This window comes from Mya arenaria, chromosome 13 (assembly GCF_026914265.1).
Source record: "Mya arenaria isolate MELC-2E11 chromosome 13, ASM2691426v1".
Classification (NCBI taxonomy): domain Eukaryota; kingdom Metazoa; phylum Mollusca; class Bivalvia; order Myida; family Myidae; genus Mya; species Mya arenaria.
This window is the reverse complement of record NC_069134.1, coordinates 26,276,980-26,349,068: the sequence shown is the minus strand read 5'-3', so window position 1 is coordinate 26,349,068 and position 72,089 is coordinate 26,276,980. Positions and strand designations below refer to the sequence as shown.

The following is a 72,089-nucleotide window of genomic DNA, read 5'->3' as shown; positions in this document are numbered from 1 at the left end:
AAAAATATATAAACAGTATTTTCAAAGTTTTTTGGCTAGGTGTTATCCATCTAGATACTGTTTGTATGTAAGTGTATTTTTTTCAGATTTCAAATAAAATATTTCATATGTTATTATTTACTTTATTATATAATAAACAATGACACAATGGTCGAGACCAGCACTAACCCAAGTTATAATAGCTTAGCAAATATAATAAAAAATAGACCTGAGAAGAGGCCTTCTAATAGTAATTTCTATTTCTTGCTTCTAAACTTAAGTGGTTGACGAGGAAATATCGAAGTAGGTTGAGAAAATGTTTACATTTCTAGTGTTTCAGAAATACATTTCGATGGGGAAAGAGTTAGTATCAAGTCAAGAGTTGGAAGCGGAAGTGTTGTGCATTTAGGTATAAATGTTCGCTGAATACCACATGTCATAGATACATATTAAAATAGGATAGCCGTGCATCACAAACAGTACTGCCAAAATTGAATAGATTTCTAAGGACTTTTTTGCATCATCTTTGGGACTCCATAATGTAATGACCTCCTTGCTGAGTTAAACAGAAACAGGGGACAAAAGGTAAAATTAACATTGTCTTATATGTTTTTCATTACCATTGACAAAATATTATTAAGCAAGAAGGGGATAGAAGTTAACCACAAATACAACAAGTTTAAATAACAATTAAACTACAACGTTACATGACTAATGTATTTACTCGCCTACGCGTTGAAAGACACTAGCAGGCAATTGCATGAACTCGTTTATAGGTTAACTTTTTGCTAGTTTCCGCATTTAAACTATTGATTGGTAAATATTAAATATTAAATATATTTTAACCAATCAAAAAACAAATTGCCTTACTTTGAAAAAAACAAAACAATAAAACAGTTGTAAACAATTGGCTACTGAATAAGTCGATACTATGGTTTAAATCGTTTCAGTGGATAGCAAAAATATGTATGTGCTATCAGTCGATAACTTTATTAGTCAAGTTTTCATGAACATTTTAAACCTCCCTGGTAAGATCTGAATTCTTGTTCAATAAACTATAGTAACTAGCATTTACCAATAGTGATGTTTTGCTTGCTATGTTTTGTCCTGGAGCGTTATATGTCTCTTTTTGGTATGTTTTAATTGAAGGCATGGCGTGGACCTGTAGTTTCCATTGTTTTACTAGTGCTGTAGTCTACTTTAGTGTCGCAAACTTTGTCCGGTTTACTCACCAAACCATAGTTGCTCAATCGCAATGAAAAACCACCAGTAAATTCAATACAAGTCCTTGTTGTGCATATTGGTTTTGCATTAAGATCGGACGGCACTGTCATGGCTGATCTGCGAGTTGTATAATGTTCTCTCGAATTCTTTCACATTGCCAATCAACTTTCAGGCCAATTGGCCGAATCTGGACATGCAACAAGAATAATTCGAAGGAAGAGTTTCATCCATGTCTTATAGCTAACAAGAAGGGGCGCATTGATTACATTGCGATATACAGTAGTGTTCCTTTCTGTGTACTTTTTAACAGACCTCGTTTTATTCAAGTTTTCTTTACGGAGTTTAAAACATCGCTTGGGAATAAGCATTTCTATGATACATCTTTGAACAAGTGTTGCGTTTGGAGTAAAATTCACCTTTTAACTTTTATTCGCCTTGCGACAATATTTGGATACCAGGAGTGCAGCTCAGAAATCAAATTCATACATTCACATTTGTCTTCAATAAACCCTGAATACGTCGGTTTTAATTCAGTCAACATACTTTCAAGGGATTGTGAAGAGGACGAGGATCATCAACTCGTTACATCCTTACTTAGCACCGGCGAAAATGAGGAGGTCCCAGCAAGCGTTATAGCAGACAATTTTGAAATCCTGTAACAAAATGGTAGAAACATAAATGCTTTAGGGCGCGACTCATTTAAGTCTTGATCAATTTTGTTAAAAATCACAGAACGAGCAAGTCGATTTCCTGAAATGTTTACCATAACACTTGCGGGGCGGATATTAATCTGCCAAATAGTATGTCTGTATGAGAATCCAAAGTTAGACTTTGAAAAACACGAACATATCTTTAATCATGCATCACATTGCGACTTGTGGGAACATAGAGTTCAAGACAAAGGAAAACAAAAGAAAGACATGGAGCGTATTGCTCCATCCTCATATGTTGTTCTGATGTTCGAAGCAGGCGTGGACTCCTGTTCACAGAATGCGTTGTCCATCTTTCTTGAGGAGACATTTCAGTTTATCGCAATGAGCTTACCAAGACTTGTGATGTAACAAGTTGTTCGTCAAACTATGGTTCCACCAGATGTAAAGGAAAATTTCATAGAGTTCTTTGTCAATCTATTGCGCCTTTGTTGCATGCCGCGATCCTTGAAAGACCTATGAAAGTTGAGATTGAGGCGTGAGTACCCGGGCAGAGGTTTTCACAGGACAATAAATCGTCTCCCCACCCGCCTCTGTTAAGGACTTCACTTATATGGAAGAGTATACTCAACATATAAATCCTATCGTGAATATGTTTCACTGCTCTGAATATACTAATGTTAGTTTTAAATACTTGCCGAATCACCAGATAAATTTAGATAAGAGATACTTAGGTATTGAAAAGGTCTTACTTATAATATACATAATCTGTACCTTAGAAATCCAGTGTCATTACGATTATTAAAATGTGTTTTATTGTATTCCTTTGTGTAGAAGGTTCGCCTGGTGATTGTTAGTAATAATTGTAAGTGTAAGTGTTGTTAAAAAATTAACACCGCCATCATATGGCTATACCATTACAGCGACCCGATGAAGTGATAAACAAAACAAGAGTACTAATTATAAGTTACTGATTAAAAAATGTTTTCTTAAAAGTCTTCAGATGAACTATATCATAATTTGATCAGACGGTGTTTAAAGTCAGCAGGTACTAAGTAATGCTAGGAACCATTATCCGCGTTGGGTTGTGCACATCTATTTGTTGAGAAAATGCGAAATAATTACGTAGGTAATTAAGGTAGGTTGGGTACTTTTACTTGTACCAGTTACTAAGCGTTTAAGATATGTTTTGTTCATGTATGTGTTCAAATGATCTCTCTAAGGGCATCGTAAATACTAACTTTGTTTGTAATGTAAACAAAATGCTTGTTTCACTGAAATTCCACGGAAATTGTCATTAGAAATATAAATTAAAGATACATGGCTTTATCTGTAACAAGTGTTCCCGAAACGTTCATATATGGACGCTTTTTAGGTTGAATGTACAAAGTTCAAAATGTGTATCTTAAAGTTATTGAGTTGTGTCTGTTTAAACAATTAAAATAATGACTAAGTTAAAAAAACAACAACTTTGAAATAACAAATATAAATTTATTATATAAGGGCTTTATGACTTGTCGGCGCCGACATCCCTTCATGCGGCGAGGCTAATTACCGACAAGTTTGACAGATCCTGATAGGACAACACCGCTGGTCTTCGTCGAGGCTCCATCGGCAGCCGAAAATCATAATGTGCCTCGCGAATGCCTTTATATTATCATGTATGCATGAGCACGCGCACACTTCTAAATAACTCACTGAATAAAACTAATAATTGACTAAATGGAAATTCGACGGTTGTTTTCGTTACTTCGTTGGAAATATGCTGTTTTGTAATCTGCTTGATAGAGTTTAAGTTGGCAGATCTCATCTAAATATCTAAATGTGAAGCTGTCAGGCAACCCCATTCACAGAGGCATGGGCATGAACACAGTGTAACCGTTTGAAAAAGAAAAATATTGCAGTAAAAACTTTGTTGGCCTTTAATAATTAATTACAATATATATATAATTAATTCAATATGCCAGTACACTTTGAAAATTGCCATAACAATTTATTAGATGAAACGAAGAGTACAATTCACTTTAAAAAAATGCATAACGACTTAAAATGAAACGTTTTATGTAGGTCTGGTCTCCTAATGCTATTGTTGATGGAACTCCGTTTACAGGACAATTCGTAGCCGGTTTTTAGTTCATTTTCCGCGTCTATTCAACGAATTTACGAGTTTTCATTGAGTAGTGACCTATATGGGGTGGTAGGGGGTGTATCCCCTACAACAACAACAAGGTGACATTCTGCCTGCATATCTCAGGTGAATACCAGACCCAGCCGGAAAACGGGTTTTGCTAGTGCTTTAAATAAGACTAGTTTTTCCATAGTGGTGACCTATACGGAATGGTAGGTGGACGTATACAACATCTAGAAGATGATACTCCGCCTTATTTATTCTAGTGAGTAAAAAGCCCTGCCGAAAAACGGTTTGGGGCCGACAGTGTTAGTGATTTCAACGAACTAACGAGTTTGGCGACCTTTTCAGACTGGTAGATAGGCATGTCCTAATCAACACGTTGTCCACCTACTTCACACAGGCGTACCAGACCGAACAGAAAAACGAGTTTTGTTGCGAATTTGGGCCGACTTTGAGAGTGGTTTGAACGATCAATGATATATTTAGAGTGGTGACCCATAATGGATGGTAGATGGGCGTGTCCCCTACAACATCTAGATGGTACTCCAACGACTTCACTCTAGCGAGTATCAAGCAAAATAAACACGGGTATTGTGTCGATGTTTTGCAAATTATGCGAGTGCTTTAAACGATGCAACGAGTTTAACTGTATATGGTGGTAGGTTGGCCTGTCCCTTCTACACCTTCTAGAGTGTTTTAAAAGTGTAAACGAGCTTTCATAGAGTGGTGACCTATATGGGATGGTAGGTGGTCGTGTCCCATTCAACACCTAGTAGGTGGTATACTCACAGACAACACCCTGTCAGAAAATTGATATTGTGGCATTTTTGGGCCGACTATTAGAGTTATTTGAATGAGTTTGCGCAAAGTGGTGACATATAGACGTGTCTTTCTAGGTGGTATTCAGAACCAGTTTAACTCGTTAAGCGAGAAAAAAAATCCGGGCCGAGAATATGCTGAATAAGGAAACTATATTGTTTATACAAATCGAAATTTCTAATAATGGGTTGATCTCACACATTTGCATATTTTAAACCATTTTTAACTATTTTGTTTTATTCTTTAAGCACAATTGATTATTTATCCTGTTTAGTAGGATAAAATACAAGCTGCAGCTAAAAGTAACTTTAAGTTGCGAGGCTTCTGTATTCGTTCACTCTGCACAATGGATTTACGAACAGTAACTCTGTGTCTACCAGAAAGACAGATGTTTGAACTAAAGTAAAATGCAAAAGTATATCTACTTCAATTTCACATAAATCTAATTACACACTAGTAGATGCTTAATAGACAATAAGCTAAACTATATTATTATATAAATATAATTTGTTCCCCTTTTTACTGATTTAAATTACCGAATCACATGCTTATACCTTAAAAACTCACAAAATGCTGTTGCACCTTTTGTTAACGTTATCAGTGAGTGAACGGGCAAGATAGGTTACACACTACCACAATTTCTTTCGTCACATTTTTTAACAGGTGGCTTCAATTTAGGATTTAATCTTAAGAGTGTAATCTATAGAGGGTGCAAGATTTCGTCTTTTTAGGGAGCATATTTCTGTCCTTATTAGTAAGCTAGCCTATGTAGCGTTTACAAGTATGTATTATATATGTGGCCATGCTGGAACCCCTTATCTTGCCCACGAGAGAAGATAAAGAAAGAACCCGTTTGGACCTACTTTTATTTTCATTACGCGAATACCTCCCTTGTTGAAGACCGTCGTCTGCCGTAGCACCACGGAACTCTTGTCTTGTGGCAATATTTAAAATCCAAATGAAGCATTTTTCGCTTAAAATGGCGCCAAACAAAAGTTTTCAAGCTGCATTCAAGAAATAATACTGCAGTCTCCTCCGAACGATTTAAAGAACGATTTGACTATTTACATAAGTTGAATCACTTATCCCATATAAAACAAATACGTGATAGTTATATAAAGCCAGAAACAAAGTACTTTTTTGTCTTTTTGTACAACAGACAATTAGTATCTGGTGATAGGGGAGACATTAATTGAAAGTGGAACATTATTGGACCGAATATACAGTTCGGGTCGAATATCCTAATGTTTAGCAACTACTAAAACTATAGCCCGGAATTAACTTAACTGGGTTTCCCCATGCCGGTACAAATAAAAGGTAAATATCGAGCTATTGAAATTCATGTAACAGTCCAATGACTCTATTGTCTCCGAAGTAACGTGTGTATATAACAACGGTTTAATTTTGTTTGTACCGGAGGATAAGGCTGGGAAACCCGAATAACTATAATTCCGGGCTTAAACTAAAGGACCGCAATACGCGTATAACGTGATAGAATGTGAAGCTCAATGTCAGTTTGTGTTCGAATAGTGGAATTTGATTTGTATCGTATTAAAACACACCGATATAATATCGTCGAACGTAATTTTCCGGCGAGTTCCATTTGTAAGGCTTCAGAAAACCCGCAAAACCCCAGATAATGCTATAATGCAACACACATACATATAACTTTGCTCATATGAACAGCTACATAAACAATGCACTTAAAGAAATACAGATGATGTGTGGCGTAATTGATCAAAAGGGTCATTGTAAGCTCGCCTAGTAACTTAAAAGTATTAGCTTAATGTTGAATCAAATTAAAAAAAAAATAGAAGCCGTGTGTGTGTGCGAGATGTGATAAAATCTTCGATATAGTTCAAAGCGTCGACTTTAAGAACACACGAGTTTATCACAAATACTATGAAAAACTAGTTGGATACAATTGTTGGAATCCGCGTGACCAGCGTTATAAAGTCATCTAAGTTGAGATCCATCTTGTTAATGCCTAAAGCATCGAATATCGTGCAATGTTCAGTTAAGACGAGGCCGTAACTGCTACCGAAAGATAAACACTTGTCGTAGCAAGAGTTATCACCGGGGTTTACATCTGGGAAGTGAAAATCAGCGAAGTAAATACTTATTTGCCTAAGTACTTTATGTCGCACATTGACATTAAGGTGGCGCATCCCCTATGAAAACCTCCACTTGAAACTCTTCAATTTTAATGTTTTAGACTATGTTGATAAGCACAGGACTACAAATCGTGTGATGGTTTCGTAGTAGCGGTTCGAATCCATCTAGAAGCACATTTTTTTTCATTAGCTAGCATTTTTTTACAGAGGTTTGTACAGTATGTTCATAAAAATGTAATATATTTAATTTCTACACATACATATTAGCTTCTTTAAAGATTTACCTTCTTGCAATCACGGCTGAAATAGGTGGTTGGGAATTGCAAGCCCTTATCTCTTTTTTTAAATGAGACGGTACAACATTCTGATTTTTGGCATAATGTTCCAAAACAAAATTCAGTTAATTATTAATAAGGACTAGGCCATGAGTATTTCTAGAAGTTGTGGATTTTCTTATACGCAAAGGTTCCATTTTAATGGGTCAAAACAGTGTGTTAAAATCTAAGACCATATGGATATTTCAGTACAGTTTGATTATATTTGTTGATGATGTGATCAATAATGTATTATTTCTGAAAGCAAGTATATTTTTTGCTACTCTGATACCAAATTAATTTTAAAATATAGAAAAATAAATGAAATAAAGATATTTTCTTATCTAGGGTGATGTCGTTTTTATCAAAAACACACATTAAGAAATAATCAAGCTGAACATAGTTTGAAATGATGCCAATTAGGGATGTTCTACCTTAAGGCACATGGGCCCTGATTAAAGGTCATGTCTGTCTGTTAAATGAAATGGATATTATGATAGGACGCTTTTCTGGTGACCTGTATCACGTCGAGTTCGGTGTGTAAACACGGATACATGTTTACTCACCGAACGAGATGTGATTTAAGAAGAAGGGGTTGTTGTTGTTTTTTTTGTTTTTTTTGTATTTCATTCCAATTCTTGAAGCGGTATAACGTAATCTAAATTAACACCTCCCGCCCCTTATCCCCTTTAAAATACTTTTCGAGACAGCCTCATTTGGTTACCGACGTAAGATAATCTTCAGGGTTCAATTAGAATTTATATATATATATATCAGACTAGCGTAAGAAAGTCTTAACTTATGTCTAACGCAAGTGGCTGTGCTATACCAGGTCATCATTATATTCCTGGTTTAGTGATAAAACAACATCAAAACATATTTTATGGTTTCCCAACAAGGGGAAGGTCATTTGAAAGATAGCCAGCGACCATTCAGGCTGTGCTTGAATCAACTGCCTCCTTTGTGTTTTAATATAAACAATACATATGGTACAATGAACATAAAGACATGGCCATACGCCGCCAAAGGAAAACAGTGTTTTGAACAGACCCATGACGGGACAGATTGCTACTTTAAAGATATATTTTCCTGAAGTAACATGATATTGTGGCACCTGTGCCGTGTGAAAATATTTCGTATACTTCTATCCGTTTGAATGGATGATAAGACATTTATGTAACCTAAACTCTATTATTTTCTCACAACGCGTATTTTAAGCCTAATAGATATTCTCTGATACTTTATAATTGCATTTGTTATATGAGAAATGGCATGTAAAATATTTAAATGGAAATGAAATATGTAAACGTGTCAGAGATTGTTTGCTATCAAATTACATTATCCTCATTTTATTCTCTGAAATGAATTATGTAAACATATCAAAAAAGTTGTTATTCAGGTCATTATCCTCATTTTATTCTCTGAAATGAACGTATGTAAACATGTCAAAAAAATTATTATTCAGGTCATTATCCTCAATTTATTCTCTGAAATGAACGTATGTAAACATGTCAAAAAAGTTGTTATTCAGGTCATTATCCTCAATTTATTCTCTGAAATGAACGTATGCAAACATGCCGAAGGATGTTACGATCATTTTTTTTATTTTGCGTAAGAAAGTGCGTAGTTATACTTTAATAAAGATAATGAAATTATACAGCAATAAGCATGGGCGAAAGAAGAATTGTTTTGTCGTAAAACAAATTTATTTTTGTAGAACATATAGAACAATGGACGTTTTGTTTTCCCCAAAAAGACAAACAAATGCGTTTCTAAAGATTTGATGAGTACAGAAGTTTCTACAACCCCAGGTAAGTAGGTCCAAATATGCCTGAAATCTTTATCTTGCCCTGCGGCAAAGGTTAAAAAGTACCCGTATTGAACCATTTTTTCACTACGCGCAAAACGGTTCAAGCGAAAAAGTACATTTTTACTATATTTTGTTTAACTGATTTGATGTACGTAACCCTCTTTACAGCCAAAAAACTTTGCTTAGATTCGGATAAAACTATCTTACGCTCCTGGCCATTGAAGATTCTTATAATATTTAATGGTTATAAAAGCCTGTTAGTAGTTATGTGTATAATGTATTGTATCAGTCTCACTTAAACTTGGTATAATTCATTTTACGTAAAGTCTCGATATACATCTATGATTTGTCAATATCAACAATTCAGTAGCCTCATTATGTTAGCAGTCAGATGGCCACTACATATATGTATATATATAGATGATTTCATGCCATATATAAAAATGTGTTTAATGATCATAATTGTTTATGCCAACGTTAAAAAATTGTTTATTCTTATCCTGGAAGACCAAGCCAAAGAATGGTATCAAACGGATTATGTTTCATCCGACAGAACGCCATGCATGAAATACACACAAAACGGCCACTTATGTGCATGTCGCATATGTTTGCCATTGATGTGTATGTACACAAACAATATTGGTTACGTTCTTTCTACCCTTGTAATTTAGTGGGGGAGCTTTGCCTTGACATCAATCTTTGGAGAATGCGGTTTATATATGTGTCACCATTTTAAAGAACAATGCATTAAATAATTAGTTTGAATGCACTTTCAGTTAAGTTCTAACTGTGTCAAAATGTGCAAACTGCACTAAATAAAAATGACCCGCGCCACACCGTGGTCGCATTTTGCACCGCACAAAGTCATAAAATGCGCACACCGCACTAAATAAGTTTGCCCCCGCCACACCTTGGTCGCATTGTGCACCGCACAAAAGCAAAAAATGTGCACACTGCACTAAATAAAAATGACCCGCGCCTAACCGTGGTCTCATTGTGCACCGCACAAAGTCATAAAATGTGCACACCGCACTAAATAAGGTTGACCCGCGTTACACCGTGGTCGCATTGTGTACCGCACAAAGTCAATAATGTGCACACTGCACTAAATAATAATGACCCGCGCCACACCGTGGTCGCAATGAGTACCGCACAAAGTGAAAAAGTGGAAATCGCACTAAATAAATTTGACCCGTGCCACACCGTTGTCGCATTGTGCACCGCACAAAGTCAAAAATGTGCACACTGCACGAAAATAAAAATTAACCGCGCCACACCGTGGTCGCCTTGTGCACCGCAAAAGTAAAAATGTGCTTATCGCACTAAATAAAAAATACCCCACTAAAGCAGTGAAACCATGCCGCACTGTGGACACAGTTAAGATGTGCGCCACTGAAACGACAAACAATATTATACAATTTTTAAAGCTTTCAAGGTGTATTTTTAATTAATCAAACTGAACAGACATGCATAATGCTTGTCGTAATTGAATATACTTGTCTTAGTTGAATATTCTTAGTAGATAAAAGAAATGCAAAGCTATTTTATAAGCTAGTTTAAATTATTTAAACATGAAAACGAAACTTGCGTATCACTTGGCTGTGGTACTGAAGGCTGCAACCATTGCTGTCCAAAGATTGGACAGAAGTTTGAACTGCCCGTCTCTGGAAAGGTGGCAACCATGCGAACTGAAGTGTTTTGCCTTCACCTCTGCTGACCAAAATCCCTTGAAGCGTCATAGATATGCACGACCAGGAAAACAGGAATGAAAATTGATGTTAAGTTGTATATTCAAAGCACCCATTGAACCTATCAATGCCAACTGGTTAACGGGTTTGCACAAATGCTGGACATCGATGTAACACTTGGCAAACTACGACCTGTGCAATGTTCAAAATATTTAGTGCACTGTCAACTATATCACAAGTTTGACTCGTAATGCCTTGCACGGTTATGTTAGAATAATATACCTCATTAGTGCCAATCGCTGAATCAGATATAGAAGAATATCTGGCGAAAAGTCGCCAACTGTTTCAATTTTAGTTTTGAGAACGGCTGCTGAGGCCCCAGGAAAGCCATCCGCCATGAGCCGTCCGTGTAAACGGAAATGCAAGTTAAGCGAATCCTCCTCTCGAATAAAAGTTCGAAGTCGAGATACAATATTGTATCGCTTATGTTCTTGCGACACACATGTAGTTCAAAGACGCGTACAGTACATCCACTGTCTGGGTAATCGGTTTTCTAAATAGCGCAAACCGTACAATATATTACAAAGTTGAAAGGCATCGGTAGGTTAACGCCACTATATTTCATTCCAGAATTGAGACGAAGCAATTCCTATTAATTATGCGTAAAGTATAGACTTTCGCACACAATAATATCGGTAAACTTATACAAAATATTTTGCTAATAATTCGCAAGCAGGTATCTCTGAAGTCACGGCTTGGACCGCTGATAAGCCACGCACACAGTTCCTGACCAGTGGTCACGGCGTGGAAAGCTGATAAGCCACGCTTAAGAAGTAAACGGTTCGACCCGCAGAATTAGCTAGGGATGATTCAGTTCAACCCGCAGATCCATAAAAAAAATTATGTCGGCATAAAATTATATTTAAGTACAGAATATATGTTAGTTATGATGCCATAAACCATGTTGGCTAAGTGTTACTTCTAAATGTTTATGAAATTTAACAAATGTGAGATTTGTAGAATCAAGTCTTTGTAAGTTTCTTTGACGAAATGAAATAAAACATTACTTCGGTTTTTAATGGATTAAAGTTAATAATGTAAGCCATTGTTTGGACCATATCATGATTTAATGTTTCTTGAATTATCTGGGTATCGTTACTTGATATTGCTAGAGAGGTATCATCAGCAAATAGTCTGGTAACGCTATTGAGTATCTCTGCTATATCATTTCCATAAACCAGAAATAATAAAGGTCCTAGCACCGAGCCTGGAGGGACCCCGCCGATGTCTTGGCAACAGAAAAATAATCATTGACAAAAACCTTTTGTTTACGATGTATTGTTCTAACTAATTGAGAACTATCCCACCTATTCCAATCTGTTTAAGTATAGATAACAATCCTTTATGCCAGATTCTATAAAAAAACGATTGTGCATGATCGCGTGCGTTTAATTGGTTTTACTATTATTGGTTTTACTATGATAGGTTTTACTATTATAGGTTTTACTATTATAGGAAGTCACGTGGTCAAGTCGCGAGTACACATGGAAATTTAGCTCCAAAACAAAATGGACTTAAAATGGTTAAAAAGGATTAAAAAGTGTTGTTGTTTTTTGCTTTAGTTAATAGTATTTTATAGTATGTATTCATGTCTGATAATTCGAAGAAAAAGAAGAAAAACAGCGGAAAGCAAATTTTCTTTTGGACAATAGTAGTCAAACAGGTTACAGCGATATACTTGACTGAGCACGCCGGAGGTAAAACAATGGTTATTTTTGGCCAATATAATAGGCATAGCGGTCAGTTCATTGGTCACACATGGAATAACAATCTTAACACAATGACACATGGTCCACAGATGTACCAACCGGCAGGGGCGAGTGCCACACCCAGCCAGCCGCCACTATGGGCGACGACGATATTAAAGGAAACCCAGTGCATTAAACAAACGTTACTAAAAATCGACAACATCGACAAGACAATTTCTAGGATAAATGCAAGGGTCATAGATCTTGTAAAAAAGTGTCGAACCTTAATAAAGGAGTAGACATTATAGAAGCGTCCTGCCAAACCATGAGCGACATAGAAGAACAAAATAAAACTACTTTTACAGAGGCAAAAATAAAACAAAAACAGAAGCCCGATAGAAAATGGTCTAAAATCTGTGTAAGAACAAATGGACGATTACGCAAATACATCGCTTGAAAACCAGGCACGAGCCATGAGGGACAGCTTGATGTTCTATGGGTTTGAAGAGGACCCAGGACTGACAAAGAAAGACGAAGGCCTCAACTGTGAACATTTAGCTAAATTTGGCTAAAGATTTCCTTAATAAATATTTGGAAGAAAACAGTGTCCGGGAGACTGTAGTTGGCAATGCATATAGGGTTGGAAAGGATTCAGCACGAAAGCCACGGCCAATAGTAGTAAAGTTCCATTATTATAGGCATAGTGAGGACGTTAGAAAAATGGCGTACGAGAAACGGGACGACATCAAGAAAGCCGGTTACGGAGTAGCGATACAGAAGCCCAAGGAAATCCCCACATAATTTTTCTGACCACTGGGCAATTATGTTTGTTTACAAGGTATTTGTTTACAACCGGAATTATATCACGTGATCAATCGGATATCCCCAGTATACACATTGCGTGGGAGAACGATAAACGTAATTCATTCATAAATTTACTACAGTCGCACTTAAACGGATTAGGCGCGTTGTGTGACAATATTTATAATAAAAACATTGATGACTTGGTTAATTCATTTACTGAAATATTGCAAAATTGTGAAAAAAACACAATGGGTAAAAACAGAAAAACGGTTAATAATTGCAAAAATACTTAAAATAATGATAATAATTATATAGCAAAAAAAAAGAAATGGCTTAACTCTGCTAAAAATGCATTTAAGTAGGCTCGAAATAGGTTTCTAAATAATACAAAAATAATATCCAGCTACGTCAGTAATAGTTTAATGTGAAAAAATATATATTATGATTAAACGAAAAAAAAGAAACTCTACCTTAATATGAGGGTGTTTGATTTGCTAACATGGCAAAAACAAATCCAAAACAGTTTTGGAAAAATATCAAAAATCAGTACAAAAAAAATATACCCAGCTCTGAAGGCTTATCAATAATTGATTTGTATATAATTTAATAACCTTTTTGGTGCTGCGAATATGAACAAGAATTTAATAAGCCCTTTTTGGCGGATGAATCGCTACATGGGATAATCTCGGAATCGGAACTTTTAACTATATTTTCTCAAAAAAGGCGGGAAATGCCGCGGAAACGATATGTAAATAGCGGAAATCTTTAAGAATTCCTTTGAAATCACTTCCCCATATTAGCTCAAATTGTATAACAGAATGTTAAATAGCGCAGAATACCTGCAGTCTTGGAGAGAGGGTATAAGAACACCAATTTTTAAAGGTGGTAACGCGAGTGAATTTAAAAATTATAGAGGCATAACGTTAAGTAATATATTAAGTAAGGTATAATCTCAGATTATATTCAATAGTTTGACTTAATGGGGAATTAACAATAAAAAAATAAGCGATTCACAATTTGGTTTTCAGAAAGAAAAATCAACTATTGATTGTATATTTGTGTTATTTTCTATCATTGCTAAACTTTTAAACGATGGTAAAAAATGCATTGCATTTTTGTTGATTATGAAAATGCATATCACCAAATCTATATAATTAAGATTTGGACAAAGCTCATTCAAGAAAATGTAAGCTCTAAAATAGTACTTTCACTTAAGGCAATGTATTCTGCTGTCATATGTTGTTTTATATACAAACAGTCAAGATAAGACTGGTTGGAATCTGGCACTGGCCAAAAACAGGGATGCCCAAATTCAAGTTTATTATTTTTATTCGTTTTACAATAAACGACATTAATGTATTTCTCCTAAAGTTTGCGGATGACGCAGTTTTATTTTCACATAACCCAAACTCTCTGCAATGAGTATAAATAAATTGTATGTGCTGCTCTGTTCTGATTTGATTTGAAAACACGATGTTGAGGATACAAGCCTATACAAACAGCGACCGTTATGTGATATACGTTGTAGTTTAATCAACGGCTGTAAGGAATAGATTTTGGACAGGGACGGATGCTTCTTAAATTCAATTCTTCGTAAAGTCACATCATATTGTGGCAAATATTTCGTGTGAAAGAAAATATGTGTATACTATTGGCAAAAAATGTTGCTATTATATTTCGTAATCCTCATTTTATTCCCTGACACATGTCAACATATGTTACGATCATGGTCCTTAATGTGATTAAAATTTTCGTTGTAATTGTTCAATGAGGTTAATGAAATCCAATAGCAATACAAACAATTGAACAATATGAAAAAATATGATTTAAAGAAGATTGAAATAAGTTCAAATTTAATTGCACGTCTTTAAGTTTCAGTGAACGCTTTTGCATAGGGGCAAAAACAGGAAATGGTCGGTTGATGAGCGGACCAAACAGTTTAAGTAAATAATGTAGCGTAAAAATGTTGCTGAAAATAGAATATCAATTAATGAGCTGTCATTGTAAACTAATCAGTACGAGTATCGTGTATCGTTTACCCGAGACTTCTTTTTATAATAGGTAATTTTAATGCTATACATATTAACCAACGTATCGCATGCACTTCTAGGATATACTACAGGAAAATCGGATTACCTTTCATCGAAGGTCAGCCTGAGTGGGCGATGTACCCTTATAATAATATACTTGCGCATCTCTTGAGCAACGCACTATCTTGTTAAGGACATCGAGGGACGCAAGGTAAGCCTCATTTCTTCAAGTAAATATTAAGAATAAAAATACTATATGTTTAAAGATTTAAATAAAATAAAATAAATATAAATATTTTAAACATTTTACTTAAGAATCGGAAGTTAAACAAAAAATCAACTAAATGATTGATGTCTTAAATTCTCAAATCCACAAACTTCCTGAAATATTATTGAATAATTACAAAGTGGTTGAAATACATCTTGGTTTTAGAGTATGTTTGATGTGTGATGTGTATGGGAATTTTCCATTGTAAATCCGGTCTTTATTTTATTAAGTTAAATAGAAAACTTCAGGTTTCATAAAAGCGGACATGTTGAATCTCATTAAACCTTGTGGGATATGTTACCAAAATTCACAAAAAAGTGGCGTTTTTGTAAGTCAAGTCTGTTCGTGATTGTAATGTTGAATCATTACAAAATCATTATGACTGAATCGATTACCCAGGAGTTCGAAAGTATTATAGAGGTTGAATAAAACAATTGAGATATATATTATAGCAATTGTGTCAATACACTTGATTTAAAACGTGGATAAACATCTTGTAAAACAAATTACTTCAAATGATTTAAAATTGTTTTTCTAGTTATAACATAAAGAGATGCATTTTTACACATTTTTAAGTTGACATTCAAAGAAAAAACATTTATCTTTGATTTTCAATTGAAAGCTATGTAATTAAGCAATAAAGTATTTATGAATTTTTGACTTCGCTTTTGTCAAACTGAATCGGTGTTTTTTGACAAGAAATGGAGTTTTTCTGCATTATCTTGATTCTATCATATGAATTTAGCAAGTATACACCTTTAATATATTACATTTCATAAAATGAACACAAATCCTACTTGGTACATGATAGGAAATCATTTGTTATTGAAATGTAAAGATTGAACAATAAGAAAAGATTGATATGTGAACCTTGATTAAGAAATTCTTAACTAGATAATTAAGAAATTATATTAATTAATACCGTTCTTAAATTGTAGCGTATGAGTTATTCGATAGAAAATTTTTGTCTAAAATTAGTAAAATGAGGCATCATTTGGTAAATATTATTTTTATTTGAAGCACTTTGTCTCCTTTTCGCTGCGGCACCTGGCGCACTTTTGCATTTCTGCCCTGCAGTGTGGCTGATTTTTGCATTATCACTACGAAATGAGAGAAATTAGTCTCTATTCCAGTTAGCTTTGAGAATATTTTGGCTCATTCATTACAGCTTTAACGGACTAAATGTGCACTTAAAGACAAGAGTATCCACTAGACATCATGGCATCATTACCGAAGATAGGTTCAGACGTAATGAAACTACTGGGTAAAATTTATTTTCCTAGATTTCATATTAAGAATTCATTTGCTTATGATGAAAATAATTTCATATAACTTTTGCATTAGAAATAATTCGAAAAAAATCTTATGTTGCATAAGATGAGATACTGTTGTCGTGACCTACTCCCCAATCCAAGAACATTTGGATCTCTTTATACGAAGACGTACAATTCACAGCTTCTATAAGCACATGACCAAGAACGATGGGTATTTTGGCCACAGTCTACTTAACAGGTGTAGAACGCAGGGACAAAACTTTCCCTGACTTAATGAATCCGACCGACAGATTTAACATAAAAGTTGTTTGAACTATCCGAAAACTAACTTATTTGTTGGTCGGATAATTGATTTATCAGACTTACATTTTACATTTTAGAGACAGCTCCTTATGTGGTCGAGTTGGACGTATACTCCGGCCGTCCGAATCCAATTGTGGCAGTTCACAACGAGGATGAAATGGCACCTTTCAAAGATCACCTTGCTTTTCAAGGCAGAATGACAAGGTGACACATGATTTAAACACTCCATCCACCAGAATGTATATTTCATAATCATGAATCCTATTTTCATTTGTTCTTTCATTCGGTCAATAATGATATGTGTTAATGATAAATATACTATATACATCAACGGTTTATTGTTCCATTAATAAGAGTATTTATAATACAGTACATAATAGTCATGCCTTACGAAAACGTTTCTTTTAGTCTCAGTGATTCATTGGGATACAGAGGTTTTAAAGTTCATAAGCGAACACCTTTGGTGATGGCAAGTCAGGCAGGACAAACTACAAAAACCGCTTCACAAATTGGGTCACACATGATGACAATCGGAAAGGGGACCAATGCTGAGCTCGAGAAGTTACTGCTTAAGAAATTCTCTGGCCTTGACGAAACCTTGATAACGCATATCACGACGGCTCAGCAACCTGTAAGTGAACAAAAGTGACTGGTCAACTGCTGGACAATATTTATAAAACAAATATACACACAAAATGGTAAATTGAAATGTGTGATGATACATACGTTTTCAAACAGTTCTTTTATATAAGTGCATGTTATTTTCGATGAAATGGCAATACTATATAGAAATAAAAACACCTAGATATAAAGTATATTATTTATGCATATGTCCTTTCTCATTAAGGTCGCAGTGACCCAAAAAACAACGCGGCATCCACTGCTTTCCCAGTAATTAAAATAATACGCTACTACACAAAGAGCGCTTTATATATACATATACGGTGTGTGTAGTAACGTTTTGTACCATATTGTCATATTCGCAATTTATCCGAAAGCTAAGTATGTCACAGAAAAGCCCTGCCTACTGGTAAACCGTTTTGAAAAGGGAATTATTTAAAAATCGAGAACAAAGAAATACTTTCCAATATAAAATAGAGATTGGTATCATTGACAAATAGTTTGGTTATCATGATCAGCAAGTAATGCAATATACCGTTTGAAACAGATGATTTGTTTTTTAGTTAATTATAATGATCATTATTTCACTTCCCGGTAAATAACCATTTAATTATGTTAAAATTTAAGTTAGGTATATATCCATCATTGCTCGCGGTGATCCTTTATAGTGTGTTCAATGAGGTATAACAAAAGTTTGGATGTCGCTGCTTGCATTTGTTAAAAAAAAATGAATATCACGATAAATGCATCAAACACGAGTCAACAACAATCAAATCAGATCATTTTGATTAAGTCAGTTGGTTCATCAATATGAAGAGTATTCTTAAGAATTCAATGTTTCAGTATTGCGGTTCATCGGTGTATGAAAACAGTTTGTCAGTGCACGGTTAGTACAGTTTGAAAGACTTCTATATAATCCGTGCTGTGCCCAACTGTTTTTATATAAAGTGAAATTCTCAAGTATAAATATTTATGTTTAAGATCTTTATTTCTAATAACCCAACTACAACGCTGAAAGATGAGTGAACGCTGACTGAACAGCGGCATAGTCAATGAAGTCACTTGTTTTTCTCGACGTCACATGCGTTTTAAATAATAAAACCCGTCATTTGACCAATGATCAACGTCTTTTTTTAAGATCACAGTTATTCCGAAGATATTGCGTTCATAATGCATATTTGAAATACCTTGCATACAACTCTCTTAACGCAATATTTTAACAATGCATTTATATTTTAGTACTCAATAGCTATACTCGATCGCCATATCATTGATACGAAACGAAATACTAAATTTTAGAAAGTAAATCGTTAAAAAGTACGTCAAAGAAAGTCCGAACCTCAGAGAAATAACCTCCATATTTTGTTTTGTTTTACTTACATCATCTACAAAAAAGTAAAGGGAAGCGAATGGTTAGGGGCAAGGTCTCTAGTTCATTATAAATCTATTTATCTTTTGAGTTTTATTTTACTTCATCTATGATTGATTCGCTGGCGTAAAGAAGTGATAAGATAATGTACGTGTGGACATTTTCGCATCTTATTTGGTTCCTCTTTCTTCAAATTAAATGATTGTTGCATTGATAATTGCATCTTACCGGATTATTAAAATTACGAAAGAACAACTGTTTCCGAGTTAGGTGTGAATATAAATTATTTCCTAAATCTTGACAGATATGATATCTATCATTGGGACAATAGTTTTCCAAACGATTGTGCGTGATCGCGTGCGTTGAATTGGTTTCACTTTTACATCAAACCACAGTTAAACACTGTTTTGTTTCATATCACACGTTGATGCATACCAATTACAACAGATCTAACGTTTACCTGATGACCGAAACCGTTTTGAATATTTGCCAAAGTATAAGTTTATTCAAAATGCATTGCCTGTTTTATACGTTTCAATTATCAACTCGAAAACAGTTATGTTGTATCAATGCACTTTTCACAAATATGTTCACGAAAATAACCTAATACCGATATTGTTTTAATGTATTGTTTTCGATTTTTTTTTAATGAAAATCAACCTCTACGTTGCGTTAGCTCCCCTTGAAGTTAAGAGGTTTAGATACTTTCAGAGGAAATACCGTGTGCTTTTTAATAATGGTTTATTTAACATACGTACAAGGTATTCAGGCGCTTAGTTAGGGCCAATTTGGGATTACGCAGATCGATGCATTGGGGGGGTAGGTGTGGGAGGGGTCGCCCCATCCCTTTCAAATTCGGGGTTTTGGGTATGTCAAAAATTAATTACGAAACTGCGTATTTTGAGTACAGTTATTTACGCGCCTGGTGTTATTCACAAGGAACGAACGTTACTAATGCAGTCGATGTAATATTTATTATCATTGATCGATGTAAAAACTTGAGCCTTTTCTAATGTTGAGTGTTAAACAATGGTTATTGTCAATAACATAGATACTAATTAATACTAGAATAACAACAATTAACAGCGTGTTTATCAAACTTCTTTCAGGTAAATGAGGATACTTGTTTATACAATGTTGATACATGTAAATGTTCAATACTAAATTTAATGGGACAAATCATAATGAAACAAGTATACATGCTATACATATAGTGTTCTTCTTCTGAGAGCATAGGTTTTCGCTGTGTACTTCTCTTACAGCCTTATTTTGTTTTTTTCAACGTCAGTAAGATTAGTGAAATGATCTTCAGAAAGATCAAGACACGTACAAGTTCTTGAATTAGTATATAGTTGGCATTTCAATACAAAATGACACTCATTCTCAAATTCATGTGCATTGTTCACCTACATACCGCCCAGTTGCTATTTTAAAGGTAATATTCCAATGCGTAACTGGGCCAGTAAAGAACGTTTATGTAATGGTTCCGGACTAGATGTTGTACATTGGAGAGATCATTTGGTAATTTGTCATTGAAATTGTATATAAGCCCCGTGTTTGACATTTTCTCGTCCACCTCGCATGACCAATTACAAGAACAAACTATTTTAAAGGGGATGGAGGTTGGTGGCGGTGGTCGCGGTCGTGACGTTGGTGTCGGCGGTGGTGGTCGTGACGTTGGTGTCGGTGGTGGCGGTCCCGGTATCGTAGTTGATCAAGATTTGTATCAGATGCCCGCTTATAACCCCTCGCCATGGAATGATGATGAACACGTACTCGAACACAACAACTGTTACAACTATGCGACAAACAAAGTGACAAACACTTTCGCACAGCCAGGTAAAACAGTAGTATATACCATATTAAAAGGGGTCGACAACAACAACTTTGCCAACCATGTTTTCTACATATAATGACTTTATTAGTATTTTATATATAAATATATTTACTTGATAAATCGTCTCATAACGCATGCTATGTTGGACCTTATAATATTTGCCTTTTACAGACAGTATTGGTTTATAGGCAATGTTTTGCTTGCAAAAATATATTTCGATGATTAGAAAATATCGATTTTGCGAACATTATATTCATGGTGCTAAGTAAGTCAAATGTTTTATATGTCTTCCCAAAATATCAGAGGCTTTGTTTCAGATAAATTATGACATATTTTTTTTGCTGTTAACTGAACTGCCATTTTCGCATTCAATATTGAACCAAGCATTGCTTCTTTTAGTTTCGATTATGTCTACAACCACCAATTGTACACTTCTATATCGATTAAAGTGAAGAGTGTTCGTGTAAGTCTACGAAATCATATTTAATTGCATAAACGTTGATTTTCAATTTCTCTTAGGACGTGCAAGTCACTATAAGCCCGTTGGTCCTATAAAAGCAGATGTCGTTCGTAAGGAATGTTACAGCGATGGTTACAAGAAACGACAAGATGGAGGACAGCCCTCTAAAAATCAAAACACTGGTCCCGTTGCCTTGGTATTCTGGCCAAATGCAGACGGTTCTATGCATGATTTTCACTTTTTCCGCATGGACAGCAATAAAATGTGGTCGCATAAGCCAGGTAGTACAAAAGTTAAAAATACTGATAACGCTAGACAACTCATCAATGACCCGCAAACGGCAGCCATTTCGCCATATGACTTTGTTTGTTACCTGGGAAACAACGCTAAAGTCAACATCAACTAACTGGAAATAGTGAAAACAAACAAAACAAGAGGATGTTCCTCAAGATTTTATTGTTTTTGTTTTATTTTAATATTCTGTAACTTTTTTATTGAGGTGTTTTTATGTAGTTATTGTAATTTAATAACGATTTGTACTCTTAATTCTTCAAAATGTTAGTTTAACATTCGTCTTCGAGCGGCTGGTCAAGCCCGTCCATATTTAGTGGCAATGCAATACAACAAGATAATCTGTCTTTCATCGACAGACATATCATGGTAACGTAACAACCAGCCAAATGCATTTGGTTTGGTAGTTCTATGTTTAGGACGCATTTGTTATTTGAAAAGTACGTCGGAAGAACTAATGTATTTTAAAGGGAATAACCAGCGATTTTGTACTACTTCTTAAATATTATAAACTTCTTGTATAAAAATTTACATGGAGTTATTTTTTGTACATAGGGTCAAATAAGGGAGAAAAACACAATATTTATTTGTCGGCACAGTGAATTATCTATGAATTTACTTATGTACTTTGGTATGTAGAGAAATATAATTATATATGTTAATCGTCGGACATTTTGGAAGTAGGCATAACTCTTTGGTTCACTATTACCGTGGTAAAATTGACAGGTAACATATTGCGTTCTCGAATACACAAAATTTGTCAATTTATGTTACCTGAAGAATCCTTAATTATGCCCGATATCAAAGGATATGTTGGTAGTGCTGACGATGAGAATAATTTAACACATTTATGTTGAAAAACCTCGCATAGAATTACCTGAGACAAAAAGAGTGATACAATATGTTTTTATCCACGTATGAATGTATGCACATGTTCATCATATTATTATCTAGTATAATAAACGGAGACAAAATTGAAATGTGTTTTCTATTTGACAAGCTATGATATATGTTATATTATGTATTTAAAAAAAATATTATTGTTTGTTTTTTTTGCAAATATCAAGATATACAAATTCAACATACACAAACAAACAAATGACATAAAATAACAATTGGGTTGGACTTCAAGTTATAGTTAAACCAGTTTATACCCTTCACAGCCGTCATTGTAAGTCAATGTCGTATGTATTTAAGATTCAACGTAATATAAGAAGAAGAAGCAATTTACAGATCTAACTTTTTGAGTATGGATAAGAGAAAATTGGTTGCCACCAAAAAAGTACATGTAATAACGTCACAGATCAAATATATATAACGTTTGGTTAATTGTATACACCTTTGGACTTCAGCAAAAAGCAAACATTTTTTAATTACAAAATATAACATACGATCAAGTATATGTTATAGAAACGTATTATTTGTTCATGGTGAAAACGCTTTGCAGTGAAAAAGTATTAATTGACGTGTTTGGTGTCAAAATATATCTAGATTATATCTAGATTGTATCTAGATTAAAGTGTCTTGTTTTTATTTAATTACATTTTTTTTCATATATATGGCGTACTTTATACACAATGATTTACGTGAAAGGGAAAACACTTCGTAGTTTGTTGAAAATATCTGAGAGAAAAATGCGCTTCCTTTTATACAGTCATGTGGGTAAATATACTTGCTTTGTCGTTTGAATCATATCTAATCAGCATCGACATTGTTGGTTTGGAAAACGCTAAAATGATGTATGTTTTCGCTAAAGCACATAATTGTTAAGGTCGCGTGTAATACGTCGAATAGGACGATCTTTGATTTAAAAGCAATGCAAAGAACAATGATTGATTAATTATGAAGGTCTAAAACTCTGTTCAAAAATAGAAAGACATCTATAATAATTCATGCAAAAGAGATACCAAAAACACGGACGTCAGGATTTAATCAACAGGCATTCAAATATTGTTGAAATAATTTCACAGCGCTCTATTCCTGAAATCAAATTGTATGGAGGTTATTATCATGTCTAGACAATTTATAAACTAAATGGATTTCGAACAAATGACATACGGAATTTAATTTTTAATAAGACAGTGGATTTTACGGCAAAAATTTAGGAAGTAAAGATAATATCTCGATCATGAAGGTCAATGTTATACGCTGAGAAAAACGCGTGCGTCGTGCGGTATATCATATGGTTTAACAATGTTTAAATCAGTTTTTTTGAGTTGCAACATGCCATCATTGTATAGTTAGTAATACAAGTAAATGAGACACTCGCATCGACAGACAGAACATGCAAATCACATCACTATAATGCATTAAACTATAACACAGTTCTCCGTTCTACATTCTGTTGATCTTGTCTAAACTATGCCATTATTTCGGCCAGTATTAACTTCATCGCCGCGGATATATATACAGTTTTGTCACCTGATATTTTTAAAAGTACTTATAACAGTTGTCTATGCGCTTACATTTTGACATTCTATTCCCAATGATATGGAGGCTCATTTCTGCCATGTTAAGATACAAAAATATGACAAATGGTGATTTCCATTCCTCATCTTCCGGAAGGCACTACAACAAATCATTTTCAGACATATGTACACTTATGTACCGTTCTAAGTCAAGACGTCCCGCATATCAACGGGGTATAAACCACATTTTCAACCGAATGTCTGCTTTCAAGAAAAGTTTTAACCCAACTTAAAAAGTTGTGCTGCCGTAGTACTTCGGTTTGGGGTTAGTGTCACTGTATTAAAGCTGCACTCTCACAGATATACCGTTTTGACAAGTTTTTTATTTTTTGTCTTGGAAAGAACAATATTTTGCGTAAATATCTGCAAACCGATAAATAAAGATTGCTGGCAAAAGATCGCAGATTTTCATATTTCCGTTCGAAAATTAATGTCTTATGGCTTAAACAGTTACTAACGGTTTAAGAAAAATGCATAAAACATCAATTTTTAACTAAAATTATATAGATATCGATCTATTTTTGTCATCAGTCTTATATAACTGGTTTCCATGCATTTTTGCAAAAATTTGCTCGTTTCAAAACAAAAAATAATAAAGTTATCAAAACGTTCAATCTGTGAGAGTGCAGCTTTAAGGTGTTCATGAATTCCAGAGATCTGATCAAGTGTCGCTGTAAACTAAGATTGTTCGTTTGTAGGTTTTAATCCTATCATTATTGCAAATTTAAAATGAATTATCTGGGCTTACTTATGAACACTCATTTTTTCCTAGGCTACCGGATTTCAAAAATATGAAAATACGCAATGTTGTGTTGCGAAATTACAAAAAGTTGTTGTTGTTTTCAAAAATACTACAATATGCTTAGTGAAAGGTCGAACATACGACTCTACATAAATAAATAATTTCTCTAAGACTCGTACATTGTCGTGAAATCATATCAGGGGGCGCATCGATCGGTGTACTCACAACATTTATGAATGATTCTTTTGAAGCAAAGCTTGCATCGACTGACAAGTTTTGCTCGCATTTCGGGTAAACTATATAATTGTTTGTCGTAATTAAGGTACAAAGTTGCCCCCTCTAACGCCAAATCCTGAACCACCTCTTTTGTATAGTTTCTGCTTCTATATTGTTCAATGTACAAGGCCGAAAAAGTATTTGCAAACTATATTTCGGTTTAAATGTTACATATTCTATATCTACATATAACACATCTTTTAAAAGGTTAATAATGCCTTTAAATTCACATAATAAAGTAACAGACATATTAAACACAATTTATAAGCGCGAAATTTCAGGGTTGTCATTTCTTATAGAAATATGATACCACCTGATAATAGAAAATAAACATAATTATCGTGAATGACATACAGGTAGATACATTTCATATATAAATTATTATCATTCAGGATGTAAGGAAACTGGAGCAGTGTATTATTTAATTAAAACAGTTGTGAACAGTTTTTACACTCAATTGAGCAATGTAGGACCTTATTATTCCCAGATCATATTTTTCACAGATCTGGAAAAAATAGGATCCTATTCTTCACAGTTTCAAACTGTGACATATATGATTGACCAAAATGGTGGTAAGCAAGAGAAACATATTCTTCACAGATTTTGTCGATGACATTGCTGTTTGATAAATTTGATATTAAAAATGTAATAATAAAAAGAAATAAAAAATAATTAATGTAAAAGATTAATAAAATAATAATACAAGTTGTTATTATTATAATAATAGTAATAGCAAGAAAAAAGTAATAATAATAATAATAATAATAATAATAATAATAAAATAATAATAATAATAATAATAATAATAATAATAATAACAACAACACCAACACATATTCTAAAAACAACGCCATATACAAAAACAATAAAACATATTCTTACAACAACAATAATAACAACAACAACACCACCAATTCTTAAAACTAAAATTTTCTCTATATATATCTTGGTCGCATTGTGTCCCCGAGGGTGAATTGTTACACTATCGTAAATGCTCGACCATATAAGGCAAGATCGGAACAGAACTATCTTTAAACCAAAGCTCTTTAAGCTCTGCGTTATTCACTGCTTGCTTGCCTGAAATTTAGTCGTTGAAAGCGTTGCAAATACTTTTTCCAGTACATCTGTCTATGCCAACACAACCCACGACAACAAACACGAGGCCATCTACCTTTACTAGGCATACACCAACTATTACGGTGCCAACAAGAACCAATATTATTCCTACTTATACCACTAATACCCGTACAGCAACATACAAACATAAATAAAATAAAACAACTATCTCTACAACAACCGCCACTGCGCCTACAACTGCAGCAAACTAACAGCAACAACAACACCAAAAAACGACAACAACTTAATCAACGATAATGTATTACTAGAATAAATACGCCTACATGTATGTCAACAAAATATATCTGCAATACTGGAAATAGCAATCTGTGACATATGTGACTCAGATGTAAAATTTACTTTTTTTGTTAAAAATAATGATGCAATTTCTGACCTGTGAGCAATGTGATTTCGAGGTACATAAAAAACCGGCTTCGGTCACAAATTTCCCAGGAGCTGTGACGTATATGTTCGAAATGTGTGACAAATAAGTTCTTATTTTTCCCAGTTGTAAAGAATAGGATCCTATTTTTCCCAGGTGGGAAGAATATGATCTAGGAAAGATAAGGTCTTACAGAGCTACATTATAGTGACAATTTAGTTAAACAATTTCATAGATTTAACAAGATGTTTATAATTCTGTAGAATAAGATAAACGTTTACAATTTTAAGATATTCAATATATACATTTTTATCAAATACGTTAAGAAGAAATACTTTGAGTTCGAGTTTTTAAGGATTTTGTTTGTAACCGGTGCTCCATTTTGCATGCTGTACACAAAACACTAAACATGGGAATCTGACTACTTAAAGGTATTCTCATTAAAAAACGCCGTAAATAAATGTTTCAAACATATACTTTTCAAGTTTACTAAAGAGGTTCGATGATCACTAATAAATCTGACAAAATAACCCAAATGTTCAGGAAACCCATTGCGAAATACCAATGAAACATATCTTATAGAGGTAATAGTATAGATGTCAGCAATTCACTCATATCACTATATTTGATTGTTTGTTTGAACTGGTAATTGGATATATTTACTGCCGGTGAACTTTCAAGGTTACAAACATGATGCAGTGGTATTTCGGTGGGAATGAAGATGAGCCTTGACAAATTAATGCTCATATCGAAATTCTGATATTTTATAAAGAGGTATACATAATGTAAAATGAATCTGTACCATAAAGCAATGAAGTAATCATATTTTATTATTCGTTATAAGCGAGCCTTTGAATTTTGATAGTATCTAGCTAAAGGTTGATGTCATTACGAATTTATTATTAAACTGAGGTAGCATAAAGAATTCAATATTTACTTCGATTTTATTAAGTCTCAAATCAGCAAAAAATAACGTATTGAAAATAAGGTATACCGTTTATATATACTATACAGTATATGTATATTTGTTATAATTTACTTGTTCGCCAAAAATCAAAACATAAGACATTACATACTTCATGAATTCGATCACATGTCATGATGGCCTATTTCAAATATGTATTGTTTGTTTTATTCATTTAATACACTTTCCTCTTCTTCTTCTTCTTCTTTATATTGAATGTCTCTCATATTAACAGTGAGATAGAAATCGTAGCACGCTACTTCACTTTGTAAATGGGGTACGCAAATGTTTGTTTATAATGTTCTCATAGTAGAGACAAAAAAAGAAACACGTACAACAGAAGAAGAAAAATGATCTAAAAATGCCAATACTAATCAAGTCCCTTTCACCCCGAGAAAAACACCTTCCTATCGCAGCTTTTCTAAAGGCAGTGGTGTGTCCATTTCTTGCGGACACTTGCAACTTTGTTAAGGGCTCGTTGTACAAGTCATCATTCGTCCGTTCTTAATACCCGTCTCGGTAAATCATCCGCGGTAAATAATCGGCGTCTTGTCGTTTTACTTCTACATAGCTAGCGCTAGCCTTTCCCTGTACATTGAAACAATGCTATGGAATAAGAAACAAGGGCATGCTTCGATATATTAGACCTTGCAGCTTGTGTCCCACACCAAGAAAAAAATAAGCAGTTAATTATGAGGTTTAATTTATGAACATTAATCAATACAAAGTGGGTTGGAGAAGCCAAAAATTACAACGTTGCAAAGTTTCTTATTTCATATAGTATTTGGAGTACCCGATTTTTTCAAAGGTAACATAAATATGTTCACGTTTTGATGTGTTAAGGAGTAAGCCAAATTGTACACAGAATTTTTTTATCAGCCATTTGTTGAAATTCCGTTTGAGTTAAAAAGGGACATCATAAATATGAATATGTTTATCTGCCAGACTATTCAACCAGATATGTCTAGTACATGGGTGCGAAACAGTGGCTCCAGCTCTTTTGGGAGCTGTGTATAACATAGAGCCAATAACACTTCTGAGCTAGAGCATAATAATGCGTTAAGAAACAAAAACGCATTTACACGACATATATCTCATTTTTAAGAGTAATGTCATACTTAGTGGTCACTGACGCCAGATAGAGAGTTCATAACTGTGTCTCTGCTATTAATGGTATTTCAGTCAAACTTCACAGTCTTGTTAATTATCTCTCTTGTTTTGCCACAGGACAATAATACCTCAAGCACATTTGTCGCAGTTGCTTTTGTAGTTTTTTGCACATTTTATTTCACTAAACATCAACACGTATAACAATCCGACTTACGGTTTAGTTATGGGCGTGTAGCTAGCTACTCGATTAAATCATATGCGTGCATGTTATTTCCAAGTAACTGAAGGTGACGTGCTTAAGTAATAAAAAAAACTATTGGGATTTAAAAGATAAAGAACAAATTACTATTGTGTTATTTATAATATGTTGCGTTAGAAGGGCATTTCCCAAAGAAAATCAATGCATACCATCGGACACACGGAACGTGATATTTAAGAATATAAATACGAGCGAATGATTTCGTTTAAAATAAAAGAAAATAACTAATACAATAGTATCTATGTAAATTTCCGCACATAGAACTTATAACTGTACAAGTACGGGGAAAATACTAAAAAATGTATGCTCAAGGTTTAGCTCATTGTGTGAATTCCAAGTTTAGCCAGGGCCCATTTTACCAATAATCTGGTTAATCTATTCGTAATATACCAAAAATGGGAAGACATTAGAATAAGAAAAGTTAACTTTTTATTGCGCCCCTACCCCAAAAATTCCGACACATCAGACGTTGCTTCGGTGTCATTGGTTATGAAAGAGGTACATGTTTTTTATGGTAAAATTTAAGGCACCAAGCCTATTGTTTTCGGAATAGTTTTCACTGTGGTAAAGATAGTTGTGTTTCGGCAACTGATGGACGTAACAAGCATAACCATGTATGGTAAACATAGCCATCTTTATTTAATACTCTTTCCGGAAGGGTTAAATCTTTATCTTACTTCGGGCGTAAAACATACTCGACAGCGCCATCACTACTCGAGAGCGCCGTCAGTAGAGCAACAACGCCGACACTTTTATAATTATGTGCATATTTACTTTTTCAGAAGTGCTTATTAGTTGTGTTGTGTTCCGGTGTAAGCAATATACATAACAGTTATATATGCATGCGCCAGAAAGTTCTTTCGGTATATGAAAGCAACGAAGTGTACTTGAAATGCAAGCAGATCTCAAAATATTCACAAGTCCGATTTGGGAGGAAAAGCTCTTGGCACCACAGTTTGCACAATTTTGAAACGAAATCGTACCTAAATGTCGGCGTATGATCATAAGTGAGATTTTAACTTGTTAATACGCCACTCATGAAAAATATTGCCTTCTGTGTTCACTCAGTGAAAAAGTTTCTATCATACACCGAAATTGAACAAATATCGTCTATTTACTGCATGCCTTACTGAACGATGCACAATATCAATATATGGCTTATGAAGAGCTTATCTAACCTCGCCATGGGTTATTAGCATATAGAGTATGTGTCTATTTAATAAAGTAAACGATTTTACCTTATTATGCAGCATTCCTGCCTGCAAATGATCATACAGTTTTGGCAGTTTCGCTGTCTACTTCCCGAGCTATAGTTGTTATTCTTGGTGTGGCTGTTGTTGTCTATCTCGTGACCAAAAGGTAATTTATATGAACAGTTATCTGCATTGTATATAGTTGTTATTCTTCTTGTGGCTGTTGTTGTCTATCTCGTGACCAAAAGGCAATTTATATCAACAGTTAACTGTGATGTATATCACACTATAATATTGGCTTGTATAGTTTTTTTTGCAACTGGCATTTCACTAGGATAGCCTCAACACTTTTTAAGTTAAACAATCTTTAATTGATTTTATCGTTAACATTTTAACAGAATATATTAACGTGTATTTTCCATATCAAAATGAATGACCACTCTCACCCTTACTCATTTGATTAATGTCTCTCCAAAATTAGACAAATATAGTAAAACACGTAGTACGTATAAAGCGTTCTTGTTCTATTTTGTGCAGATAACCATTCCACTTATAGCCTACACAACAAGCTATCCAGCTTGCTTTGATTCGACTGAGATTTATTGCAGCTTTGACATCTAACTTCATCAAACGATGTCCTTTTTTCTTAATGTTAAGGTCCTGTAGTTTCCATTCTTTACATGCTGTAGTCTACATGCGTGTCGCAAGCTTTTCGGTTTAATCATCGAACATAAATTGCTGAATCGTAAAGAAATTATACCGGTAAATTCAATACAAGGCCTTGTTGTGAAATTTCACGGTGATGATGCATAGCGGGTTTCATCAACATTCGGCTTTTGTGGGTTCTATCCGCCTCCGATGCGGAATATATCCAAAAATATCGTGGCAAAGTTGGATACAGCTCAGTTAAGTTTCGATTATTCACTATTATCTTATTTCTTTTTAGAAAATAATCTTTGTTTTAAAAAACAGATTATAGGGGAAATCTAAATTACTTGGTATTTAAGATTGGTCGTTTTACGATCGTGTCAAACAAACGAACCAATTCAAGATATTTCATATGAAAAACGTAGGCTACGAGAAGAAACCTTCACAAGGCAACGGAATCTATCCATTACGGTGATCGGATTCTATTGATATTTGTTCGTGTGGATGCTATTGTTTTTGAGTCTATGAACACATTAATACTAGAGAAACTTCTGTAAATTTCAATATGGTATACTCCGATACACTGGACTAAATGTTGAGCTTAAATGAGGACAAAAAGAAAAATCGGTGGTTATGGCATCGGTCTTAGAAAGGAAGGGAGATTTCTTTAGTTAAAATTCCCTAAAAAAATTAATATAAGTTTTTTCCGAGTTTATACTTTCTTCAGAAACTAATTCTTTTCTCATCGGTGGCGGCGTTGCTAGGTAGGATCGGGTTGCCCTTAACACAAGCATTATTTTCTGGCCTAAGTTTTGTATTGAGAAATGTATATTAAGTAAGATACAATCAATGTTCATTGTTGTTGAAAACATGGTATGATTTGGATATGTATGTAAACATGGTAGCTGTAAATATATAATCTGCCTTGTCCTCACCACTCAGAACTCCTCGGCCATTTTGTATCGAAAACAACCTCGGATGTAAATGGACGGTTTACAATGTAAGAAATCTGTACACTTTAACTACGCTGCAAGTAGATCGTGTAGTAATTTTAATTTAGCAGTTAAACTTAATGACTTAACTCATGGGGATCTTAATCATGTTTGCAATAATACACTTCACTGGCAATCGATTGAAAATTAGGTATACAAATACACGTTATAACACTAAATTTGATATATAATATTATTCAAAAATTTACGAACTACCTCATACATGAGTAATGTTCCGGCATACATCCGAGGTTTTTTTCGACTAAAGGAATTCTGAATGTGTCCTAACATGTATAAAAACAGTCAGAAACAGAGGAGATAAGTTAAAACCGTGAGAAACAAGGGAGATAGGTTAAAAAGAGATTCGTAACAGTGAAATTATACTTATAACGTATGTTTAACCTAGGGAGTATTGGAATGTAGAAAATGTTAATAGCATTTTGGACTAATTGTTTAGAAGACTAACAACAAATGCTTAGCTGTTTTTAGCGAGAAATCTTCTTTTGAGTTTATGATGGTCTGCCTAATATTAGATGTACACTGGCTTGACCCCACCGCATCCCCCGGTATGACTTTAACAAATTTTGAAGCCGAAAGGGAAAATTATTCCACATCGGTTGATGGGGTTTATGACAAAAAAAAATGATTTTGTAGCCAAAATGCTGTGAGATCCGCGATAAATGACATATATAGTGGTCCCAAGGCGGTGACCGTTGGACAGTTCCTGATAGGACCACACCGCTGGTCTTCGTCGAGGCTTCTAAATAACTCACTGAATAAAACTAATTAATGACTAAATGGAAATATGACGGTTGTTTTCGTTATGTGGGAATTTTACAAATCTGTGTATATATATCTGTAAAATTAAATGGAAAAAAGAGCAAATGGCAGAAATGTCACGATTTGTTTAACTTTTTTAGAAAAGTTGGAAACATGTTCAACAATTGTTTCCCACTTTCATCGCTGACATTGCCCTAGAATAGTTCTCTTTGTGATTTTCTCGAAGGTCATTCTGGATTCTTTGGGTTGCTCACGGGGAGCTAGTGGTTTGTGTCATTAGAAACACATGAAGAAGTAATTTATGACGAATCAAAGTTGTTTTTTCACTCATGTTTTTTTTCTTCTTTGAGAAAGAATGGATTCTTCTTTTTCGACCGAAAAAAAAAATAACATAAAGAAAACAAATATCAAATATCAGATAGAATCTTGTGCGAGTGACAAATTATAATGGTGCCGAAATTTCTATGTAACTGCTTATGGCAGATAGAGTCAAGCGATGACTTAAAATCCATTTTATATCAGGTAGATTTTAAACAAATGAAAAGAAATCCTACCTGTATACGTTCTTTGAACAGAATGTGAATAACTGGAAGTATTTAAATGTTACGGTTTCAATTGCATGGTATATGGTTTCAAAATCTTGACTGCTGTTTTGTATTTATTCGTTTTTATGAATAAAACATACGGTGCTTTGATTTTTTTAGTTAATTTATCGAGAGTTAATTAAATTGTTCTTTAGGTGTCAAATCACAATCATACTTAACACATTGTTCAATGTAAATATGGCGGATAGATTGTCGTCGGATAGAACCCACAATTACCGAATGTACTCGGAAAGAAGCCGCTATGCATCAACACTGTGATTTGGTTTTGCGTTAAGATCGGACGGCACTGTCATGGGTAATCTGTGAGTTTTATTATGAAGATAATCTTCTGTCGAATTCTTACACCTTGCCAATAAACTTTCAGGCCAATGGACCGAATCTGGACATCCATCAAGAATAATTCGAAGGAAGAGTTTTATTCATGCCTTCTAGCTATCAAGAACGAGCGCATTGATTACAATGCTATATACAGGATTGTTCCTTTCTGTGTACTGTTTAACAGACCTAATTTAATAAAAGTGTTCTTCACGGAGTTTAAAACAGCGCTTGGTGTTTCTTTGTACGAGTCGTCGGTTAGGAATCAAATTCCTCTGCAAACTTTGATTCGTCTTGCAACAATATTTGGTTACCAGGAGTGCAGCTCGGAAATAACATTGATGCATTCACACATTTCTGCAATAAAACCTAAACGGAGCCTCGGCCATCTTGATTCAGTCGACATCCTTTCATTGGAAAGTAAAGAGAACGAAGATTTTCAACTATTTGAATCTGTCCTTATAATTGGCGAAAATGAGGAGGTCCCAGCAAGCGTTATAGCAGACCATTTTAAGATCCTGCAACAAAATGGTAGAAACATAAATGCTTTAAGGTACGATTTAATTTTGTCAAGAGTCGCAGTACGGTTATTTCATTATCGGAGCCTCGACCGTTTTGATTCAGTCGATATTCGTTCATGGGATTGTGAAGAAGCCGACGAGTTTCACTTGTTTGAATCTCACCTTATAGACAGCAAAAATGAGGAGGATATAGCAGACTATTTGCAGATCCTGCGTCAATATGGTAGAGACAAAAATACTTCAGGACGCGACTCGATTTTGTTAAGTATTACAGCACGGGCAAGACGATTTCCTGAAATGTTTACCATAGCACTTATGTGCGGGGCAGATATCAATCTGAAAGTAAGTAAGCAAACAGTATTCTTTCATTTGTACGATAATTTACAGGAAGTTTACCACATAATAAACAAGTCACCAGAAATGTCTGCAAAGTTTCTTAAAGCATGCCTGTATGAGAATCCAACGTTAGACTTTAAGAATAAAGAAAATGTCTTTAGGCGGGCATTGAATCGCGACTTGTGGGAAGCTCTTGACAAAGAACAACAAAACATTGAACTTATTGCTCCAATCTCATTTGCTGCGCTAATGTTTGAAGCAGGAGTGGACTATCCTGTTCACAAAATGAATTGTCCAATCTTTCTTGATGAGACATTTCAGTACTACGAAGGAAGGATACCAAGACTTACGAGCTACATAGTATTTGGTGATCAGAATGGTAAGGAAAACTGTATAGAGTTCATTGTCAATTTATTGCGCCGTTGTTGTATGCCGCGATCCTTGAAGGACCTGTGCAAGTTGAGATTGAGGCGTGAGTACCCGGGCAGAGGTATTCACAAGACAATAAATCGACTCCATTTACCCGCCTCTGTTAGAGACTTCATTCTTATGGAAGGGTTCAATACCCTCAATATGGAAATCATATCGTGAATATAACTTCCGGTCTTGGTTAGAGATAAGATATTTATAGAAGAAAATCTTTACCTGACAACTCAGCGTTAGACACTTTTTAAATGTGTTTCAATGCCCTGAATATACAAATGATGTTGTAAAATTACTTGCCGACTAACTAGAACAATTAAGGTTAGAGATATTTGTGTATGACATAATTCTTACTCGTGAAATAAAAATTCTGAACCCTAGACATTATTTGGAAAGGCGACATATTGATTCCACCGCGTATAATGTCCACATCGCCTGGCGGTTGTAAGTATCAATCGTAAGTGAAAATGTTGATATAAAACAGAACTGAACAGAAGTTATTACACGTAAACTATACAGTTCTTTGTGTTTCATATACATATTAAATATATTACAATTACAATTATGCAATGTGGTGTGAAATATTAAATCAATAGTATAATCAATCTTTGTTTAAGGATGAACTGGAATTGTAAATCACAAATCTATCAAACTATTATAGTATACAATAAAATAACCAATAGTTTGCTTTTTATATACTAATATATGTTGGAACAAATGATATTCAACTGATCAATTTCTAACATTAAAACATTGTCTAACATTGTATATATAAACATAAATGGTATCACATAGTTACAAATGTTAACAAAGCATACAACTGCTTGAGATAAATATGTGTATCAAGGCTTATAATGATAGATTCATTTATGTAGTAGAACGCACCTTAAATGCTTCCGATATATATTTGTTTAACATAAATGTTTCAGATGTGTTTTGTGTATTAAACAGTTGCACAAGTTTAAACATTCAAGGTCTAATTCTATAATAACATTATGTCTTAATTGGACATAAGGTGTACACTTAAATATAAAATGAAATTTGTCTCCTATTTCGTTCGAATCATATACTTGCCAAAGACGTAAGTGGCACTCTAATCTATCATCTGCCAGTATGAATTCCATATATGTAATAATAGATGAAACAAAGGCATCAAATAATTGCAAAGCTACGCTAGGTTTACATCCATACATTTTTAGATTTGACAACAATGTGTTTACTGCTTTTAAACCTTTACCATATAATGTTTGGGTATTAAGGTCAAAATTACCACTATAATATAAAGTTACTCCTATTTATTTAAACTCATTTACAATGTTACCATCTTCGTTTGCATACTCCCGGCCATTTTTCTTATGTCAAAAAGTAACTCTGTAATAGTATTTTTCGTGTTGTAAATTCATTCAGAATTCATTAAACAACAAATTTTCGTGCACGAATGTAAATGTTATTTCTTGTGACTATTCAAAACAATATGTTCTATCTCGCTGGTGCTAATATTCACATAGATTAGTGAAATAGGTCATTATCAAAAAGGAATCATATTTCTTAGAATCCTGATGATCAAATTGCGTCCATTTGAAAGGTTCTCTATGGTAACGATCGTGATGATGATGAAACACGAAATTGTATGATATGTTTGAACTTGTACCTATGATTTCAATTGTTTTATTGACAAGACGATGACAGAGTATTAGAATAGTTATAAATGAATTTGCACATATTTCGTTCCGATAGCAAACGGTCGAAATGGACTAAAAAATGGGAGAAATCATTTTCATTAATACACAATAAATTTAATATTATCTTTAAGTATCAAGATAATTAAGCGTCTTGCGTAAATTGTTTCCTTTTTGCAGATACGAAGTATGTGCAGGTATTATGTAATGTTGTGGAACCATATCAGTAGACGAACAAAAACGAAATCTTAAGGAGGTTGCAAAATGCTAGTTTTACATAAATGTGTAGTTAGTAGTTACGTGTATAAGACATTTTTGTTTTTGAATGTTTTTTAAATATACTTTGTCACTTTTTTAGTTTGTCAAAGTTTTTTTTTTTTTTTTTTTTTGCTTGTAATATAAAAAAATGTTCGATACATTGAAATCAGTAATCACTAGAACTATAATAAAATGATGTATCGCTAGATGTGTTTTATCGTTTAAGTGTTGCCGAAAAACGCCATAACGCTATTGACACTTGAACAAATATCACAATTATTTATATATTATAGTAATTGTAAGGTGTCTGTGCAAAAAAAATATATAACTGAAGATATCCCTTTAAGCACTGATTTGCCCTTTAAGCGCTGATTTGCCCTTTAAGCGCTGATTTGCCCTTTAAGCGCTGATTTGCCCTTTAAGTGTTGATTTGCCCTTTAAGCGCTGATTTGCCCTTTAAGCGCTGATTTGCCCTTTAAGTGCTGATTTGCCCTTTAAGTGCTGATTTGCCCTTTAAGCACTGATTTCCCTTAAAGCATTGATTTGCCCTTTAAGCGCTGATTTGCCCTTTAAGTGCTGATTTGCCCTTTTAAGTGCTGATTTGCACTTTAAGCACTGATTTGCCCTTAAAGCATTGATTTGCCCTTTAAGCGCTGATTTGCCCTTTAAGTGCTGATTTGCCCTTTAAGCGCTGATTTGCCCTTTAAGTGCTGATTTGCCCTTTAAGTGCTGATTTGCCCTTTAAGTGCTGATTTGCCCTTTAAGCACTGATTTCCCTTAAAGCATTGATTTGCCCTTTAAGTGCTGATTTGCCCTTTTAAGTGCTGATTTGCCCTTTAAGCACTGATTTGCCCTTAAAGCATTGATTTGCCCTTTAAGCGCTGATTTGCCCTTTAAGTGCTGATTTGCCCTTTAAGCACTGATTTGCCCTTAAAGCATTGATTTGCCCTTTAAGCGCTGATTTGCCCTTTAAGTGCGGATTTGCCCTTAAAGCATTAATTTGCCCTTTAAGTGCTGATTTGCCCTTTAAGTGCTGATTTATTTTAAATGTTGATATCAATAAGACAAAAAAGGGAACTGGAATTTCATTTGTTATTTATAAGTCATTGACCAACAAATTACAACACAGAGTGAATTCAATGCTTTATCGTAAATGTGTCCACTGTTGTTCATATGTAATACTTTTCTTTGATTTAAAAAATGTCAGTTATTTTCTATTTCGTGTTTGTATTCAAGAAAGTATGTTTTATTTTGTTGATGTTAATTTTCATAATTTATACATACCTGTAAAAAAGTCATCACAATAGAACATAACTTTCTTCCTTTTCCTTAGTGACCTTCTCCAGTACGCTCTATGATAAAAAATAAATAGTATTGTGTGTGTGTGTGTTTTACTTTTCCCTCTTGTTTTATGGACAAGACTATGACAGAAGTTTATTTATATTCATGGCACGTGCTAGAATAAAAAATCGCCATATATACATTTGAGGCTGTTTCATTCCGATTACGAAATTGAAATGTTGTATTAAGTAGGGATGGCAACGAGTACCCGAGTACTCGATCGAACGTCCGAGTACTCGAGTACCAAATCACTACTCGAGTACTCGGATAAAATCTATAAAAATCACAAAATACACGATTTACAGACAAAGTAACAGATCTGGTTAGTTGCCAAAGGACAATTTACGGTCCCTCTAATCCCCGCTGTGTACACAATTGACCCTAATAATTTAGTTGATAGTTGCAAACTGTCAGCAAAGGGCCCCTTTTTCCAATTAGCACTAATGTCAGTTAGCGAAGTTTTGATAGCGGAACTTTCAACTTCACAATTCTATTGTTTACCGATTAGAGTCCTTTTACCAAACAATGGACGCTGACGAGCGAACGAGTAGCCACCGTTACGAGCATTGATTTCTTAATGGGCAACGATTATTACAATTGACCTTACGACAGCGGCTTCTAAGCCACGCCCCCTGATATCAAGGGAGCGAACTCTGTCTATGTCCGTCAAACAAACGAGGAAGTAATGGCGTCTCGTGTCGTTTCGCTTTCCGATATTCCTGACAAATTATCATAAATGTGAAATTACAATGCGAAAAAAATAGAAGTCAAAGGAATTTGTCACTGGCTGCTACATCGGAAGGCTCGATATATCTTTAGAAAATGACGATATCTAACATTTACGGGGTGAAATCTATCCAAGTCAGAGAAAATCGGATAGCCGCCATGTTGTCAATATTGACATCGATACAAAGGAAAAGCGTGTGTGTGACGCATACTGTACATGCAAACAAGGGTAAGTTTAACTTTTAATAACACCGGTCCTTCTTACAGTATTGTTGAAACACAGATTAAATCATCGCACAATATGAGTAAATCATAAATGGCCCGAATGGGGAACCCGGAAGTGACATTAAATAACAGTTACATGCCAGCTATACAGTATAATCTTGTATTCTATAGTATGAGCAGAAATGGTTTATTGGGGTTATGCATAAAAAGTTTCAGTTCTAAGCGATTGAAAACTCTCCTTTATGAATAATAATGTAATAGTTGACAAGTGACAATCGTGGGTGATACCAATCTGTAACTTTTGCATTGCTCAAACATTCACATGCTTTGATTTTTGTTCTTACAGAAATTGTGGAACATGTTCACACACTCTGGCTGTAAAAGTAGACCTGGGAGGAAAAGTGCCCCCGGTGTGGGGCTCGAACTCACAACCACCAGAACCGCCCGGCACTCTAACCAACTAAGCTGACCGGGCAGCTGGTTCTAACCCACACACACTACCCTCCCCCCATTTACCGGTTTAGGCTGGTGGAGGGTCTCCTGCTATTTACCGTTGACACCATTAAAGTATTCTGATTGATGGAGATAAGGAAGTCCCCTTATTATTGTCTTCAACAAGCCTACCGCCACAGGGGACCTAGCATAAGACCGGAAACCGCCCCGCCCCCCCACACACATGATATTTGCCAGTCCAGGCAATGTCAACCGCAAGAGAAAACCAGTGATGACAAGTTTTACAAATAATCGGTAGGACCTATTTTAAAGCTTTTTATAATATTTAGTTTTACTTTGCTACATACAAAAGTAATGGACTATTTGTTCAGAGAAAAACAACAACCACAAAACATTAGCTATTATCTTGTCAATATTTCATTATGATATACATGTAGAAAGCAAACATCAAAGGCAGTAGCATTTACAGCTAGTATTAAAATATTTAACAATACATGTAACTGATTTATTTTAATATTGGCATCTTTTATTTATTTCAGGAAAGTGTGGTCTTTTGAAGAGAGTTCTTGAAGTTGTTCAGCATGTTGTTTTGATGGATTCTTGGAAGGATGTACCTCAATGATGTTAGCTTCAGTTCTGGAGTATAACACCAGTTGTTGCATATTTAATATCAGATTTATTAAATACATTGTTGTTTTGCAAACATTACTTAAACTTTGATATTTCTTTGGTGTTTATGTATGATATTGTAGGTGAATATCTCTTTATTGCAATGGCAAATATATTTTAAAATATATAGCATTAGCAGAAGTTATTTTTCACTGTTAAAGCTGCACTTTCACAGATTGATCACTTTGACAACTTACACAGGATTCGATTGCATTTATCATATTTTGGCTCGGAGAAGTTTGCTTTGTGATTTATATATTGGGTCTTAATTTAATGAATGCCAAAATAAGCCGATTCTGAGACAAAAAGTGTCAAACTAGAATTCTGTGAGAGTGCAACTTAAAGAATACTGTTAATCGAGTGTGCATGTGATCCGGACTCTGAACATTGGATGAACTATCATTAAATATTGTAGATTTACGTAAATGGCCCAAAATATAAGAATAACAATGAAAATATGTACATGTTTGACTTGTTCTTTATTCATAATAAGTCTTAAGTCTTTACAGCACATGTTTGGCAGAATCAAGTTCTAATGAACATAATAATTGATTTAAATGTACAGTGAAATAAATTGTTTTACTGGTATACAGAAAATAATACCTTAACGATTCAGACCGATCTGTTCTCGTTTTGTTTTGGTGGCTCAAATATTTATCTGAGTTTTGGAGGAGGCCTACCTGGTGTGAGCTGGTCAAATACAGTAGCTGCTTGAGGGTCAGGGTTTTCTTGATTGGATTTCCCGTCGACAAAGTGCTGATATGAAAATAAGAAATCTATGAAATGTGTCGGAATGACAGCTCCAAAAGCCATTGTTTACATAGGAACCATACGAGTAGATGAGATTCGGAAGCATGCGATGGTTCGGACAAAAATTTAGTTGTACGATATTTCCTGATTTACTTTGAAAGCAAAGCAGTTTATAAAAACTACATAACGGTATCAACAAAAATACCTCTATCTTGAATGAAATCAATCGTGTCCATGTTGAACCGGATATTAAATGGCCATTAATGCCGATTTGACAACACAAGCCAAAGCATAAATGTACGATGTTTATAGTTTAAAAATAGTAACACTTATTTAGGTCATGCACGGACAATTTCAGTATCAAATAAATTTTGAGTGGATTGAAATAAGTAGTTTTGTTCAAAAAAATACTTTTGTACAGACGTATAGATGTTTCGCCTTTGAACGATGTTTCAAAATTTCCAAGTTCAGCTGTTGATGAGGTCTTCCACAGAGTCTGATACAGCACTTGCATTTTTCTAAATAACTCGCTGGTTTCGAATACGGAACGAATTGGAAGCCATCGTTAGTCGGCCTGGCTACCTTGTATCCGAATTACAAGTGCCATGACAACACCTTTTTACCATAATACTTAAAAAGGCGAGGAATTGCCAGCGCATGTATATGACGGACTCTGGTCAGTTTGACGGACAAAATGGCGGATAGCAACACGGCTTATCAGCCCTACATTCTGATTGGCTGATAGGACCTGTCAATCAAATCCTGTCGTAAGGTCAATTGATTGGTTGATATCTTAAATGAAGAATTATGAATATTAATGAGGTAAACAACAATAATACAGTACGAAGTATTTCGTTTTTTGTTCTTATGTATTAATTTTCGTTCATTGTAATTCTGATTGATGTTCATTATAAATCTCGACTATCTAGACGCTCGAATAAAATCCGGGTTAAACTTTCAAGCTATATTGTAGCTAATTTGCAGTGCATACTTATATATAAAATCATTAAAGTGAAATGAAAAAGACAAAATTAAAAGCATGAAACAGCATTTGTTTTCCTTTTATATAATTTTCTGTTAAAGTAAATAATGAAAGTCTAATTTAACGATGACAATGACCAGTAATACGACCAACGCACAATATACGCCATGAACGGTACATGTATACACGATCTTTCCAAAAAACAAAATCATATTTTCCGAGTTATCGAGTACCCGAGTACTCGATCGAAAGATTGTCCGAGTACTCGAGTACCAATTTTACTACTCGTTGCAATCCCTAGTATTAAGACATCGGAAGAAAAGATTAATATCAATACACAATAACTTTAAATGTATTTTATTTAACATACAAATGCAATACATCAAACATTTTGCAAATATCAACATAAGATTTGCAGCCCCTAGCGTACAATTTATTTCCGTAAGCAGCAACCATGTGGCTTAAGCTGTTCACTTCATTTAACGATCCGACTGCAAATAAAATGTCAAAAAAGCAAAAAGGAATGTTCCAAATCCAAGTTTGGCTATGTTTTTTTCTGTACGTTACTATTTTTACTGAGTTGTAGATGTATTCAAGAAATTAAAGTCCCAATTATTCATCCATGGCATTTGATTTGGCATTTATAGATAGACGAATGCCTTTACCATTTCTGTGTGAATTCTGCCGTGAAACAAGTCGACTAATGCGTCGTGCTTTATAACGCTTTCGAAAACGTAATCTGGTTGATGACAACACTTGACACAAAGTGTCATCGTGGCGGCAATCTTCATGGAACATAGGTACTGAATCTGCTGCTCTGACTTTTTTAAGAGCATGAACATTCTGAACACCTTCTTGTTTCCTATGGTTTACATGGCGTCTCTGACGGCCCACTCTACCATGGTGATGGTGTTGGTGGTCACCGTGATGATGATTATGATGCTGTTGTTCATGGTGGTCTTGGTGACTTGGCTGGCTATTTTCATTTGACTGGTAAGAATTATGTTGCGACTCCCTGGGACTGTTTGGGTCGCAAGAACAGGGGTTACTGTAATATGTGCCCCAAAGGCCATCTTGGAAGTGGTGTTTACTTAATAAACTGTCTGGGTATCGAATGTGATAGGTCAACATTCCGCATCTGCAAATACAAAAACAGTACATGTTGACTGGAAATACCCTCACTGAAATAGAAATTACTGAAGACAAACGGATAAAATGATATTAATATAAATGGATCACCAAAAACGCTAGCACCTTATGCACCAGTCAATTGATACCACGCCCCCCCCCCCGGTCCGGGGGGAAAGCCGGGGAAATGGGCCGTGGTTTTACCTTTCAGGTGGCCCCGCAGTGCCGGGTGAATGAGATGGTTTTGTACTCGCTTTAAATATAGCGGGGAATGGACCTTATTTAGGGTCCCTGGGGTGCGGGGACATTTGGCGGGGATTTTACCATCTGTTCGACCCCGCAGGGCGGGAATTTTAGCCGGTGTTGGCTGGACCAAAAGTCAAAGTCCCCGCTATTCCCCGGACCTGGGGGAGCCGTGGTTACAATTGACTGGTGCATTACATCCCTTGAAATCTCTACATATTATACAGGATTGGTTTTAGTTTAAGCTCCATTTTCATACAAATATTAAACAAAAAAACTTTTATTTTATTTTGTCGTGATAAGATTAAAATTTTAATTTAAAGTGACAAAATCAAAATCAATACATACACACGCATAAAAACATAATTTTGAGTGATAAACCTTTAAGTACTAACTAAATAATACATGTATGTGGAAACTATTAATTACTGGTAACACGTTTAACCGTGTATTTAATAACTGAAAACGCAAATATATTAAATGAGTGGTGACTGCTAAAATATTTACTGTGATCTACTATCGTAGAAATACCGTGTTTGTTTTCTGCACCTTTCTTTCAAATTGAACTCGTTTCTTTCATAAGAACCATATTTTCGACATTTATTTATCCTTTTTGGTATATTAAAACAATTGTTTTAATTGTGGTTAATCTTATTTGGGAGTAAGAGTGCATCTTTATGAAAAAGACAAATGCAATGTTGCTTAACCAGTTTTATTGGGTGCCAGCATTTAAGCGATATATTAAGTTGAACAGAATGATTACAATCGATCTTTTCTAAATACTTGTCATAAAAGAGGACGTCATCTTTGCCCCCGCCGAGTAGATTCCAGATGTTTCCCCTAGCGGTGTCTTGGTAGACCGGAAATGAGACGCGGCGCACCAGTTCCTCCACGTTGTCCATGGCGTGCTGCTGTGCCGAGTTAATGATGATGAAGCGTATGTCTGTGATGTTGTTCCGGGCGAGCACACCACGAATATGCTCAAGTCTGCGTGGATATAAAGGACGGTAACATGCAAGGCGTTTGGTACATAATAATGAATGGACAAAACTTTTGTTTTCTAAATTGCTCCAGTGTGTGTATACCACGTGATAAATTACATCATAAATGCTACGTCGGAAGGCAATGTTTTGATTCAAATGAAAACTTTAAACAAGATAAGTTTACTAATTACAAGCCCTTTTAATGGAATATAACGCAGTCTACGCCGCTAACATAGCCCTTCCTTCGGTCTTTTACTACAGTTTACTAGACAAACCTTTTCACAAAACCGCCACCTGGTGGAGCACTGTCAAAACATTATTTTGGAAACAGGCTCAAACACAGTTAATAAAACAAAGGCGGTGATCTTTGGGTGGCATAGACTGCCCTTAGCTTCATTTAAAATGATGAAGAAAAAGAAAAGTTATCTTTGTTTGAAGTCATCATTCGAAGCAAAATGTTGCCTTCCGACATAGCATTTATGACGTAATGTATCACGTGGTATGCACACACGGTTGCTTATATAATCCAGTAACTCAAGAGGTATACCCGAGGTTTTATACGTAGCATGTTTGTTTCATTTTGGTTAACGCTATATATACTTGTATTGAAAGTCACCAATTAATACAAGTTGATACAGAAACAGTGCCGGTGTTTTATCCATCCATTGCATTGAAATAGAGAACAAGGGGCAGACATTGAAGCTGTTAAAATGCGTATGTGGTAATTTGTACAAGTCCGGCTTGAAAATGTAGAAATGTTTAAGAAAAAGTTGGATATTGTGAGACATATCAAAACATGGGACGAATATAACTATAGCATATTGTTTCGGCGATAACTAAAACATGTTGAATGCTACCAACCCAGACGCTTGCCAGAGACACAAAGGTCAGCTGGCTTGCAGCAGCGCCACAACAGTGATGTCACCACGCGTGCCCTCCATCGGAGCCTCGCCGTTAATAAGCCAGCGCGGTGGCACACGACAGTGTTGTGACGTCACAGTTGACGCGGCTAGACAAAGAATGGCGGCAAGCCAGCCGGCCGATCGCCGGTCAAGCCCGTCCATTTGGAATTTCTTCGAATTAAGTTCCCTAAAACATAAAACATTATAGATAATGTGACTACAAACATCTGAAAAAAGGGTCAGGAATTAATTAGTTTTAAAGCACTGCAACCCGTTTGTTTATTTGAAAGATCGTTGAAACAAAAGTAAACAAACAACAGTAATAATGGATTCAGACAAAACACATTATATTCTCACCAACTGAATACAAGTTAAATAAATATCAAAACATATTTCCTATCCAACAATTCCTTACCTGACACCCGGTCCAATATGTTCCAGTATGTCCTGTGTTCTTCAGGGTGAAACAAAAATGAGGACAGCGACACTTACCGGGGGTTCAACTCATATCTCTGCTTCACTTGAAATAGAGATTAACGTGTGAGTAGTCTAGCGATTTGAATACAAATACAAGACTATGCATTTTAATATTGCCATGGACAAACAAGTTCGTATTACATTAAGAAATGCATTCTCATGGTTCAACTTTAGATTATAAAATATATATGCTTTTCACATTAACATCTGCGCGTGAAGTGAGATAAGCACATTTTCGAAGTAAAATGATCTTTCAAAAAGGATTAGCAGTTTATAACGAAGCATTGTCGATATATCTGTATATGTTCGGTATTGACATATCAATAGCTTGAGATATTATAACAAGCTTTTTTTTCGTTGTTCTTTTGAAATGAGTCCTTATTTAATTTCATATTTTTGGAAAAATTAGAAACACTAAAAAGCGAAGAAAATACTAATATAAAAGTGGTGAACAATTCCTTGTATAAGTTTGGCCTGATTGCAATGACCTTATAAGGACACTTGGGCAATCATACAGCCAAAGATAACATGTCAATGCGTTGATCTAAATGCAAGACACTGTCATACGAGTACTCTATGGGTAACTGATGTGATAGCAAAATATGTAGATTATACGTGATTTTTATCATCTTTCTATTAAAGGCCTAGTTTAATCCTTCTATAAGTGACCCCCCCCCCCCCCGAAAAAAACAACAACAAACAAACGTGTATTGAACACAACCTCTGTGTATTGATTCTTAATCTAGTTGCCTAATTGTCTTATCAGATCTCCGAACTGTATATCCTGCTGTTCAGTTTTGGAGGTTTTATTATAGAAATGGACCCTAAATGGTCCTGAGCCAATTATCAGAACACACAGGAACTTGGCCCCTAATTTGACATCAGTGCAATTAGCAGGAGATGCACAGCAGGGGATTGTCATGCCAAACATTCCTTAAACTAGGCCTTTAAGATACTATGTTGACATGTTATAATAAACATTCTTATTTTGTCTATAATTAATTTGATCCAAGTAATGTGTTAATATTTCTAAAAACGGTCCTCTTAGTCCTCTTTTTATTTGTTATAAAAACTTATAATTAATAATTTTAAAAATACTAGTAGTCGGTATATATTTTCCGAGTGAATATCAATGTTGACTATATCTTGCCTAGCCGACTTAAATTAAATATTATTATATTATAAGATCTTATTTTATCGTATCTTCATCATCATGTTTGAGCTCTTTCGAAATGAGTCGCCCTGAACAAAAACATAGCTGGTTATTTTGATGACAAATGGGACTATATATGGGTCGCCCTCCAAAGTGCAAAGGTCGTTTGAAGGCCCAAATCATAAAATGTTTAAAAGATTCATTTTTATTTAGTTTTGAGGTTCAGTATTTAGCAAGCATACATATAAACGGGTGTGATATGTGTAGCTGTAATTAGGAGTAGAGCAAATTTTACGATTTACGAAGGAATATTTTATAAGCTTTCTAACGAAAAAGCATTTGAGATTTTCCGGAAATGTCTTAATACAAAATGAATACGTTTTTGTCAAAATAGTAGGTACTACCCAATCAACTACCCAATCAACACTGTTTTGAGGCTTGGTGATAACAGCAAACAGATATTTGCATTTTTGTAACCAGGAAATGAATTATAGCTATATTGTTGACAGACTTTTCCGAAAAAAGCAAATGCTTTTTGGTCCCAAAATCTTCTTTCGATAAAATTTGATCAACACCTTATTACCCTAAATAAATATGAACTTTTGAAACATTTTAATTTTTGGTTTTCCCCACCCATTTTATCACTGTGGAAGGCCCTAAATGTTATATTTGAGCTCAATTCATGGTATCCGTATATATTAGATTGATGACAAATGAACTAATATCAATTTGATCTTTGAGCTGCACTATTCGTGTATCTCTATATTGTCGCAAGATGAACTAAAGTTGAAAGATAAATTTTACTTCGCACGGAGGACCTGTTCAAAGTCGCAAAGAAATATGTGTGTTCAACTCCGTAACAAACTTGATATGGAATACGCGAGGTATGCTTGTTTGAAGACATTTTATTGATGTTGGTGATGTCTGTCAAACGCTTTTCCTGAAAAGCTAGAGACACGATTAATATTTTTCTGAATGTTCCTCGATGCATGTCTAGGATCGGTCCATTGATAATGGGTAAACTGGTTCTCGAGAGCACTTCCTAACCCATGGGTTAACTCTTTCTCGAGAGCGCTTCCTAACCAATGGTTAAACTGGTTCTTGAGAGCACTTCCTAACCCATGGGTTAACTCTTTCTCGAGAGCACTTCCTAACCAATGGTTAAACTGGTTCTCGAGAGCACTTCCTAACCCATGGTTAAACTGGTTCTCGAGAGCACTTCCTAACCCATGGTTAAACTGGTTCTCGAGAGCACTTCCTAACCCATGGGTTAACTCTTTCTCGAGAGCACTTCCTAACCAATGGTTAAACTGGTTCTTGAGAGCACTTCCTAACCCATGGGTTAACTCTTTCTCGTGAGCACATCCAAACCAATGTGTAAACTGGTTCTCGAGAGCACTTCCTAAAACCCATGGGTAAACTGGTTCTCGAGGGCACTTCCGAGCCCATGGGTAAACTGGTTCTCGAGAACACTTCCTAACCCATGCGTGAACTGATTGTTGAGAGCACTTCCTAACCAATGGTTAAACTGGTCCTCGAGAGCACTTCTTAACCCATGGGTAAACTCTTTCTCGAAAACACTTCCTAACCCATGCGTAAACTGGATCTCGAGAGCACTTCCTAACCAATGGTTAAACTGGTCCTCGAGAGCACTTCTTAACCAATGGTTAAACTCTTTCTCGAAAACACTTCCTAACCCATGCGTAAACTGGTCCTCGAGAGCACTTCTTAACCAATGGTTAAACTCTTTCTCGAGAACACTTCCTAACCCATGCGTAAACTGGATCTCGAGAGCACTTCCTAACCAATGGTTAAACTGGTCCTCGAGAGCACTTCTTAACCAATGGGTAAACTCTTTCTCGAAAACACTTCCTAACCCATGCGTAAACTGGATCTCGAGAGCACTTCCTAACCAATGGTTAAACTGATTCTCGAGAGCACTTCCTAACCAATGGGTAAACTCTTTCTCGAGAGCATTTCTTAACCCATGGGTAAACTCTTTCTCGAGAGCAACTCCTAACCCATGGGTAAACTGGTTCTCGAGAGCACTTCCTAACCCATGGGTAAACTCTTCCTCGATAGCACTTCCTAACCCATGCGTAAACTGGTTCTCGAGAGCACATCCTAACCAATGGTTTAACTGATTCTCGAGAGCACCTCATAACCCATTGGTAAACTCTTTCTCGGGAGCACTTCCTAACCCATCGGTAAACTCTTTCTCGAGAGCACTTCCTGACCCATGGCTAAACTGGTTCTCGAGAGCACTTCCTAACCAATGGGTAATCTGGTTCTCAAGAGCACTTCCTAACCCATGTGTAAACTGGTTCTCGAGAGCACTTCCTAACCAATGGGTAAACTGGTTCTCGAGAGCACTTCCATACCAATGGGTAAACTGGTTCTCGAGAGCACCTCCTAACCAATGGGTAAACTGGTTTTCGAGAGCTCTTTCTTACCATGTGTAAACTGGTTCGAGAGAGCACTTCCTAACCCATGGGTCAACTAGTTATCGAAAGCAATAACGGTAAACCCATGGTTAAACTGGAGTTCGTTCGCTCTTAGTAACGCAGATGAACTGGCTCTCCACAGGTCTACCACATAATTGTGTTTGAGCGCTCAACCTCACGCACATTCAATTGACAAATTAATACAATGGTGATGATGGTGAAACTGGTCCTGAATAGCTAAACTTAAGCCTTGGTAAAACAGGTTTTAGAGCGGTTTACTTTAAATCGGTGGAAAGAGTGGTTAAACTGGTTCTCGAAAGCTCAGTCAAACCAGTGGTGTGACTGGTTCTCGAACATTCTGCATCACACTTCCTCAAAATTCAAATTAATTCGCTGGGGATGATGGTCTAATTGCTTCTCGGGAGAGCACTACCTAAGCCATGGTTAAGCTCTTCCTCACCCCACAAACTCAGCTGGTTTCCATTAGATGATTGTTTACCTAATCTATGGTTTAGACTGGTCCTCGAGAGCTTTTCCTCACCCGTGGATTAACTGGTTCTCGAGAGGTATATATAGTTAACTTTATTTACAGAAAGACCTTACAATCAAAACGAAATAAAATGGTTAAATCTAGGACAAGTTCAACCAATGTTAAGCTTTGCCTCTAATATAAACACAAATTTATAAACATTTACAAAACATGTACATTCATAGTCTAATTAACAAATTCAGCTAAATATACAGTTTACCACTTGACCCCTAACTGTGTTAGAGTCAACTTGCTGCATTTTAAGTCTCAGACGCGCACATGCTAATTTTTATTTAATGCCTGGACAAGATATAATTGAGTCCTGGAATAATGTCATCAGTGCACAAACACACCATATCTGATTAATGCTACTGAAAAGTGGGGATGGAACCACCTGGTCAAAGATGTGAAAGTTCTTTATTTTATTAGTTGCTCTTTCAACATGAATTCTTTCAGCTCCAAAAATTTGGGTCCTTTTCACTTCAATGTCAGTCTTTTGAATGTATTGTCCTAAAACTGGAGGAATATTCAACCGGACATCTTTTTCATCTAACAGGTCTTGTATGTCAAACCCCTTGTCAGCCATAACACTATCCCCTGCTTTGAATTCTAAACCAAGGAATCCACTTCGCTGTGCAATTTCTCTATCAGGTATATTTCCCCAATACAATTGACTGACAAATGTAATTCTACCACATGGAGCTGTTCCTATCAAACCCTTTAAAGTGTTAGAGCTTTTGTAGTTCGAGTAAGTTTGACTCTTCGATAAAAGTGAGGATGCCATCTCAGTTTTGATTCCTATACATTCAATGATAACTCTGGTAGTTGGCAATAAAGTGTTGAAGTCTCTAGTTTGAGTAAAGCTCTTAACAAAAAAGGTATGATAAAATACTGCAGCTAGAGTTATGGGCCATTTTAAGCATTGCACTCCTGCTTAGTGAGAACTATCTGTATAAAAGTTTGAAGTCCATATCGTAAAGACTTTTCTAGTTATGCTCTGACAAACATTTGATGGAAATGAAGTGCAATACTAATTATTAAATAAGTTTTGCACCCCGAGTTATGGGTATGTTCACAGAAATTTCCCTTAAATGACAGTGATTGTTTTGGAAATATTTTTCCAGCCTCTGCCTTGCAAATTGGAAAAAAAAATCCAGATTGGGAAAAATACAAAATCAGATTAAAATAGTAATAATACATGTTTTCACCTTTTTATGCATACTTTATGCTGTGAAAGAGTTAAGATTTTGTTTGTTTTTCAAGAAATTCATTGCTTGTTTATTCACTTACATAATGTGCATTTATCAAATTGGGAAAAAATATAAATTTTGGGGGAAAATAGACATTTTTCGCAAGGGGAAAATACCTTTAAAAGGCAGTAAACTGCACCAAAAAAAAAATCACTGAATGTCAATACCTCAAAAGACTTGCGCTCCGGACAAGAAAAATAAATGAAATAACTCAAAAATACTGAGTTATGGTTTTGTGCACTGCACTTCTCCTCAATGTGATCTATATGTATATGAAGTTTAGTTTAATCTTTTATTTTTTAACAGCAATTGTGAAGAAAGTTGTATTAAAACCAAATCACCCTTGTTTGCACAATGTTGCGTGAGAGTGTTGTCTTGTGTTGTGGGGGAAACCGAAAACCTGGAGAAAAACACCACTCGTCCGGCTTGGTGGCCACCAACCAAATCTCGCTTGCTAAGGTAAGGAATCCAACCCAGGTCCCCTTGGTGAGAAACAAGTGCGCTAACCAGACAACCTAAATTTCAAGATGCACTCACACCTACCATGACTATATCCAAAATTTCATGTGTTTTTTTAGTAACACCTAAGGAGACAATTTAAAGAATAACTAGAACTCTGCGAGTCGGATGTGTCGCCTGACAAATTATATACTGTTTACCTGTCATTATACCTGTTACATTGGCATTTAATTCATATATAGACAATGATGTTGCTATTTAACTTTTAAGAGTAGGTGGCATTTGAACTGCTGCGGACAAAAAATGCCCAAATGAAATCAATCAAAGGGAAAAAATGTCCCTAGGTCAAGTTCAACATGAAAAATAACAAAGGGCAATAACTGTAATATGAAAGCAAGAGATACAGTTTTTGTGCACTGCCCCCCTCCCCCAATAAGATCTACATATAAAGTTTCAAGTTGATAAATCTTATAGTTTTTTGAGATATGCTCCGGACAAAAATTAGCAACAACAATTAACAAAGGGCAATAACTCTAAAAATATGGGAGCAAGAGTAACGGTTCTTGTGCACTGCACTTACCCTCAATGACATCTATCAACCTATTAAGTTTCAGGTTGATACCTCTTATAGTTTACGATATATGCCCCAGACAAAATTTAAGCTTGAAAATTGACAAAGGGCAATAACTCTAAATATATATTGATGCAAAGAGTTACGGTTCTTGTGCACTGCACTTGCAATGTGATCTATCTAGCTATGAAGTTTCAAAAGTTGATACCTTTTATATTCTCCAAGATATGCCCCGGACAAAACTTTAAGCATGAAAATTAACAAAGTGCAATTACTCTAAAACTAAGAAAGCAAGAGTTACTGTTATTGTGCACTGCACTTGCCTTCCATGAGATCTATCTACATATGAAGTTTCAAGTTGATAACTCTTATATTCTACAAGATATGCCCCGGACAAAACTTTTAAGCATGAAAATTAACAAAGGGCCATAACTCTAAGAATATGGAAGCAAGAGCAACAGTTCTTGTGCACTGCACTTGCCCTTAATCAGATCTATCTACATATGAAATTTCAAGTTAATTCCACTCATAGTTTACGAGATATGCCCTGGACAAAAACGGGACGTGCCTCCGCAGCCGACAAAAGTAACCCCTATATGTCGCCTCGTCAGGCGACACAAAAATGATCATAACCGGATAAATGCTAGAATTATATCCACATGATATACATGAGCATATGTGTTCTTGCAACATATGTACAAAGTTTCATTAGAATAATTTTAACTGAGTATTATACCCACAGGTTTTACATGAGCAAGTTTTCTGGCAACATGTGTAAAAAGTTTCATATATTATTTCAACTGTGTGTCAGTGTGTTGTGAGTATATCATGAGCTCGATGAGCAGAAGAGTGGCCTTTTTACTGAACTGTTTGTGTTGCCATAGCATAATGCCTTTATCATATGGCTCTCTATTCACATACAAACTATCATGAATACAGTTATTTCAGTTATGCCAACACAAAGTAAAAACGTGGTAATTTCACTAATTGCATTGCCATAGCAACCGCAATGATGCCCTCTGTCAACATACCAAGTTTGCAACTTTGTTAAGTTCTTGCAGCGTCTAGTTTTTCCAGACGGGAGCACAAACAGACAGAGGGTAAACAGGTTCGACACTAATACGCAGCATCACAGAACATCTAAGGATTAAGCAGTCTGTTCATTTTAACTGAAACAGTACATAAAGCGAACTAGATAATTGAAAACAGAAATCAAACCAATTTTAATGAAATTTTTATTCATTTTAACATACAAAATAAGAAACTGCATTTCAATAAAATGACATAACCAGCAATGAAAATGAAGACCAAAATATATTTTAGAGATCTGATATTTCAGGTAAAATGTGATACATTAAAAATAGATGCAATGACAATAAACAGTTTTGTTAAAGAGTTCAACTAAAATATGTAATCAAATTGCTAAATGGAACATTTTGATAAAAAAAATAAACAAAGATAAAAATACATAAGGCATTGAATAATTGAAAATTTTGAGATAGTCCATCATCTTTTTCTTTTCTTGTTTGCAGTTTCTGGTCCTGTTGAGATGGCCCCTCCATTTCGTTTACCGTTGCTCTTGTGGAATAAGCGATATATGAGAGATGCTAAGGATAACATCCAATTCAATTTCATATTATAATATTGTACTCATATCAGGTCGGTAGGCATGCATGCAATAAATTGCAATGCTATTCGCTTATCCAGCTGGCTTGTTATTGAAGATACTCTTACTTTCAAATAAGCAGTACCACAATTAATACAATTGTTTTAATTTACAGAAAAGGATGTCCCGATGAATAAATATCGAAAACAATGGTTCTTTTGAAGGATACCTTGTTTAATTTGAAAGAAACAGTATTTATACCTTATGAGACAGTACTTGATCACTGTAAACCTGTAAGGACTACCAGTCATTTAATATTTGTGCGATTTCAGCTATTAAAATTCATTGTTACAGTCTTGTTATCAGTATTTAACATTTTTCATAAATGCATTTTTTAGTAAGTAGTTGAAGGTTTATCACTCAAAATTTATGTTTGTTATACATGTATAGGTATTAATTCTAAATATGATTGTCACTTTAAATATTGTCCTTGCGCTATATGGAACCAAAACAGTAACGTCACACACTATTGCCATGATTCAAATTTCAAATTATTATTAGATTTTTAAAATGTATGGATTTAAAAACTACACAAAATTTAGCAAAAGAGCAACTTAATGGAAAGCAAATTTTTATACAAATTAAATTCATCAGCTTAATATAATTTATAATTACATAATATGATTGCAAATCCCTGTCATTTAAATATTCATAATCCTTTAACCAACAAATATCATTTAGAATCCTTGGACAAGAAAGTGCATTTGGATTCAATATTCAAAACTTGCCAAAGTTGGACAAAATCAGATTTAACAGCCACGTTCATATTCACTTTAAAAGAAGAAAAACTTATTTTGTTAATTATAGTTGTTTTCCTTATAAAGGATATGAAGTAATGTCCACCTCCTGTCGAAGAATGCCAGAGAGCACAAACTCAGGGGAGACAACCTGTACTCCATTTTTCACTGCATGATCACAAACTCCCCTGTCTTCATCGCAAGAAACCACCACCGTCTCACTGGAGGCTGACTTGGGCATGCTGGCTAGATACTGAAATAGAACATGATATCTGTCCTGAATCCAGATCTTAATTCAAACATTTCCTGAGAGTGGTATCAAACATCACAGAGTGCGATGAGTTCCCTCAAATGATAGTTTTATACAAAGAGGGAGCAATATGAAAGCATATTGAAAATCACAGAACTGAAATAGAGCATGGAAAAGATTCAGATAATTGTGGTTAAGTTAATAACTAAAGCTATCACAGAATGTGATGAGGGCAGCCAAATGCTAGCATAATCCCCTGTTCTCCATTCAGTGCCAGACCGAGCAAGCCACAATAGATCTCAAAATTGTTTAGAAAGCACCTGACAACATATAATTAAGTTAAAAAATTATTGGTCCAGTATTACATTGGTTTGTTCAAGATGAATTTTATTGGGCACTGACTTTCTTATTAATGTAAGAAGTAAGTAATTTTATCCTACTATTTATTTTACCTTTGCACCAGCACACTGCAATATATCTGAAACAGAATAAAATGTTATTTAGTTCTTACTTACATTAAAATTGTTCATTAACCCTTTCAGTACGAAATATATAATTAAAAGTATATTCTATTATTCTGTCTCAATAATGTGACATCAGCTGTCTCCCAGGCTGTTTCATTGATAGGAATACAGCAATCATAGGGTTAAATTCAACGTTCCAAAAAGTTGCACATTGCAAATACATACCGGTGAGGCGCAAAAAACGGTAGTAAAAGAGGTATATATAAATTAACAGAATCAGGGTAATGTGTTTTCATAAGAAGTTAAATATTTCTAAATGACTACTGAAATACTTTAAATCTTACACCAACTTAATGTACATAAAATATTTTGGGTATGTATTTAGCCCTTAAGCTGCTGATGGCGATTTTAAAGGCTTTGCAAACAGCTCGGAACCAGACCAGACGTCGAGTAACTCGGCGCCTGGTCAGGTTCCAAGCTGTTTGCCACTCAGTCAATATATCCCCAAAGTTTTAAGTAAATTGAAAGAAATTTAGAATAAACCAGACAACATTTTTGAGCAGACGACAATTTACCCAGCATGCAAAGGGTTAATCAAGAAAATGAAGCAAAAGAAATATTTGGCAGTATTGAGCAATGAATTATATGAAGGCAGATGGGTGCACATGCTGGTTTCCATAAGGGCAGGAGGGTGCTCCCAAAATAAGACATGGTGCAGCACCCTTCCATAACTCTTCAGCTAAAAGCTTAATTATCTTTACGGTACCTTTCATAACTGTGGCCGGGGGTTTCACAGACTTCGTGACATGCACTGACATCCCCTGTAACATGGGCTTGTCTCGGGCTCGATCCAGGGAAAGGTGAAGGATAAACTTGTACTTCTTTTCCGAAGCATCGTCTTTTACCAAGAATGGAGTTGGGTCTGAAAGATATATTACATTGAAGAAGAGTGACAACATGGAAACATTAAGCATGGTTGTAGCTAGTTTGCATTGAATTTTTATTACAAAATATGTTTCATAAAAGGGAACATTCCTTTCTCAGACTGTGTCTAGCGCTCCAAAGCTATTCATGTTATTCATGTTTGGAGGTTTATAAACTACACATGACCCGGATATTTTCAAAAGGTAACTGTATTTGTAGCCCCAAAAGAAGAAAACTTAATAGTTTGAGGAAGTTTAAAGTTTATTGCATGTTAATGCCACTGAAATAGACACCAAAGCTATAACATTTCTTCGAAAAACTGAGAAGTATAAAATTTTGTAATACAAAAGTGTCAGTTCCATACCCAGAAACATTCCGCTGTCCTTGCTTGCCTTGAGCCATTCAGGGGAAACTATCGGGACTCCGCGTGCGACACAGCACAAGAACTTCATGGTCCGACGCACCTGGTCTGTCACTAAGTGAGTCACCATGGTAACATCACCTACTAGCTCCCCACCTAGATCTTTAACTATCTGTGAAAGAGAGTTTATACAGGTATTAATGTACACATAGAACTGGTGTCTCACCTGAATCTGGATAGCATGAGTCTCGAAAGCGAACTTCAGAAACATTCCCGAAAAGTTCGAGTCCAGCATGAGTTCTAACATCTGATAATAATAATTGTCAATCCTGAAAAACAGCCAATGGTCTGATTGAGTATCAGGGATTCTTGCTTTTATGAGATATTAAAGATGTGTTTTTCATGACTCACAGTTTTTTAAACGTGTTGAGTAGTACCTACTAGTTCCATACCTTTTCTCCCTGTTCATCTACAACTCCTGTAAACATGACCTTGGCTCGATGACCTTCAGTTGTGGTTTTTCTCAAGGTCGGAGAGTTTGTCACTTCACTGACGACTGATTTACCAGTTGACTTTGGAGTATACACAGCTGACACCTGCTTGTAATATAAAACATCATATGTGTCAAACTTTCCAAATATAACTTTTCCTTCCAAATTAAGTCAAAATTCAGTTGATTTGTTTACAATGGCAAAGAATTGGCAACTACACTGATGGCTGTGTGACCAGCTGACTTTTGAAAGGACAATGCTAATACCTGCTTGTAAAAAAGCTGCATATTATTTCAATTCAAATTTCAACTTTAAGTCAAAACTCAGTCATGGTTTTTTCCCATGGTTAATTGCATAAACTGTTTTTGAAATACAAGCTGTGGCCTCATATTTCTGTCTCATCAACATTACTCACTTATTTATATATGTGTTGACTGTTGAGGTGTTTTAGCTAGATTCCTGGACCTCCTATCATGGGCTGTTGATGATCTGGCCTAGATTTTGTCCCTCTAACCTGGCTCCCATTCCCTACTCTATTAATAACTATTATTTTTTTTCATCAACATTACTCACCCGTTTATGTAGGTGTTTAGGTGTTTCAGCCAGATTCCTGGACCTCCTCTTGGAGGCTGGAGTGGCTGCTGCCTCGGTTTTCTGTCTCTTGTCCGGCTTCTCTTCCTCACTCTAGAGAACCAATGAAATAAGTTTGAAAGGTTTTTTATGACATTGGGTCATTTAACTGTTTGACTTCAGGGAAGCATTCAGGGGAATTAAGTAACAGCCATCCCTTGTTTGGACAAAATATTTTAAAGATAATGAATGGCAATAAATGTTAACATAAGTGAAAAGATAACTGTTGGATCATTTATTAATGATACCAGCTCATGCATTTGGTTTAATCATATTTTATTGAGCAAAATTTATCAACATTTCAATACAAATACATAATCACATTTCAATCGATTCATGGTGCCATTGATTTTTTTGGTTACCAATATTGGAACTGAACTTTGGCCCATTTTTCAATGCAAAAACAAATACTTTTTGACAAATAGCGACAATAAAATTCCACATTTTTTTTAGATTTAATAAGTTGTGTTTTCTTTTATTTCATCACCAAATTGGTACCCTAAATGTTGTTTTAGTGGAATATTTGGTGTATTCTTAAAGAAACAAACTTTATCAAATTCTTTTATGATGTTTGTCTATATTTTAAAGCATTCTTTATTTTGAGGCAAATTGGAATTCCAATTATTTCAATTAAAATTATGCATCTTTACCAATCACAAAGGCCTTGGACTAAATGCTGAGAATGATGATAAATAACACTAAATTTTGTCTTAACAATATTCTTTCTTATCTAGTGAGAGTAGTATCATCCAATTTACTGTTGAACATGAATTTATTCTATTTGTTTTGACTACATGTAAAGAATATGGATCAAATACCTTTTGTGAATCACTGTCACTTTCTTTTCTCTTCTGTCCTCCATTGCGTTTTCCAACTGCTTCTACTTCATTTTTATCAGAGCTTTCCTCTTTTACTTGTCTAGTTCTCCTATTACCCCTTATACTATCTTGAGAAGAATTTTCTGAATTGTCTGATTGTTCAATATTTTCGACAGGCTTCTGTTTTGATCTTACACTTCTGCCTTTTCTTCCTGAAGTAACTTTATGTTCACTATCATCTTGGGATTTAATATTATCCTTTGTGTCTTCCTGAGATTCAACTATTTTTTGTTTAGTTCTAGTGTTAGTTTTTCCTCTTCCTACTTTTTCTATTATAACTTCAGTGTCTTCATGTGCTTCCACTTCGGCTTCAGTTTTCTCTTCTACTCCCTTGGAACTAGTTGCTCTATCTCTAGATGTATTAGCTTTGCCACTACTACCTTGTTTACCATCACTTAATGAACTTTCATCCTCCTCTGATGTCTTATTTCTTGTTACCCGTTTGCCTTTTCTCTCCACACTTTCATCAACATGTGTTGCTTTATCAACATCATCTGTTCTTACTTTACTTCTACTTGCTCTTTTCGAGCCGGTTATTACTGCCTTTTCTTCTATTGCACCATCATCAACAGCATCAGGATTTTCAGACACATTCTTTCTTGTTCCTCTTCTATTTGTTATTTCCACTTTGTTTTTATTAGCAGTCTCACTCTCAGATTCTGCTTTATTCAATCTACCTCGAGTCTGTTTATTTCCTCTGCCAGGTTTATCGTTGCTGTGAACCTTTATTTCATTATCACTTTCTTTCTCATCACATTTATCTTCTATCTTTTCTATCATCATAATTTTACTTTTCCTTTTCTCAACATTTGTTGCACTTGGTTCTTCATCCTTAGTTTCATCTAGCTTTCCACCTCTTCTTGATTTTTTAACTGGTACTTCACTGGTTTCTGCTATTTCCATATCAGAACTCTTTAACTCAGTATTTTTCTTTTTGTTTATACCTCTTTTACCTCTTCTAGGACCCACTGTATGAACTTGACTCGTTTCACCCTTTTCCGAATTAGTGTCAACTAACTCATCAGTATCTTTCTCAATTTTCATAATACTTTTGCCTACCTTTTCCAAATCAGCACTCTCTAACTCTTCCGTGTCCTTTTCAATCTTTACATTACTCTTGCCCCTCCTGGCACCTACTTTATCAACTTCACTGGTTTCAACCTTTTCTAAATCAGCACTTACTAAGTCTTTAGTGTCCTTCTCAACCTTTACCATTCTCTTGCCTCTTCTAGCTACTACTTTATCAAAAGTTTCAGGCTCAGTTTTAGACTCATCAGCTGCACTAACTTCACCAAAACCATCTTCAGCTTTAACATTTGCTTTAGCTTGTTTTGATCTTCCACCTCTTCTTGTTGGTTTTTCTTTATGAGAAGTTACTTCTTCTTTAACTTTTGCATCTTCAGATGTTTCAACCTTTATCTCACAATCCATCTCCATTGGTTCTTCCTCTACTAATTTAGCAGTTGAACGCCTGCCTCTTCTTGTAGAACTTACAGGAGCTTTTGATAATGTTTTTGTTTTAATAGAATTTGATACAGGTTCTGCTGAACTTTTGCCTGAAAAAAAGAAATACCAGCTACCATTCAAAGAGATAGAAAAGGATTATACAATATGGTTATAACTTCTGCGTTTTGATCAGACAGGTTGTATTCGACACTTGTGTATTTTTCAGATTCAGATGTCATGAAGATCCAGGCAAGGGATATCAAAATCTGCAAAAATCCACAAGAGTCGAATATGATATCGGGATCAGTAGTAATAACCCTTTAATTATATAGAAGTAACTGGCTTAAATCACTTTAAAGACATATGATATCATGATAAATGTAATTTTTATGACATACTATTTTGTTTTATGACGTCATTTTAAAGACATGCAATGATACTTGTTCTGTCATGATGTCAGCACAGTGGAATATGGCCGTATTACACTGGATTGAAATACAGACTACCTTTTCTTTTGCTTTATGGACATTGATTATGACATGGCAATTCTTTAAAAATAAAATAACACTTACAAGCTGATGGGTTCAACCCCAATAGATCGGTCTCATAGCCTCTCAAAATTGACAGTTCAGTATTGGTTTCATTCCAGGAAATGGACTAAATTGAGCTTTATTCTATTAGCCATCAGCTTTTGTAACAATCTAGCCTAGAGAAAAACTTTTAAAAAAAATATACCGTTATTAAAACAAGGGGTTCTAACAGCAGATATTTGTCTGTCTTGAAAAAAAGCCTGAGGTCTGTTTGAGTATGAGGGATTCTTGCCTAAAACTGGACGAAGGGTGTTAGACCCCTTTTGAAACTGATTCTTTAGTAATTTATATGTATTTCAAGGTCCTTTTCTTCCCTACATAAGATGCAGTTTGTGTCTAGTACAATGTTTTGACAAATTGTTTTTGCATTTCTTGTTTCAAAAAGCTTCACACATTTACTGCTAATTTTAACAAATAACAATAACCAAAAGATACTTCAAATGGCAGGAAGAAAAAGCATACCTCAAGCATCAGATTTGACGCTTGATTAAAAACAATATTGACTACTACCATAACCAACAAACCTGGTGCTACTACAGCAACTTTACTTCTTCTTCTACTAGACCTGGTTTCCTGACTGGACTCTGAACTGGTCTCTGAACCCTAAAAAGAAGGGAACCTATCACAAACTATGAAAATGAAAATTTCATTAAAAGTATAGTGTTTTTGTTGTTTTTCTTATTGGATATTATCTTTAATAGTATGAATTCTACTTATAAACAGAATTAAAATGATTGGATGAACATGTGGTTTTAAATTATTATCATTTCTGCAATGCATGTAGTGCGGGATATTGCATTGCTTTGTGGTATTCAGCTCATCACTAGAGCATGTTACACAGCTAGGCCTTTTTAGCTTTTTTTACTGGAAAAAGCAAGTGATAAAAAGTAAATCTGACACTCCTCATCATATAATACACACTTTTACTTAACTCTTCCAGGAACCATTCTTTTGCATCAAGAAATAACACAGTGAGTCATATGCTACACAAATTTTCCTATTACCCGTTTGACAAAGGCAACCTTCTTGGGTGAAGGGCTGCCTTTTCTCTTCTCCGGGCTGGCTAGAGCTGACTTTAAGGGTGTTTTACTGGGGCTGACAATCACTTCAGGCACCGGTGGGGTCTGAGAAATATCTGTGACCTTGAGTTTGATAAGCACAAATTGATATAAAGGGAAACTACAAATACAATTAAACACATCTAGAATTTCCTTTAATGTGCATTTCATTGCAAATTAAAACAACAGAATCACTATCTTACACAAATGTTTAATGGATTAAAAGACTAACAGAACAAATTCTTATTCTAATTGTTGCAAAACCACTTCATGTCTTAAGGCAATTTTCAAAGATAGAACATTTTATGCACTTGTCTGTCACCAAACAAGTAAGACACAAAGTAAAAAGTATTCCAAAGGTATGCTCTCATTTAATCTGCTCTGAGGAACATATTTAAAAAAAAAATAATGCAATACCTCATCCAGATCTTGTGTTGCATCGTCATCAACTACTCCAAACTTCTGTGTGGCTAAAATGAAAAGCATATTTTTCTTATGGTTATAGCAAAAACATTGCAACAAGATAATTGAATAAATGGAAACTTAGTCTGACAGTAGTAAGTATTCACAATAACATACAAAATTAAACAAATTATTTAAGGATCAAGTTCTTAAGACCAATAGCAATAGCCACATCTTTATATATGTATATGTTGACTTTTAATAACAATACCTTCACTTTCACTGTCAGATGCATACACTTGGGTTGCAGCTTCCTCGTTAGCAGTTTTCTTTTCTTTCTCATCCGCTTCATTCTGACCCTCTTGGTCTTCAGCTGGTTTGCCTTTCTTTTTTCTAGTGCTTTCATTTGATGTCTTTGCTTTTTCCTGTCGTCTCGACCAACTGATCTACATCCCTCTGCCTGATGAGAAATCGCGTATAGCCATTCTTAAAGCTAATCTCAAGAAATCACCTGTTGCTCTGTAAGTACACATGTACTTGGTACCTTTATTACATTATCAATTTGAACATTCAGTAATTGAGATTCTGCAAAAAAAAATAATTTAATAGTTAAAATATCTCATGTGTCAAAAGAAAAAAAACCTATTGATTCATTCACATTTCCTATACTTATATCACAAAAAAAAACACAAAAATCACAACCCTTATTAAGACAGTTAACAACTCAGGGTTCGAATTTAACTTCGAGGAGCACTCGCAAAATTTTGCGAGTGCATTTTGAGGCAACTCGCAAAATGACAAATCAACTTGCAATTTTATTATTTGCTTTATTCCCTTATAATATTGTCTAATTAAAGTAGAAATTAACACCTAAGACATATTATGAATATTAAAAAGTATCAATCTTGAGTGACTCGATGGAAAGACTCGTCTGATGCTGGCAGCTTTTGATAACAAAGCTGTACAATAATTTGACATTGTTCACTTTGTATATTTACCCTCGCCATCGGGTAATTTAATACCCATTCGACAAGCATGCTACAGATTTCATTAAGTCTATAAGTATTAAAAACAATAAAATAATAAATTTAAAATAAAAAAGCAACAGTAAATGTAGCGTGGATACTTTGGACCATGAAATATATTGATCAACGAAGTCTATTCATTTAGACAGGATGATGGGGTTTACATATAGTGCGCAAAGCGCTAAATTTAGCCAATGACTGAGCTAGGTGATTAAGTCATTCGTATTTACTTTGTATTATGCACGCCTCGGAGCATCCCGGAAAGATTCGAGATAAACTCGGCCTTTTCCGTATTTGTTCTATTTTTGTAAACCTACTAGAGCCTGACTCCGTACTGTCTTCTTTATACCTGTAGTGTAAACATGCCACTTATAGGCTGTTTACACTCGACTACATAGCGGAATTAAGTTCATGTTTATTCTACTTTCCTTTTAACATTTTGTAGTCTAGAAAAAGCCACTCGCAGAATTTTGCGAGCTTGAATAAAAGTCACTCGCAATTTCCAAATGTCGCTCGCATTTGGCGAGTATGCGAGTCTAAATTCGAACCCTGCAACTAGTACAGATATGTTCAATTTCAATATTAGGCTCTTAAAATTCTCTAAACCAAGGAAATTAGGTGCTTTGTTTCTTTGTTTTAAATATACTATGGTTATTTCACAATTCTGATGGCCCTGGTCCCATTAAATAAAAGGTGAGAAAAACACTGATTTAGTATGTGAAATTAATACATATTAAAAACTGGTATAAGTAATTAACTGTTTATCTACTTGCAGGATGTGGACCTGATATACCTGGCCAATGTCACTCATGGCTTCTCTGGAGCTGACTTGACCGAGATCTGTCAGCGCGCGTGTAAACTAGCCATCCGCCAGTCTATAGAGGCAGAGATACGACATGAGAAGATGAGGCAGGACAATCCAGACGCTGATATGGTACGAGCTGAAGTATTTAATTAAAGTATTTATGACTGGTTCTTTTACTGTCATAATGTATAGGTTGAAGCAAAATTTGACATTTATTAGCAATGGTTTTAAGAAAGAATCCGTTTAAGCCATCAGGATAATAAATATTAATCAAGGAGAACGCTTGAAATATGCTTAAAATCTGTGACAATCATGCAAGACTGACTTCTGTACTTGGAATGACTTGCAGTGAAAGCATGTAAGCAGAAGGAAGGGTGTACTGATTAGGTCATACTTACTTAATTCATTGTTAGTAAAGTGCAGTTACATGAAAATGGTTCAGCCTTCCAGTTTTAAATTCTTATTGCTGACTTGTATGTTTTATTTTCAAACTCCCGGAAGTCTCTTGACTTTTATGTTTCTTCATGAAAGGTTAACAATTCTCCTTCTGTCCATTGTAGGAGGTAGAAGAGTATGATCCTGTGCCAGAGATCGTCCGTGCCCACTTTGAGGAGGCAATGAAGTTTGCCCGTCGGTCCGTCAGCGACAATGACATTCGCAAATATGAAATGTTTGCACAAACCCTCCAACAGAGCAGAGGCTTTGGAGGAAACTTCAGGTAAATATATGGTTCACTTGAACATTGTGGATAATTTATCATCTGAAGTCATAGCTTATAAATGTCCATCTTCTTTTAAAAATAATTTGAGCTGAAACATCATTGTGTGGTAACTTTAATCTTGAACGTGGAAAATTTTCAAAGATATTTACATATGTAAAGTACTTGTTCACATTGACCAGGCACTCTCTTTGATCAGCTGAGAAAATAACCCATATGATCATTAACTATGCTGAAATAATTGAAGTTCAATCTTTTCTGACACATCAAAGTTACTTAATTTTGAAAACCTAGAGATTTAGATCACTCAGTGGTTTCCCTTTTACTATACAATATATTCTGCCACTGGGGATGTATGGGTGGTCCACAGCTGTTGAGTGTTACTGTCATTACGTCAGTTTTTCATGCCTTTTATGTCGCTGAAACAGCAACTAAATCTGCAAGACAAAACTGTTGGCTTTCCAATAAAAGTCAAATAAAGTTGGGAAGGACTGTGTTAATTTAAGATAATGTAGCGATTCTGCATTTAAAGTTGCAATAAACTTTTGTTTTTAACTAATTTTAAATAGTACAGATGTTTTACTGGCAGTTTACTTCCTTTTTATGTGTTTGATTCACCAATAGGTGTTTGATTTTGCTGATGAATGAAAACATTAATCATCCATCTTCCATTTTAATGAATTTTGCAATAAAATTTAATGAATATGAAAATGATTACACTGGACTATTTTAACCGCAATAAAAAAAGTCCTTAAATACCGGTTTTTGTATTTCTTTCATTTTCTTTGATCATCTTTAGATACCTAACAGCTTTGCATTTGTTTTTGATATATATTTTGATGCATCATGCATTGATCTTTCTTTGGAATAACTGAAGTATAGTAAATTTTATGCTTGTAATTAATGGAATTGCCCAGTACTTGAGTCTTTATTGTGGGTTTATAATGGGAATTTTCCTTGTCAAAATAGACAATCACTTTGAGTTTGTCTGTTTTTCGAAAACAACTTGGCGGCGATGTGTTAAATCTTTTAACCTTGGCCATAATCCATAGCCATTCAAGACATTCAGTTCAACTTGGTACTCTTGTTGCTAGAGATGATGCCCACATGAACAGCAAGGCCCATAACTCTGACTTTAATATTTGTCAAGTTTTGCCTCTTATTTGTGTGATAGAAAATAGATGAACGTTGTCTCTTGTTTAAACCTGGTTGTATTGTATATATTCATTACATGTTTTGCCATCTATGATTATAAACCAAGATCATGAACATACTTCATCAAATTTGATAAAAATTTATTAGCAAAATAAATTACCGTTGTCTACAGTATATGAAAGAAACATGTGTTTTGTGATGTTTAAAGCTGACACTGCGTATTCACTATCCCAAATTTTCATTTCAGGTTCCCAGGTTCCACAGGCGGTGGTCAGGGTCAAAACCAGGGTGGGGGCTCTGGGGGCCAGTTTGAGGAGGGAGATGATGACCTTTACAGTTAAACTCTGCCCGCCCCCTCACATACATCCAGTCATATCCACATGGACTTTTCACTTACAACATTAGACACTTACTTTCAATATTGTAGACTGAAATTTTGCCTTTGTTGATCAACCTCAGTTTGTTTTTTCACTTAGTGGATATCATTTTGTGAACAATATTAGTGGTGATTTTATTTTAGGTTGTTTAAAAAAAATGTGCTTCTTATAAAAATCATTCCCTTATATTGTAAACCAAAAAAAGCATTTTCTCTAAAAAGTAACAAACTAGACAGATGGGAAGTATAGTTATAAGTGCTGTTTTTCATCTAACATTATGTGTTTTCTATTGTTTAAATTATCATAATTTATGTGTGTATATTTGTGAACATTGTTACTGTTCTTGTCTAAGCTGGCTGAAGTTATGAAGGGATGGAAGACGGACAAAGGTTTATTCTATTCCTGCCATTATACAACACAAATGACAAGCATATATAAGACTTATGCATTGGTTCTAAACTTGGTTGAAGAGAAGAATTTATTTATTGGTATATTTAGCAACATTGTGTCAATAAAGATCAAACATTATTGGCTTATGTTTTATGCTATTAATTTGATCTACTTGTAGATGTTTACATGTACTTCACAAGAATTCACAGAAATATCATATGATGCAGTTCCGAAAATTACTGTGTTTGATTCTTGAAGTGAATGTCCATTAAGATTGATCTAGGGAAAGTAATAAAAATGTTACATCAAACTGACGAACAGGTAACATGAACCCTGTAGAGCTTTGTAGAAACAATTATACTACAGATAGACTCCAAGTAGTCCGCTGAAAATAGAAGTTGAACAGTGAGAAAGAGTAATGTATATCAAAGACCACCTTTCTTCTGATAAATACTGCCTTGTTAATCAAGATGCACTTTACTGTGAAAAAAGCTAAAATTGTACACTTTGAAATTGTATAGCGATTCCTAATTTTATCAATACTATCTAGTTTCATTTGAATTGAGTATCGCACTTTGAAAATACAATTAATATTTGTGAAGGGCTTGAGCACAGTTATAAAGGACTCCCTTCTAAGGCTACACTCAACCATTCTCCAACTGCCATATTAAACTAAGATTGGTTATGGTTGATTAAAGCTGTAAAATTTGATACAACTTTGTCTCGCCACAAAGGCCCAGCAATGAAGCAGCCCACAGACACTGCCAATAAACCTGAGGATTTTTATTTAAGAATAATTGTACCATATGAACTGGGTTGAATGCTTATGAAGAAGAGAGGAGAATTTATGGGCTAACTCGATGGGTGGTACCAAGTTGTTCCCTTGTCATATCTTGACATTTGCTATTGTAAAATGAAGAGCACATTTCACATCCTAATGTTGAAAATTTAAAATGTAGAACATGTATGTTTTATCATCAAAAATGAGCGAAGATAAGTTCTCCTGCAAATTGGTTTAATTTAATATAATCGCCAAAAAAAGGATCATGTCGTCTTTTGTAGTTGTGCAACATGAAAGAACTTTGTGATTTGATTCGAAATTTCCCATGACGGAATTAAGCTGCATCATAAAGTTTGATAGTTATTAATGTTACAAATATATAATTTATTATGATGCATGCATGCATACATGACCACTTCTGAACACACCAAAAAATATTAAAACCGTATAAAATAGTTTTTACGGCACTTATTATGTACAATTGATATTCATTCTGGGCTGTATGTGTGGTCTGTTTAACAGGTGATGTTGGTAAAGGCAGATTTTGTGGCTTTTATGTGATGCAGTGTGCTTACTTCATAGGCATTAAATCCCCTGTTGTTTTCTTTATTTGTGACATTTGTGGAAACAAATCTTTCTAGTATGCAATAATTGACTTGTGAACCATAACTTGTTTGAAGGTGACTATCCAATATGCCTCGAAGGTCCATTTTGCCAGATTGTAAGCAGATAAAATCAAATAAACTTCTATTTCTAATCCTGCCTTTGATATTTTTTCACAAGCATCGCTTTATTGGCATATGTTAAATGGTAAACACCTACACAACAAAGAACAAGGCAGTAGCCCATCTGACAGAAGGAGCCTTTAAACATCGTGGTATATTAGGAAAAAAATCTTGCAGTTTAAAGCTGCACTCTCATAGATTGAACGATTTGAGAACTTTTTTATTTTTTGTCTTGGAACGGGCCAATTTTTTTGAAAATTCATGGAAACCAGTGATACAAGACTGCTGACAAAAAATTAAATTGTAGATTTTTAGCTCGACTATTCAAAGAATAGGTGGGCTATACTACTCGCCCCGGTGTCAGCGTCGGCGCCTGGTTAAAGATTTAGGGCAAGTTGGGATTTTCACTTATAAGTCCAATACCCTACATTCAATTGACTTAATACTTCACACAGTTGTTCAGGGCCATCACATGATGAGGTTAGATAACTCCATATTATTCTTTACACAGATTATGGCCCTGATTGACTATGGAACTTAGGTTAAAGTTTTAGGGCAAGTTGGAATATTTATTAATAACTTCTATATCCTTTGTTCAATTGACTTAATACTTCACACAGTTGTTCAGGACCATCACACAATGAGGTTACATAACTCCATATTATCCTAAATACAAGTTTTGGCCCCTGATTGACTTAGGTTAAAGTTTTATGGCAGGTTAAAGTTTTAGGGCAAGTTGGGATTTTTACTTAAAACTCCAATACCATTCATTCAATTGACTTAATACTTCACACAGATGTTCAGAGCCATCACATAATGAGGTTAGATAACTCCATATTATCTTTTATACAAATTATGGCCCCTGATTGACTATGGAACTTAGGTTAAGTTTTAGGGCAGGTGGGATATTGTTTAATAACTTCTATACCCTTCATTCAATTGACTTAATACTTCACACAATTGTTCAGGACCATCACCCAATGAGGTTACATAACTCCATATCCTTAATACAAGTTATGGCCCCTGATTGACTTAGGTTAAAGGTTTAGGCTAGTAAAAGTTAAGGGCAAGTTGGGATTTTAATAAAAAATCTTCTATACCGTTCATTAAATGCACTTAATTAAATTCAAAAATATTTGCGACCAACTTACAACAAGAAACATAACTCCGTTTTAAGCCTAAATACATATTATGGCCCTTGATTTTTTTTTTGATTTTTTTTTTTAATTTCCTTTGAAAGGCATATTTGTATATTTTAAACCCCATTTTCATAATGGGAAATCAAGTTATTTGAATGACTTGCGTCATTGTTAGGCGGGCTGGTGGGAGAGCAGCATCAAAGTCACCTTATGTATCGAATAGTTTTAGTTAGGTTTGACATAAAGAGACCAAACTTGGTATTATTACATCCTTATTGTATTCTAAGTCAAAGCGGCGTAGTTGAGCGCGCTTGTCTTATGACGGCTCTTGTTATATTTAAGTTAAAATTTGATGTTTTATGCATTTTTCTTAAACCGTTACTAACGGTTTAAGCCATAAAACATTGATTTTCGAACGGAAATATGAAAATCTACGATCTGATTTTTTGTCAACAATCTTATATCATTGGTTTGCACATATTTATGCAAAAATTTGCTTTCGAAGACAAAAAATACAAAAGTTGTAAAAATGGTGTATCTGTGAGAGTGCAGCTTTACACTAATTCAGACAGTTATCAACAATATTATTTATTGGCTATGTATTGCTGACTAAATTTGACCTCTATAAGCATACTTTCACAGCTGAATTATTTTTCTAAAGTTATCTTCGGATCTACAAAACAAATAAGCAGTATTTAATCTGGCAGATTGTACCACACAAGGTCTTGGGAATAACCAAAACCAAAAAAAACATGGCATGTCATGTCAGAAGCAGTCTTCATATTTTTGCAAAACATTATTTGATACACTCCAACAACACTAAAAATAAATCTTATGAAACAAAATGTTAAAAAAAAAATAGGCTGTTTGAACAGAAATGGCGTTAATGATGTCACTTAGTCTTGTTTCAATGTCACAAAATATAGAGAAGAATATTTGTTAGTTAGATCACAATATATTTCACCACCAAATGAGCACCAACAGCTATGATAAGATTAAAAAAAAATAAAGGCTATATATTGAAACATTTAATAGGTGAAATTTAATAAATGAAATTCACGATCATACACTGAAACAAACGATTTTACTTAACTTAGAGATTTGCCCTTGTGCATGCGTAATTTTGTCCGTAAGTATTATGCAAACTTGTTATAACATGCCCAAAATAGGTTATGAAATGACAATAGTATTTTTTTAAGAAAAGCTTGCCAGGTTATATGCTGATGTTTTAAAGGCTTAAATTTCAAAAATGCAAAATATCAAATTGTTGTTTTCACTTTCCTATATGAAGTTTGTCACTGATCAAACTATATAAACCACTGAAAAATCTCCCATCAGAAGTTGTATTCCCAAGTCGAGAATCGAAAATATTGAAATAAGAGATGTTCCTTGGTGTCCAACATGTATGGATACGCTGTGAAAGTTATAAAAAAGTCTTTATATTATGGTCTTGTGGTCATAAGTATCTGCATAACAACAAGCATGATAGCAAACAATCCTGACAGGAAGCTTGAATGAAAAAGGGACATTTTGCTGTCAAATATTAAGGCATTAAATTTATATTGGCTGCGACACAAGTTTTTGGGTCTTCAAACAAATTGTTCCTTTTTAACTAAACTATATAAAAAAATGATCAAATTTAAGAGGTTTTATTAAGTAATTTCCACAGCAATCACGCAGCTATGTCATGTTGTGTCATCTTAATGTGATGGTTTTAGCTTGAAACTTTCAGAACTTTTAATTGTATAACTTGAAAATTAATTAACATAAATATATATTAAATTTGGAATCAGTAAATGTTGTCAGAAGAACAAAATCTCACATCTCGACCCATGTACCGGTATATATTACATCCACTATCACCTGTTTATTTCCCAGTTGTGACACAGTAAGACAGATGTTTGTTAAATACCACCTGGTGTGAATTTCCTAGAACACTTATGGCTTTGTAACGATAATGTGTAAGGTTAGAACCATACTGTCTTACAATCATATGTAGCTTCAAGCAAGATAGAGTTTGGTTGCATTAATTTCCAAGTTTTATTCAACATGACACTGTTCATCATGTTTTTTCGTCAAGATCTTTCTAGTTATATAAATTAGGATTTGAGGTTAAATGTATTCTTGAACAATTCAGTGATTATTACATTGTTACTTTATTTCAAGCTCGACAAGTGATCAATATGGCTTGGCATCTATCTATCTATGACCGTTTATACGGATTCAAAATCAGTTGCATAGTTTTAAATTATATTTATTTTACAACAGATGTGATTCAAGTTCTATTAACTCATGCTAATTCACTCTAAATGGCATGTTGTTACGAGCAAACCTACTTGTCTGGACTGTGGGCCACAGGACCGGGAATCAAAGTAGCAAGTGCACTCACTTCTGCACTAACCGGACAACCTCTTACTGCGTATTGACTCTGAGAATTGGGAACAAACTCAATCCAGCATCTGGCACACTGTGAGGGTTCATTTGAAAGTTTGCGGAATTTTAAAATGAATAGCACACACACTTATGTCAGTGAAAATGTTTTAAAATAGTACAAATCAAGTTCAATGCAATCTACATACATCTGTAACAAATACTGCATACTTGACTCAGGTCAAAACTGTCTCAATATTTTCCTGAGAGGAAGTCTTTCTACAGTATGATAGCAACATAATTTGGGAGGTTGGTTGGACACTAAAATAAAAGATTTGAAGACTATGTCTTAACCAGTAACTAGTAAATAACTGTTTTCCAAAACACTTTTCGTCGGCTAGGATCCTTGTTTCTAGCCATTTTGGTGGATGGACAACCTGATCTCTCTCTTTCAATGAGTGATCTGCCATTCGTAAAATTTGTCTATGCCATTTGCAGACAAACCTCCTACAATATAATTATTATGGCTTGTCAAGACTTCTTAGTGAATTATAAGAACTCAGCTGAAGTTTTTTTCAGATCCACTTTTCAACGCTGCATAATTTAATGTTTGCGGTTCCT

At 34.8% G+C, this 72,089-nt stretch overlaps 4 protein-coding genes and 2 long non-coding RNA genes across 7 annotated transcripts; 3 read left to right on the top strand and 3 right to left on the bottom strand.

The window, feature by feature from the left end:
* Nucleotides 1-15,209: 15,209 nt before the first annotated feature.
* LOC128212881 (uncharacterized) lies at nt 15,210-22,714 on the top strand. Of its 2 annotated transcripts, XM_052918267.1 has the most exons (7): nt 15,210-15,224; nt 15,392-15,522; nt 16,748-16,843; nt 17,234-17,360; nt 17,565-17,787; nt 20,760-20,985; nt 21,503-22,714. In XM_052918267.1, the coding sequence occupies exons 3-7, from the start codon at nt 16,798-16,800 to the stop codon at nt 21,847-21,849; spliced, it is 969 nt and encodes a 322-aa protein (XP_052774227.1). In that variant the 5' UTR covers nt 15,210-15,224; nt 15,392-15,522; nt 16,748-16,797; the 3' UTR covers nt 21,850-22,714. The 2 variants fall into 2 exon arrangements, with proteins under 2 accessions (XP_052774227.1, XP_052774228.1); XM_052918268.1 differs by lacking the exon at nt 15,210-15,224 and having other exon boundaries at nt 15,380-15,522.
* A 16,057-nt stretch (nt 22,715-38,771) lies between these two features.
* On the top strand, nt 38,772-40,677 carry LOC128214340 (uncharacterized). The gene is made up of 3 exons (XR_008257907.1): nt 38,772-39,097; nt 39,440-39,840; nt 40,086-40,677. It is a non-coding gene; the product is annotated as an uncharacterized LOC128214340 (long non-coding RNA).
* LOC128214341 (uncharacterized) lies at nt 39,936-41,285 on the bottom strand. The gene is made up of 3 exons (XR_008257908.1): nt 41,171-41,285; nt 40,896-40,971; nt 39,936-40,182 (listed from the first exon to the last, which is right to left on the bottom strand). It is a non-coding gene; the product is annotated as an uncharacterized LOC128214341 (long non-coding RNA).
* Nucleotides 41,286-42,288: 1,003 nt separating this feature from the next.
* Nucleotides 42,289-45,707, bottom strand: LOC128214632 (selenoprotein Pb-like). The gene is made up of 4 exons (XM_052921196.1): nt 45,619-45,707; nt 45,163-45,390; nt 44,102-44,305; nt 42,289-43,085 (listed from the first exon to the last, which is right to left on the bottom strand). The coding sequence occupies exons 3-4, from the start codon at nt 44,218-44,220 to the stop codon at nt 42,560-42,562; spliced, it is 645 nt and encodes a 214-aa protein (XP_052777156.1). The 5' UTR covers nt 44,221-44,305; nt 45,163-45,390; nt 45,619-45,707; the 3' UTR covers nt 42,289-42,559.
* A 7,649-nt stretch (nt 45,708-53,356) lies between these two features.
* Nucleotides 53,357-63,691, bottom strand: LOC128215158 (mediator of DNA damage checkpoint protein 1-like). The gene is made up of 13 exons (XM_052921878.1): nt 63,669-63,691; nt 62,255-62,424; nt 61,999-62,051; nt 61,528-61,665; nt 61,048-61,126; nt 58,428-60,043; nt 57,553-57,663; nt 56,941-57,084; nt 56,492-56,660; nt 55,970-56,125; nt 55,192-55,217; nt 54,582-54,742; nt 53,357-53,683 (listed from the first exon to the last, which is right to left on the bottom strand). The coding sequence occupies exons 1-13, from the start codon at nt 63,689-63,691 to the stop codon at nt 53,593-53,595; spliced, it is 2,937 nt and encodes a 978-aa protein (XP_052777838.1). The 3' UTR covers nt 53,357-53,592.
* An 87-nt stretch (nt 63,692-63,778) lies between these two features.
* Nucleotides 63,779-66,591, top strand: LOC128213056 (transitional endoplasmic reticulum ATPase-like). The gene is made up of 3 exons (XM_052918554.1): nt 63,779-63,942; nt 64,374-64,531; nt 65,934-66,591. Exons 1-3 carry the CDS (start codon nt 63,913-63,915, stop codon nt 66,025-66,027), a joined length of 282 nt encoding a protein of 93 aa, XP_052774514.1. The 5' UTR covers nt 63,779-63,912; the 3' UTR covers nt 66,028-66,591.
* Nucleotides 66,592-72,089: the final 5,498 nt, after the last annotated feature.

Bases quoted from the DNA above. Each gene is read 5' to 3' on its own strand.
- LOC128215158 (XM_052921878.1), bottom strand. From the start codon at position 63,691: ATGGGACCAGGGCCATCAGAATT. The intron at 61,127-61,527 runs GTAATAGGAAAA...CCTTCTTTTTAG, and splicing joins AGGTTGCCTTTGTCAAACGG to GGTTCAGAGACCAGTTCAGA. The intron at 57,085-57,552 runs GTGAGTAATGTT...TATTACAAGCAG, and splicing joins CTAAACACCTACATAAACGG to GTGTCAGCTGTGTATACTCC.
- LOC128212881 (XM_052918267.1), top strand. From the start codon at position 16,798: ATGGCATCATTACCGAAGATAGGTTCAGACGTAATGAAACTACTGG. The intron at 17,361-17,564 runs GTGACACATGAT...CGTTTCTTTTAG, and splicing joins TTTCAAGGCAGAATGACAAG to TCTCAGTGATTCATTGGGAT. The intron at 17,788-20,759 runs GTAAGTGAACAA...ACTATTTTAAAG, and splicing joins TCACGACGGCTCAGCAACCT to GGGATGGAGGTTGGTGGCGG.
- LOC128213056 (XM_052918554.1), top strand. From the start codon at position 63,913: ATGAGGCAGGACAATCCAGACGCTGATATG. The intron at 63,943-64,373 runs GTACGAGCTGAA...TGTCCATTGTAG, and splicing joins ACAATCCAGACGCTGATATG to GAGGTAGAAGAGTATGATCC. The intron at 64,532-65,933 runs GTAAATATATGG...TTTTCATTTCAG, and splicing joins GGCTTTGGAGGAAACTTCAG to GTTCCCAGGTTCCACAGGCG.
- LOC128214632 (XM_052921196.1), bottom strand. From the start codon at position 44,220: ATGGACAACGTGGAGGAACTGGTGCGCCGCGTCTCATTTCCGGTCTAC. The intron at 43,086-44,101 runs GTATTTAGAAAA...TTGTATTTGCAG, and splicing joins GACGTCCTCTTTTATGACAA to ATGCGGAATGTTGACCTATC.